Source organism: Typopeltis vanoorti, chromosome 18 (genome assembly GCF_054136105.1).
Source record: "Typopeltis vanoorti isolate ZY-2024b chromosome 18, IOZ_Tvanoo_1.0, whole genome shotgun sequence".
NCBI lineage: Eukaryota > Metazoa > Arthropoda > Arachnida > Uropygi > Thelyphonidae > Typopeltis > Typopeltis vanoorti.
Genome location: NC_143566.1, coordinates 37,688,934 through 37,746,161, shown reverse-complemented (window position 1 = coordinate 37,746,161; position 57,228 = coordinate 37,688,934). Strand labels below are relative to the sequence as shown.

At 34.4% G+C, this 57,228-nt stretch overlaps 1 protein-coding gene across 1 annotated transcript; it reads right to left on the bottom strand.

The window, feature by feature from the left end:
* Positions 1-2,577: 2,577 nt before the first annotated feature.
* On the bottom strand, positions 2,578-34,332 carry LOC150096599 (uncharacterized). Its single transcript, XM_090408659.1, has 4 exons — positions 34,246-34,332; positions 19,264-19,413; positions 2,987-3,130; positions 2,578-2,616 (listed from the first exon to the last, which is right to left on the bottom strand). The coding sequence occupies exons 1-4, from the start codon at positions 34,330-34,332 to the stop codon at positions 2,578-2,580; spliced, it is 420 nt and encodes a 139-aa protein (XP_090264785.1).
* Positions 34,333-57,228: the final 22,896 nt, after the last annotated feature.

Below are 57,228 nucleotides of genomic sequence, written 5' to 3'. Positions count from 1 at the left end.
TTTTCCATCATTGATAGCCCTTTCTTTCCAGGTTAAAGAGACAATGCTTTTGATTTAATAAGGCGAGATACGTTTTTGGTTACAATCTTCGACCCAAAAAAAAGAAGTCTCTCAAATTCAATCATTATAATATTTTAATTTCGAGTACTGCAGGATGAACTTTAAGCAGCCTTACCTTTCTCTTTGTATTCAGCAGTTGATTCACCCATTTTTGTGTTCGTGTCCTATCTTTGCTCTAGACTCGCCTTGTTCACTTTCTTTATTATTTCAAGTTTTTCTTCCAATCAGATTACTTTTCGAATCATTTTCACACTTTTATTTTTTGCTCAATAATTCTTTTACTTATGATTAAAGGTTAAGAAAATAATTTAATATAAAAAAAGTAAGGAAAACAATTGCACGTGATATGATCATCAAAATGCCATGTAAAGCAGACGACATAAATTTTGGCCGTAAATTTGGAACCTAGTGTACATGGAAATAGAGTAGTATGCCATTAAAAAATAACTTTGTAAAATGTTTCAAATCGGTAACTAAATTATTTCATCCTGGTGAGTGACTTTTTAAAATAGTTAGTCATAAAAATGTATAGATCGAAAATTTTTTAAATCTTTAACATTTATTTTTAAGATGTATATAGGCGCATTAATCGAATTTGGGTATCGAAAAAAAAATGACGCACTAATCGAAAAAGCACTAATCGGGGGCGCATTAATAGAGGAATTGCTGTATATAAATATAGTCAAAAATCCTTCCACATACGCACATCTCATATAGATGAAAGATTTATTTTTATTTCATTTTTATCAATATTTTATATATTTATCGGATTTACCAATACTAAAATGCTCCATCATGCTAACGTCCTATATGCTATGACTAGAGAAATTTTTTGCATGGGCAAGTAGGGTTTACTCTCCATAAGGTTTACCCTCGGGTTTTTAACTCTGATCTAAAAAATTGTATCAATCGTACTAATTTCTTGACAATCACTTTATTTATATTAAATTAAACAGTGAACAACACAAGTATAATAATACCATATTCACTATGCATATTGATCATCAACTTACCATCCTTTATAACAAAACTGTCATTATACTCGTATTTATCAGGAAAAATTAACAATAATAGCATACTCCCTGATAACTGGTTATTCTAATCTAATCCTGTGGCCTCCTCTTTAAGAGGGTTGCAGCTGATGAACAGTCTGCTTCCATTCCTTTATATCTCTTACTTCTGTAAGACTCTTGCCCGTCCAGTCTTTGATGTTGTCTTTCCATTGCAGTCAGGGTCTTCCTCTCCTTCCCTCCATCATCCCCTGAAATACTATTCTGGGGAGCTCTCAAGAAGAAACCCTTATCAAATGTCCTGCAAACGCTATTTTTGATTTGGATACTAGCTATATAGTCTCTTTTCATTTCAATCATTTAAGAACCTCTTCATTGCTTACTCTTTCAGTCCAGCTGATACGATCCATTTTTCTCAAGCACCACAAATACATTTTAAATGCATTCAGTCGGTCACTCATTTCCTTGTTGATCGTCCAGGACTCACATCCATATGTCCCCATGCTCCAGATCATTGTCCTGAGGATTCTTACTTTCAACTGTTTGTTCAGATTTCTATTTCCTAATATGTGGTATTTCCTAATATGTTTGAAAAAATTCTGCTTTTGCTTTTTTAATCCTGTTCTTAATTTCATAATTAGGTCTATTGTCTTCTGTTATCCAACTCCCAAGGTATTCAAAACTTTTTACATTTTCTATTCTTTGTCCGTTCAAAGCGATTTCTATCCTATCATTTCCTTTCCTTGAAATCTTCATCACTTTTGTCTTCTGAATGTTTATTTTCATTTTATATCTCTCATTTCCAACCCCGTTCAGTCTGTTCAAAATTCTTTGCAAGCCTTCCTCTGTTTCACTGATAAGTACAATGTCATCTGCATATTTTATTTTATTTTATCTGGTTATTATCAGACGGTATTCAAGAGGCACAGATCCTTAAAGCACCTCTTAAATCTTTAAAAGTTTAAAAATATAATCTAGTTCAGTCTAACAGAAGAAAATATATGGCATAACACACCACAACTTCGATAATAATAATAATATAAGCCATTTTCTCTGCCAATATATAACAGTTATTATGCTATATATCCAATTCATTTCAGCTATTCAATTACGGTATATATATATATATATATATATATATATATATATATATATATATATATATATATATATATATATATATATATATATATATATATATATATATATATATATATATATATATATATATATATATACCCATCCTCGTAATGCAACTGTTCGATCTCTGCCTATTCCACAGATAGATGTGACTGAACAAGCAAAATCAAAATTCCTAGAAAGTGGTAATTCGAGACGAATAATTACTGTATTTCTTCAGACTGAGCTTAAACAGTTGGAGTGTACGTTTCAGACGGGGCACCATTTTGATCACATAATCTCCCTGTGTGTAATACCACTGTTTCCGAAAACGGAACGTAATCTAAAGTAATTGAATGAAATGCTGTAGTCAGTCATGACATTTCTCCTAATACGATTTCTGTCCAAAAAGCGTCCAACGGTCTCTCTAATGAATAAAAAAAAAAAATTAAAATTAAAAAAAAAAAAACTGATAATTCAAACTCTGCACAATGACTTTCCATGTTTGTAATGTACCTTAATATTAAATAATAATATATTAACACTAGTGATTTTTTTATTATTTAATGCTGGGGGGGGAGTTAATTATAGTTTTCTGGTTGATAGAGAATGTGTCCATATTTAACTTTCTGAGCAACACAAAACCATTCTAATAAATAATAATAATAAAACGCTAGTTTCCTCACTATGTATCCTCATCTTCCATAGAAAATTCATCCATGCTAGTAAACAAATACGTTGCAATGAATTTAGTTACTTTAATTTAAGAGAAATAAAAATAATTCATATCTACTTACTCCATCAGCAGAATTCACCCTCAGTTTTAGTGGAAGACTCACAGAGATGTTTCTGGGTTCCGGTTTCGTTTCGGTTACCTCCATTGGTTCGGTATCTACCCTGTCGATGCTAGCAGCAGATACAAATGGTTGGTTCACTGGTAACTGAAACGAGAGAAAAATATCATTTAACTAATTAAAAAAAAAAGCATTTGAGTTAAAGCATGCATAACTGAAATAGATAGGATATGTATTTCATCGTCCTGTACAGTAGGAATGTATTATACATTTACAAAAAACCCTTCGTGGCTATGAGCCATAAAAAACAAATATAGAGAAGAAACTAGGAATGGAAGCAAAGTAAATTTTTAAAGAGCGAAAGCGAGTTATTAGTTTATTGAATGAGAAGAGGCAATAGTATTTGTGCTAAAGTTATCCTGATATAAGACATTCCATCTTCTCCGTAAAACAAAGTAAAAGTTGCTCTTTTTTTTGTAAAAATAAAAACAGATAACTTAATGCACTGAAATTAGTATGATATAATTGAATATTAGGATTCAAGTGTTACAAAAAAAAAAAAGGTAGACATTCCAAGGGTTATTATTATTATCATTATTGTTGTTGTTTTCGTTGTTTGCAAGCGCAAATTTTGTCAGAATATACTGTACTAACAGTTACCAATGTGGACGAAGATTGGATATGACAGTAAAGAAAAGAATTGAACCTTCGGATAGCCTAACAGTTGCTGATTTTAAGGATAAAGATGAGTCTATCATCATACATGATGTTAACTCAAAATTAAAACTTACGGTATCGGTATTATTTTAAGAAGTTTAGCCATAAACTGAAAGATCTTTTAAACAGCCCTTACAAAAATAAGAGTGTTGACAGTTGATATAAACAGCGAACTGACAGCAATGGAATCCATAACGAAGATCATTTATGCCTTGAAAGTTTCAGCATAAAAGTACTGAATATTAAATATTTCACTATATATCACTAAACATTAAATATTTTCCCCATTTGGGAGAATTCAAAGTACTACTGAGAATGGAAATAAATTTCTAGATACAGGAAAATGTGAAAAGGAGAAAAAATAGATATCGAACCCAAATACGTCCATTAATTTTTTACCGAACATTTTTTTTTTTGAAAGAAGTTCAAACTTGTTGATGTTTTCAGAAATTTTGAGATCCAGTCTATGCAGGAAGAAAGCTGAATATTTTCAGGAATCCAGTTATGATATTTTATAATTTTTCTTCCTCCAGATCTAAGCATATTTATGAAAAAACAGGATTTGATTATTAGTGAGGAATTAAAATGGAATGAAGAAAGAGATTTCGCAAATCTATAAGAATTCTTTCAGTGATGCAATCAGTGCAAATATTTGGACTGTAGTTTAAAAATAATATGATCAAGCCAAACATAAAATCAAAGATTACTGCATTTGGCTTTATTAATATCACAATGAGCGGTAATCACAGAAATTGTATTTCAGTTTCCTTAACAATAATCAGTATCTGTAATATATCTAGAATTATTGATGAAGATTTCTTTTAAGAAAGCAATCAGGATTATCCAATATTTCTACATTCAGATGAACAATTGGTGTAAGATTTACTAACAGAAAGTACACTGATTAATGCTAATGAAAGTTTAAATTGCTATTTGGATTTATTATTTTTGTTTTAATTTATTACTTACCCATCATTGTTCAGGATTTAGCATATTGGTAGATTAATCTGCCAAATTTTTAACTGTAATTTAAATTTTAATAATATTACTTGCAACTAGATATTCGGTAGATGAAATTGTTAAGCCGGCGGTTCGCCATCGATCCGAAATAGGTTTTAATTAATAACAGATTTCTGAAATTGTGATTAACTGTAGTCGCCATAATGAGAAGTATTTAGGTAAAATCACAAGTTGTTTTCTTCTCCTTTAACTTCTCCGCTGACAGATTAGTGTTGCTGCTGTGTCAGTAGTAATCAGTAAAGACAACAAATACATTAAAATAGTCGTTTGGCGTTTTCACTTATTTTCTCAACGTCTATGAAATGTGACAGCAGCAGATTTTTAATGTTTTAGAAAATAAAAACTAACTTTAAGCCAGTATTTTTTTTTTACGATTGATTTGTTTCGTTATTTTTATTTGTTATACTTCGTTTCAGCAAGAAAATATAGGTCTTTTTGGAAAAAAGTAAAAGTAAACTTATCAGCAATATTAATAGATTATACTAATATAATTAATCATTATTTCAAAAGTCAGTACTGGAGAAAATTATGAGCCGGAAAGTAAATAACCAGAATTATTTAAAATTACAGCCAATGGGAATAATTTTAGAGTAAAACGTTAAATAAAAAAAGCAATTTATTTCACGATTAACAAAATATGATAAAGACAGTGATGTTTGTTTTATATATATATCGAGGTCTCTGGTCATTGAACTTTGTTCTAGTTACCTTGCCAAGAGGAAAGAGGAAGAGTACGTCTGCAGAATGGGTTAACGATCTAATATAGCGTTACTAACCCAGACTTATGCTCACTATACCGTTAAGTAGAATATGAAATGTATAATCAAGTTAATCTCACAATATTTATAAATTACAAATTCATAAATAGCAAAGAATTTAATGTTCTACAAATGCAGTAATAAGAAAAAAAACAAATAACTTTCTGTGCTACACGGATCGGAAGTCAAAACTTGTTTGATATTGAGAATAATTAGTTTATATCCCCATTTTCAGATAAAAATATATTCCCAGAGGGCGCAAGCGTATCTCATTGGATTAAAACTGAAATGTAGACCATTGCCTCGAAACAACTCGAATAGGATGTTCTACATAATGCCACTTAATCAGCTAGAAAATGCTCCTAATATTCTTTTCCTTCTCTTTCCAATTCTAACGGTGAACATTCAAAGTAGTCATTTTAGCAGAAGTACAGGGTGTTCGGGATAAATTTGACATATTTATAATTAATTATATTTTCCCGTAAGTTACATGTATTAACACACACTTCTCTTCATTTAAAAGTTTGGACCCTTCTTCATTCATATACAAAATGTCAGAAAGGATGGATAGCTGGAACCCACCTGAATCATGGAAGAGAATAACTTGTATCATGATGATTCGTGCCCGCCATCAAAATAAGGATATTACGACTGCTGCCCAATGCTCCCTGAATACAGTAAAAACAATCAGGCATGAACTAGAGACTTGCAATGGTGACTACGAGGATGTAGCAAGAAGAAAGATCCCTAGCAGACGATCTGATTGCGTTCGTACAGCAGAATTCCTCGCAAATCTGCAGGAACAGGTGTTGAAGAACCCTGGCATTGGAATTCGGGCTTTGTTCGTGGAGTTGCTAACTGTAGTCAAGCCCTGGATAACAAGGGTAGCCAATGGTAGGCCGTATGTATGGCAGCAGGATTCGGCCCCTTGCCACACCTCTGGGAAAAGTCAAAAATGGTTGTCTGAAAATTTCTACGACTTCACCAGTCCAAATGTTTGGCCTCCAAACTCCCCAGACCTTAACCCCATGGATTATTTTGTATGGAGCGCAGTTGAAAAAGACACCAATCGCACTTCCAGTAATACAAAAGCCCAGTTAATGGATAAAATTAAAACAGTTTTTGCGGCCCTTCCCAGGGAGACTGTAGCATCAGCTTGTTCGAGGTTCCGAAGCAGAATTGAAGCTGTGATCGATGCTAATGGTGGTTATTTTGAGTAAATCTTGTTGATAGTATTGTAATTAACTCTGCCTGTAATGTTTTTTTGTCAATTCATTAAATTTAATAGATACAAAGAAGATTTTCTTTTTCCTTACGAAACTGTCAAATTTATCCCGAACACCCTGTAAATATGAAATATATCGAATAAATATTTATTATTATTATTATTATTATTATTATCAGTGCTTTTTTTTTCTGGCCGTACGCAGTACCGGCACTCTTTTTCTTTAAGTTTTTAAAACTTTTCGATTTATTGACAGCAAATTATATTATAAATATTCCGGTAGACGCTACTATGCTCGCGAATTGAATTTTCAGTTTTGATTACTCATAAGTTGGTACCCTGCTTTCCTATTTCATAGGTTGGTACTCAACCAGAAGCAGGAAGTTGTGTTCACTTCCGATTGCTTCCAATATCAGCTTATCAGTTCTATATTCACTCTGCAACAGGCAGGTGTTTACGTGAGTTCTTAATTCATCTAAGTTAAATCAGTGCAATCATTATTCAAAATGAGTAAAATAAGTACATAGTTACTTTATGCCAATGAGTAAAAAAAGGAAGCCTGAAGAAACAGAAATTGTTGAATCTATTTGTCATCCTGTAAAACAGAAAACTAGCACCGAAAATACACTTAGTGAAGAGGATCACGAAACCAACACCGAAGATCCACGTGGTCAAAAGGAAGAGATTCTGAAATGATTGGCCCGAATGTTGGACACTTTTGTGAAAAATGACTTCTGCGAGAGAAACGAATGGCTGTATGTCAAGAATAAAATGTTGGGCTGTAAAGTATGTCGTGATGTCGGAAGTCTTGCCGTCGATAAACACGTGGGAACGAAAATTTCAGCGGAGTGGACAAATGGTAAAATCAGTCAATTTGGAGAATCTCGCAAACAACAGTTAATGTCATTAAGAAAAAAGATTTACGATCCTAAGGAGAGTGCAGCGCACAAAGCGTGCCAACAAGGCGAGACGACGAGGGTATATCGGAGGATATGTTAAAAGTGTGGAAGTTGCTGTAATAACATCTTCATGATGAGCCGGCACCTTTTTTTCCAGGAAAAAAGTACTGATTATTATTATTATTATTAGGCGACACCTCCAAGGAGTCCAAGGACCCATTGCGGAGGGGGACCTACTCCACTCCGCTAGACACACATCTAAATGTCTCCCTTACTACTTAATTATCCTATTACACACAACTACCATCCACGCCATCTACCGCCAATCACCACCAACAGTATTTTCTGTCTATAAATTGCGTATGGCCAATTTGCCCGTAAGCAGTTTCCGGGAGGAAAAAAAACTCTGCTAACTGCCGTATGAGATCGGCTAACTCACCTTCAAAAGAAAAAGCAATACTTTTCATCATTGCATCGTTATGGTTTTTTTTTTTTTTTTTCAATGTGGTGCGTATGCTTCAGCTTCGCAGAATATACTGATTTTGATTATATTATATTAATATTTTTTTATTTATCATTTCTTTTTCCTGAATTAAATGTATTCGATGTTTAACTAGCTTTCCTTCTCTCCCTTCAAATATAATTCAACCTCAATGTTTTATTAACTTATATTTAATCAAAAAGACAAAACATAGTCTACCATAATGACTTAAAGGGTTGTTTACTATATTATTAATATAGTAAACAACCCTTATAAGTAAATCACCCTTATAAGTTTTACATTTTTATACGAACATCTTAAGTAAGAAAAGTGGTATAAGATTTATCAAAAGAGTGTTAACTCCATTAACAGTCGTATCTAATTAAAAAATGCTGTTAAATAACCTCTTCCCCATGTATACCTACAACTTGACTTTGCTTATATTTAATTTATAAAATACACAGATATTTGAAAATCAATCCACCAAGAATTGGCTTCTTTGAAAGTTACTCCAGAAATGTTGTACGCAATTTAAAAAGAGCTGTTAGTTTATTTTTTTTTTTTTAATCCCAAAGTCGAAATACGTGGAAGAAAATTCATTAAAAGTACTACGGAGTACTGTGTAAATGGTGAAATCATCAGTAACATCCGATATGCCGATGATACAGCTCTTCTGGCTGACAATATTCAGGATCTTCAAAATCTTTTGGAACTAATAAATGAAGAGAGTGAAAAAATGGGGTTAAAAATAAATATCACCAAAACTAAATTCATGGTCATAAGTAAGAAACCGATTCTTAATTTAGCACGTTCTTTAAATAGGAAACAAATAGAAAGAGTGGCAAAGTTTAAATATCTCTGATGCTAGTTAAATGAAGATTGCAATCCAGAAATGGAAATAAAAGTTAGAATTGAAATGACAAGAAAAAATTTTCTCTTGATGAAATCAACACTGTGTAACCGCAGTTTAAACGTAGAGCTTAGAGTACGCATGGTTAAATGCTATGCATGGTCTGTACGGTGCAGAAACTTAGACCTTAAAAACAACATCAATAAAAAGACTTGAAGCCTTTGAGATGTGGTTATACAGACCAATGTTAAAAATCCCATGGACAGCAAAAACGTCCAATCAGGAAGTACTGGAACAAATGGGGAAATCACGTGAACTTTTAGATACCATAAAAAGAAGGAAAACTGCATTTCTCGGTCACCTACGTCGTAATGAAAAATATAAGATACTTCAACTGATTATAAAAGGGAAGATAAATGGAAGAAGAGGACAAGGAAGACGAAGAAAAGCTTGGCTGGTAGACATCAGACAGTGGACTGGTATGAACTCTGAGAGACTGCTCAGAGTAGCTGAGAATCGCTCAAAATTTGCCAAGGTGGTCGCCGACCTCCGATAGGAGATGGCACTCAAAGAAGAAGACTACGGAGTATGAAAAAAAAAAAAAAAAAAAAAGGTTTTTCCATATGAATCATGGATAAATATTCGCACGAATGGTATTATAAATACATAATACATAATAAAATCAAAGATTTATCATAAGGAATTCAAAGGTTAACGATAGAATGCATTATGCTTGAGTGAAATATACGAATACAATCAACAGTAGATTGCTTTTTCATAATATTGGCTATTTATGTAAACTTTAATTTATGTTATATAGTAGACCAAATTTTTATGTAGATTATATTGAATTTCGTTTATATTTTGATAAGGATCTCTGTACCAAAATTCCACATATTTCATCACTTTATTTAAGAGAAAAAATCAAATGCATTTTAAAAATAAAATAAAATAAAATAAACGAGTTTGTGTGGCCATAAACCTGTTTTATTAATGCTAAAGAACATCTAAAATCAGAAACATGCTGCATGTAAATTAAAAAAAAAAATAATAAAAAAAAACTTTTAAAATACTTCTGTTGGTTCCTCCTTTGAGATCAATATACAGTTTCAAATAAAACAACAACATAAATTTTGAAATGAATAATGTAACTAAATCGGAACTTGATAAAGCAAATAGTTTTTACGAAGGGCAAAATATTTCCTATTTCCTTTTTTTAATTGAAAAAGAATTGAAATTTCATACTAATTGAAAGGATCCAAATTATAAATAAAATTTTAAAATAGAGCTTTGATTATAATTTGAGAATTTTTTTCTTCGCTTTGTTTATGTAGCTGGTACTTGTCAATAAGTTAGTAATGGTTGGCTGGCTGTTGGAGCTTATTAATCTGCTATCAGCCTTCCTTGACAGTCCCACAATACTATTGTTCCAAGAACTTATTTGAGGTTGTGTTGAAAAGTTCGCTGACCTCTTGTTATCATCCAAATCACAATCAAAACATAGAGTTATAAACAGCGTCGTCTACTAATTTCAGGGATGTGACCTACAACAGAACTGAATCATGACAGATATCCGAAGAACTGGGGAGTGCTTGTCGTACGAATCGTACAACATATATATCGTACAGTACGATATATATAATTAGGTAATTTGCATATCAGAGTGTCATTCGTTCAAATACTTTCGAGCAATTCGACACTTTTGCAAGATTTTGCAATAAAAGAAATAATTCTCAAAACTACTTTAATATATATATATATATAGGTTTCATATCGAATGTTTCAACTACATTTTTTCACCTCTAACACGATTTTCCAGGTGGGAAATTTGTGCTTTTCTCCTGGAAATTCAGATTTTCCTTTTAAAATATACACATGCCTATCATTGAACACATTGAAACCAAGACATCATTACACCTCGTTTCGTTGCCTTTGCTGCGTCAGTATTAAATCTAAACACCTCAAGCACTAAAGTTAAATGCTTCGGTTAAACATGATGCTTCTCGTAAATATATTACAGCATCAAGTTATATTTCATAAAGTCCATGTGAATTTACATTCACAAGTCTCGTTCAAATTTTCAGTTATTCAAATGTTCAAGGGAAAAAAAGAATATAAATGATAGGCTTAAAATTAATACACACATACAATTAACTGTTTATTAAACATCATACGAATTTTAATTAAACTGTCTTCATAAACACACGTGTATTTTACTAGCTGAAAATAAAGGTGAAGGAAGTTTCATCAGTATTTAATTACTAAATTGGGAGAAAGAAAAAAAAAATATATATATATATACTTTTAATGTGTAGGGACAAAATCTATTCATACTTCTTTTAATAAAGCGATTTCGTCTTCTCTCGGGTTGTGGACACACTTAAATTCTTCACAATTCCTAATATAAGTGGATTCACAACCCGAGAGACATTAATTTATAAATAAAAGGTTTAACGAGAAAGACTGAATTCGAGTCGGTAAGATTTAATTTAAAATTTCCCATGAGAATTTTAAAAGTTCCCACTTCCAATGAGAATGAAATTCGCCTAAAATTTGTTTGCACAAGATGTTGTGCAAATATCTAAAACTAGTCTGCACAAGATATTGTGCCAGTTTTATCTTATGGATTGCAGAGTTGGGTAATAAAACAATGACTAGAGGACTAAAGAATACTAAGTGGTCTTCAGAAAAGAAAAAAAAAGGTTATTAAACAAATGATTTTTTAAAACAAATGGCAGAAAAGCGTATTATATTAAAACGAAGATATCAGAAATGAACTTGACAATGTTGGAATTGAAGAATACGTGAGCAGAACTAATTTTAGGTTTATGGCCCCCTAAACAGAATGGAAAAAGACAGATTAGCAAAACAGATGTTCTTTGCAAAGATGACAAGGGAGAAATGATCCAATGGAAGACAAAGATGTAAATGGATTAATGCAGTTAGTAGTACCTTAGAAGAAGAAATGTAAGATCCGACAATGTTAGAATCCTGATGAATAACAAGATGACAAATAATTAATATAAAAAAAAAACTGCTATTAGGAAGCTAATGGTAATGTCAACCTAATTTAGATTGTATTGTCATAATATCCTGTACACCTATTTAACAGTATATAAGAAAATATATTTTTTGTTTATTGCAAAATTGTTTGCTTATTTTCTTCCTTGCTTATTTATATATTGTGTGATTTTTATGTTACCGTGCTGAGAATAAAAGAAAGGGTGTTCAATGGTAATCAATATTTCGCCGGTGACAAACGAACCAATCATTTGTTCTTTCACTGTATGGAGGTTGCAATGATACAATAAACAAACGAGATGCAATATGCAGAATCATTACTAGTGTACAATGTACATGACACACATATCTATGCTCTCTGTGCAACACAATCCTCTGTCACCTCTCCTAGTACTAAACATGTGGCTTGTATTAAATATTCTGTTTTACTTAAGTATAAAGAGCTAATAAGCTTCAAACTAAAACTATGTGGGATTTAATATCCCCTTAATTTAAGTAATTCTGTTTATATTTGAATCTGCAAATGAAGTCAGTAACTTCAATATCACAAATATCACTGACGACATCTACAGTGGCAAATAAAGTTGGGGGGAAAGAGATGCATTTAAGTAATTCTGTGTGTGTGTGTGTGTGTGTGTGTGTGCAGAACCGGCGCTAGGGTCTTTGCCGCCCGCATGCAATTTCTATCTATGCGCCCCTGTAACCATCCGGGCGTGTGTGATTCTTTTACGATAATAAAAATTTAAATTATTTGAAATTTCTGAAATAAATTTTGACATAACAGCCACACGTTGGTTAGCTAAATGTAATGAACCTGGGGTGTTGATAATCGTTAAAAACTCGAATATTCAAAAAATTCTCAAAAGCTAAAGCAAATTTTGATAAAGCCACTTCACTTTAATCGTTGAATATAATGATACAGGGATTATAGCCTTCTCACTGACCCGAATCGCTAACTAAATTGAAATGAATTTTAATTAAAGTTAAAATTTATTTGAACTAAAATTTAAAAAATTCTTGCATTTTACAAGTTACTAAATTCTTAGTACCTGGTAAAAAAATTTTTAATAATTTTTATAAGTGGAACGATCTTTTAGGAAAATAAAAGAAACTCAAGATAGATGAGAAAATAAAAAAAGAATTCAGAAATAATTAGAACATTTAATATAAATATTCAAAAATAACATCTTTACAGAATAACAGAAAATAAATTAAATTACATAAATATACTTGAAATTTTTTTAATTAAAATTTTAGGGTTTTTGATTTCATATTCACAAAATTAGAAATAATGGTCTTAACGTCTAATTCCGCACATATATCATTTTCAATAGCAATTAATGCCAAACTAACAAGCCTTTTTTGTGTCATACATGTTCTTAAGTAGGTTTTAATCAATTTCAACTTGGAAAAGGAACGTTCACCGCTCGTTACACTAACAGATAAGGTTAATAGTATTCTTAAAGCAATTGAAAAGTTAGGGAAAGATAAATTATTAGACTCAATAAGATTAAAAATATCGAAAGGGTTTTGAATATTTAAATTACCCTTCCGAAAAATATCCCGGAAAGCACATAACTCGTCATATAGTTCTATTGCATTTACGTCTTTATTGTCGCCGCCCTTCAAGAGAACCTCTAAATCGTCACTTTTTTTTTCGTAAATCTTCGTTATAAATTTGTAGTAATCTATACAAGAAATCGAAATTATCATAATATATTTTTAGTTGTTCAAAACGTTCTATTAACGAACACATTGCAAGTCTAGAAGTGTATAAAACACATTGACTCTAAATTTATCTTCTGGCGATTGTGGCGTTTCGCCATGACGCTCGTAGTCAAATTGTCGTGCGTTCTTTCGTCGTCGAACTTCCGTACCAGTTTTAAATTCTTGTTCGTCATCCACCTCTTTACTCAGTTCTTTTGCCGTTTTTAGAACTTCTTTAAAATTTGTATCTGATCGATACTCTTGTAAGAATATTTTTAAGTTTTCGATAGATTCTAAAGCAAGTGTAATGTTCATATTTTTGTCTTGAAGCATTTTACTCACAGGGTTTATTGTGTTAAATAAACCATGCCAAGTTATAAGAGAGCAAATAAATTTGTAGTCCTTTATTTTAGCACATAATGTTTGTGCTGCATGCTGAGTTTCTTTATTAAAATTTTGATTATTTAAAATTTCAAAAAGTCATCGTAAATTTCTCTTAACTGATATCGTAGAGGGCGGATTGCATTAATTTTACTTTCCCATCGCGTTTCTGATGGCTGTTTCAATTTAGATTTTTTACGAACTTTAAAAGGATTGCCCAACGTTTGTAAGAGAGTGAAAAGAAATTGTATATTTCTTGAATAATTGCAAAGAAACTAATTGTATCTGCATTCACTTTGGCTGCATCGTTAATGATTAAATTTATAGTATGAGCAGCATATGGCACGTAAAAAGCTCGAGGATTTTTTGTTCAAAAGCAAATTTTGGAGCCCATATTTTTTCCCTTTCATAATTACCCCATTGTCATACCCTTGACCTCGCATGTCTTCAATGGGAATGTTCCATTTTTCCAGTTGTTCCATTATTGTTGCACATAAACCACGTCCTGTGGAATCTGATATATCTGCAAAACCTAACAGTTTTCCCTGATCTTGACAATTCCATTGTCACAGGAAACAAAGAGAATAATAATGGTCATTTGTTGTTTTACTTGCATCGGGTGTGCAGTCTAAAATTTTGGAATAATATTTAGATTTTGGAATTGATAATAAAATTGTATCCCTGATTGCGTTACTTAAAGTTTCCAATATTTCATTTTGACTGTCTTTACTCAAATAGTGTAATCTATTGTTTCGTTGTAGGGCCGTTTCAACATGATTTTCCATAAAGGGTTCAAACTTTGCAAACAGTTCGACTAATTTTTAAAAAATTGCCGTTATTCCTTTTATATAATTTATCAGATAATCCGCTTAAAGCTAAATTTTGGCTACCAAGGAATTTTATAATTTCAATCAAGCATTCTAAAACACTCGTCCAATGTTTCTTTTCATTTCATACATGCTTTGAGTCTGGCAATCAATAGTAGTTTTGTTTTTTAAATTTTTATCAAGTTCCTTCCATTTTATTAAATTTTTCATGTGAGTTAAGTTAAACTAGTCTCATGTCTATGCAAAGTTGTACTTACATTTCTCCAATCTTTATAACCTTCTACAAGACTACTTGATTCAGTAGGTGCGAAAAGTTTGCAACAAAAGCAAAAAACAGAATTTAAAGTTTCGGAATAAATGAGCCATGTTCTTGGCACGAGCTCCCCGTTTTCCATTTTTCTATTATAATACGTGTCGCCAAATTTACGACCATATGTATCTCTGGGATATATTATATTTTTCTTTTGAACAGGCCCCATTTCAATTAAAACAACCCGTAATTTTTCATCAATATTTCCCCATTCACCTGGATCTTCTAAATTTACAGAGACTAACAATGTGTTAGTTTCGTGGTCAGCTACAACTAAATCTTCTCCTAACTGTTTTTCACTTAAATCATGTGTCTTGTTATCTTGTTCAATAATTGCAATAGTACTTTCATGCAAACTGGATGATGTACACGGTTCTTCAACTCTGATCTCTGATGTATCGAGTTGGTTACAATCTGCATCAGAATATTTTAATATTTTAACAAATTTATTAAGAGCCGCAGTTTGTTTCTTAATATCTGCTTCTTTCGCAGCATGACGCTTACGATTTTGTGCACCGGATAACTTTTTTTAATTTTTGATTCTATTTCTATTTTATACCCACAAGAAATTATTACGCACCACCACACAAAGGCGAAATAATAGTCCGCACTGCGCTACTGTCAATAGCCTACTGAGATGTGTACCATATGACTGGTTAACTAGCAACAAATGTTTTGTACGAAAATTCGTTTCTGCGCATAGAAACCGTTCACCGTTTCACTTTAGATAGACCGCAGTAGACACAACATTCTTCTGGCAAGCATTTAGCCTGCTCTCGCTGCAAAATTGTAAACAGCCGGCTGATCAAAGAGGTGGCAATATACAATTTTTTTAAATTTTTATTCGGTGTATCCGACCTTATTTATTTTAATATTGACCATTCTAAGAATTTTTTGTTTTTGTGATAAAAATTTGTTTCTTAAAAATGAACTTAACTTATGAACCGTGCCCCGGCGGCGGCGCCCCCTTCGTAGCGGTCCGATTACCGTCGGTGACGTGAGGAGCTGAAGGATCTTCTTCAGCCATAGCCAAGTTAGCCGGTCTTGGGTGTGGACAGTAGGGTTTTTCCCCAGTTTATCCTGGAGTTTTTCATTCCGCAAAGCAGGCAAACCGGCCTTGAGAACTCAACACTACGGACATAGGATACACCGGGGCGTAGGGCTGACTTCCTTATCCTGTAAACGGTTTGAGGTCCGATGATTAATAAACCATTGACACCGCAAGGTAAAAGAGGGTAAAAGGAAGAAGAAGATGATGATTAATTAATTAACAATTCGGCATCTTTTTTTAAATATTTTATATTAATTCATCTACTCGACTGGCAGAAATAATTATCTTCCCTCAGGAAGAATCAAATGCTGGCCGTATGCTTGAAAAATGGGAATTCAAAACCACTAGGCTGCATATAAAAAACCAAAACTGCATTCTCAACGTGTATGCCAAAACACTGTATACTAAAATGATATACAGTTTGTGATTTATTGAATCACTGTGGAAGATTTCATCGCTATTGAACTTTTGTTATTAGTTGAGGAAACAGCAAGGTATTTGGGGTTTTTTTTCCTACTATTATTTTAAAAAAATAGTTTACCCTTCTCCCACACCCACTTTCTTGGATAGATAAGAATATAGAGTCTTCAGTAAAGCGTCAAGCTAATATAAAATTTGTGTTTTTAATATGCTTTTTTTAATTTTTTTTTCGTTTTAGATTATTATTATTATTATTATTCGTGACACCTCCAAGGAGTCCGAAGACTCATCGCGGGAGGACACCTACAACTGTCTCAACTATTACACCGAACCTCTACTACGAATCAACTCCATCAACGCCATCTACCGCCCACCTCCACCACTACCACAACTAGTATTTTTGTCTGTAAATTGCGTGTGTTCTGAAGGGCCGATTTGTCTGTATGCGGGATGAAAAACCCAAGTTTCTGCGAGAAAAAACCCTGCTACCGCCGTATGAGATCGGCTAACTCACCTTCGATTGAAATCGTTAAAAAGAACATTAAAAGAGTATTAAAAGAACATTTGATGAGATTTAAGAAAAAAAAATTATTGGACAGCATAATTTTGTGATTTTTTACACCTTTCCTTATGCAATATCAGGTTGTGACGCAGTGACAAATTTTGAATCACGTAATATATAAATTACAAACAAACTTTTACGATATGATGAATATTTCAGCCTTAAGAGTGAGTAAATGTTTTCACATGGTTGGCATTTGAAACCCTTTTATGGCTTTTTTTTTTAAGCTCTCTTTAAAGATAGCCGTTCTTTCCTAATAATGAGGATATGACAACTGTCATATCTTTAACTAAAACTAAAGTGACAGATATTAGGGTGTTGGTGCATATTGATCGAGTATCTACAAGTGAACTGTAAGAATTTGGTAAGTAGCGTTCAACAAAGATTAAGGTATGACGTATCTGTGAACATTTCACTCGACAGTTTGTGTCACAGTACACACAATATTACCTGTTTGTCCCATTCTCACTAACTCGCCAAACCTTTTCCTTTCAGTTCCTGCTGTTCCAAAAAATAATGACATATCTTTAAAGTTTCTGATTTTCATCAGGGAAGAGGGGAAAACAGCTGCAATGTATGCCATTCTTTAAATCGAGCAAAAAAAAAAAAAAAAAAAAGCCTCCAAAATTATTTTGAAATCCTTTATCTGTATTAGAAAAAAATGTGCGCATGCTGTAAGAAATTTTCAGACAAAGACTAATCTGTTTCCAAATAAAATAAAATAAAATCAGTCCAATAACTTTTTTTGGTTGAGGGTGTGATCCATTATTGCTGGAAATATGCCGAACTTAATGAATGTTTTTCCATAAGGAAAAACTATAACTTTATATAAATAAAGTTATAGTTTTCAGTCCCATCGAAATGATTTCTGCACTACTGTGTTTTTTCCCTTAATTTTTAATTTTTTAAAATTGATTTATTGATTAATTTTAACACTTGCAAATCGCTTTATTCTGTATCATTCATAGATGCTTTGTCAACCCGATATACTCTATAAAAAACTCGCACTTTTCTGTTTATATAGTTATTAAATATAGTTGTGTGGAATTTTATTGTCAAATAAATAATAATACAGTGTGAAGTTGAACCAAATAATCAGCTCACGAGTGGTTTCCACATAAATCGAGAGAACGGTTGGCATACACTCATCGCAGAATATCAGGACATGAATACTCTACGTTTTCTTTTATTATTATTATTATTATTATTATTATTATTATTATTATTATTATTATTATTATTATCCCCTAACACCTCCCTCTTCTTTTTTTTTCTTGTTCTACAAAGTATATCGGATTTTTCTGTTTTGAGTTCATCCTAACTATTTTTGTAAAAGGAAAGATCACTCCAAGTATTATATTTAGTACATTTCTGTTGATAATGAGTACATTGCGTGATTCTCTTTCGGAACTTTGGTTCAATAAGCAGGTTTTTGTTAACAAGTGAGGCCATTACCCAAGTCGGCACAGATCTGAATTACTCTTACTCTGTTATCGTAATACTGAAAGATATACTATTAATTTAATAACTATGGAGCGCAGATCTTAAACTTTACATTAATGAATATTAAAAATATTAAAAGATATTAATCATATTTGTAGACCACAGCCTATTATAAAATATGAAGACAATTAATCAATGAAGACAGAACCCTCTTTTAAATAAAATAAATAAATTATATAATTAAAATAAATTAAAATCGAAGTACAAATCAACAAATCTTAGAATACTGAAAATAAACAAACAAGCAGAAGCCAAGTCGGGTTATAATTATAACTATATATATATATATAGTTATATAATTATAATTACATATGCATTTCTTATAATTATATATATAGTATTTCAAAAATCTATATCCACTTTAGATTCTTGAAATAGTATATATATAATTATAAGAAATGCATATGTAATTATAATTATATATATAATTATCGAATCGAATCTAATCCAATCTTTAAAACACCTTAAAATATAGTTATATTATGCAAGCATACAGTATTTTAAAAGTTCAAAGCAAACATTTTTTTATTTATTTTTTTAATTCTTACCTGAGGAGCGATATCACAATCACATTTGTGTCCATTATGAATATGAATGGCAAGCAACACGATAACCCCAATTATAACGGTCATTGTCACAAGAGTAAAGGACATAATTCGGGCCACCTTCAATGAAGTGGAACGCAGTTTTGGATATGCCTAAACGAGGAAAAATATAATTTTATCATTCCATTAATTGTCAGTTTGTGAAATCAAAATGTATTTTAATAACCGTTAAACGAGTGGGAACAATCCAAATCTCAAATAACACAGCCCAAAATGTATTTTATTATTATTATTATGTGACACCTCTAAGGAGTCCAAGGACTCATCGCGAGTATGAAACGTGATGATTTGAAAACAAGTTTAACTTCATTCAGTAATTCAATAGCGTTCAACAAGAAAATTACAACTATCACGTGCAGATCTGCACAAAATATCGTAGAAGCTTTTGGATTCAAATTAATAAAATCGTTAGATAATATTTTATTATTTCTTGTAACAACAATGTTAAGAACCGCGTATATGTACGTATAAGATTTCTACATATACTATGGCGAATTCTATTCACCATAGAAGAATATTCGAGACATAATGAAACTGAAAACGATAGGTGACCTGAGTATATTATTATTATTATGTGACACCAGGGAGCCGAAAGCCTCATCGAGGGAGAGTATGCCAACAGCATCGAACGATTGATTCCCTTCTAACTACTAACCGCGCTCAAACTTGATTAACTTTTTGCGTGACCCATCAGTAGCAGAGGCTCTACCAATCGACCAATCTTTGCTGGCAAGTAAACAGTACATTATATTACTTAGACGCGTCATGTATTAGATGCAGTGGCATAACATCTCCTAGCCGTTGCAAGAGATATGCTGTACTATAATACATTATCGGATTGTTTCCCCTAAATCTGCGAATGTTCAGAGTGGGGGATTCAAGCTCCGAATCTCTCCATTCACATGATCTCAGCAATGAGTCTCCGTAACTCAGTCGGTATAGACGAAGCCCTTACGAACCAGGGTTCGATTCCCGTCGATGACGTGAGGAACCTTTATCTGATCTCTTTCGAAGAGGTGTTAGACGGTCTCATACGGAAGTAGAGGGTTTTGTCATCCGGAAACTCGAGTTTTTTGTTCCTCAGAACAAGCAAACCGGCCCCGTGAAGGCATACTGATCTACCGTCACAATATGCTTAATTCTTCATTAGGAGGGTTCGGCCCATCCTAAGGGATAGGGAGAAAGGAGAGGAGCCCATACGAATAAATCCCAGAGATCTATAGGATTCAAATCATGCAAATTTGGCTTCCATGGTAACACCTAGAATCGGTTAGAGGTCAAAGTTGGATAACTGGACGAGACCTCCACATGTCTTTAGGAAATTCGCAAAATCAACTGGGACTTTAGACCTAATTTCCAATTCATGCCCTCATGTGATGTACCTTGTTAGTAGGTATCCGCATGGGTACTGAACAAAAGAAGATAGGCTGGAAATTTGGGATTTAGCCGAACAAACTGTATTCTGCATGACCTTAAAACAAAAACAAAATGACTGTATAGCATGGCGAAATATGGTTAAATATCATGTCGGTTGGAAACAACCGATCCCAGAAGTTAGAAGGGAATCAACCGTAATTTCACCGTTTTCGTCAGGGAACTAGGACGATGAGTGAAAAATCGGGTACTAAAAAAAATTCATTCACCGTCACGGAAAAGAGAAATTTTCAGGGGAAGCATCAATGGAGAAGTACAACTAGCAGTAGAACAAAGTAATATGATGACATAATGTGCCTCATCGAGAGAAAGAAGAAATAAAAAAATATTAGATGTATTCGCTGAATAGTGATAAAGGAAAGGAAGCAGCAGTATAACATTCAGAACTAAACATGAATATAACCTTAATTGGTAAGCTATTTAAATAAAAGTGATGTGGGTGGATATCAAAATGATGAATTGGAAAAGAGGTGTATTTGTGCCTATGGTCACACGAAAGGTTCTACTAAGAAAAGGAGTGCAGGGTATTTTCTAGTCATTAGCTTATACCTTAATTCGAAAACCATTTCTACTCTAATTCGAAACCAATTATAGTAGCCATTTGTAAAAGAGAAATAAAACTGAAATAATTTATTTTCTAAGTGTTTCGAGATAAATTTATTAGGCATACTTGAAAATAGACTCGAAAAGGTTTACGAAAGGGGAAACTTAAAGAACAAGTTGAGTTCAGGTCAAATAGCGGTTGTCGAGATCAGACTGCCGCTTTACGAAAGATATAGATATGGCATTAAAACAAGGATCTATATTTAAATTTTGTAGATCTGCGAAAAAAAGCATATGACATGGTACCAATTTCTGTCATATGCTTTTTTTTTCCAGAAAGCTGTTCAAAACATTACAATATACTGCGTAAATGGGTTATTAAACAGAGCAACATATAGTCTGTATATTTAAGTTGTACATCGCAGTTATAATTAAAGCAGGTAAAGGAAGATGGCTTCAAGTAAAATCAAGTTAACAAGGATGCACACTACCTTCACTCTTAGTTCTCATCTATATGGATCACATAATAGAGAAAAGCGGCATCAAACCTGATATCAAAATGGGAGATGTTAATCTAAGTTCATTGCTTTATGCAGATGACGTTTTACTCCGAAATAAATGTAATGCAAATCTTCGAGATCCTTAACTAAACTGAACAACTGTTGTTGAAGATTTGGTGTGAAAATCAGCGGTAAACAGACAAAAAACTATTAAAATCAGCAGGAACATGAAATGATAAGGGTAATCCAGTTGAATAAATTTATATGAAATAATACAGAAATTAGTTAAAACATTAAACTAGCAGTATACAAGATAGTGTTCCAACCAATCGTAACTCATGAATCTGAGAGTTGGGTTATAAATAAATCATTTGATATATGAGAGCACTGAGAAAAATTAGTAGAATGAACAGGTGGTATCAATAGTAGAATCATATTAAAAATGATGATATTAGGAGAGAAAAACTTGTATTGTTAATATTCAGAAATGTATGAGATGTAAGGCGGTATGGTTCCTTAAGCTCTGTTTAAGTGAAAATCTAATAGTTTTTTGATAAGATGAAGGAGGAAGGTTCATAGGAAGACCATAAAAATGACTGATGCAGTTAAAATTGAAGAATGAAATTTGATAATACTGGAGTCCAGACAGGTAGCACACTAATTTAGAGGGAACAATCATGGTATCCTTAAACCCATCCAGATAATATCAATAATTTCATAATAATGATGAAGATAATAATACCTGGAAGTCGTTGCCATGTTCGAATGCTGTCGAATTTTTTACGCTGTTTCAAACTACCAGTAAAAGTGAACGGGTAATAACATCAGATAATGAAAATTATCTGGTGTTACCCGTTCTAAATATTCTTTACTTTACTAATTTGTTAGTAAATTAATTTATTAATTCTTTACTATATAAAGACTAACAAATACATGTCATAGCGATATTCATAACACTACTTTTGTTGCTAGCTAAGCTTTTCTTCTTATCCATAGATGTTTGTTAACTGTTTTTTTAATACAGGGTGTCCCAAAATTCACGCAAAATTTAAATTTAGCGCCATTTGTGCGGTAAAGTGTTTCCAACGAGAAAAAAAAAGACAGCGTGACAGCTGGCAGTTCAGGGTTATTAAAAACTGACCACACACAGCGAAGAGAGTTCGTTGAATGGATTATGGAACAACAACAAGTGGATGCTTATTTTTCGAACAAAATCATCTTCAGTGATGAGGCTCATTTTCATCTTAATGGCTTCATTAATCGACAAAATTGTCGCATTTGGGGTTCAGAAAATCCACGAGTGATTGTTGAGAAACAAATGCATCCACAATGTGTCACTGTTTGGTGCGGATTTTGGGCTGGAGGCATCATCGGTCCATTCTTTTTCGAAAATGCGGCTGGCAAGGCAATAACAGTTAATGGTGCTCGCTATGGAGACATGATAATCCAGTTTTTTGTGTCTAAATTGCAAGATATGGATGTGGACGACATGTAGCTTCAACAAGACAGTGCCACATGCCATACAGCCCGAGAAACAATTCAATTACTGCATGAGTCATTTCCTGGTCATGTAATTTCCCGTTTTGGTGATCAGAATTGGCCGCCCAGATCATGTGACTTAACGCCGTTGGATTTTTTTCTTTGGGGTTTTTTGAAGTCTAAGGTTTATGCCAACAAGCCCACGACCACCCACGCCTTGAAGGAGGAAATTGAGCGCTGTATCAACGAAATTCGGCCACATTTATGCAAAACGGTCATGGAAAATTTCGACAAAAGAGTGCGTATGTGCCAGCAAAGCCGTGGAGGCCATTTACCTACTACGCTATTCCATGCATAACCCTATACTGTATACTTTATGAATCAATAAGAAATTACAATTTTTAATTAAAAACCTGTGTTTTCTATCAAAATTACTTCTTGCGTGAATTTTGGGACACACCCTGTATAAATATCTTCTAATAATGGAAATTATCACCTAAGCCAGCTTAGTAAGATATATTGCTTAGATCAGTCTTTTTTTTTTTGTAACATTTAAGATTAAAGATAATTTTAAACTTTAAAAAAAAAAAGTAGCTTGAGCAACATAACTTTCTAAGCTGGCATAGGAGATATGTTGCTTCTAATTCTTCTATCTTCTACTTATGGCAGTCCACATTTGGGAAAAGGACTTCGGTTGAAGGCGAGACCAATATGTTTGTCCTCCCTATAGGAACTTACAAGGTACTTCGATGGGAAATAGGACAAAATACTTGTCAAATTTCTCACCTTTCTCTTTAAAGTATTAGAGTTAATTGCCTGTCTGAATCAAGTGAGGCTTCATATAAACTCAAATATCATAGCAGAGCAGTTATTCATGTCTACATTGACTGCTGTGTCTATCAAAGCATGTGTTAGCCAGTTTATTCGCTTAATAAAATAAAATATTATGAGGAAAAGAAGAAAAACCTTACACGCTCGGTATGAAACAGACTAACTCACTTTCAAGTAAAATGTCCTTATAAAGAACTTTCGCATCCGGATTTGATTTGAACCCGTCTGGAACACGAATCTATCACTATTGTTATCTATTAATCAGATAGTGAGACCTTTAGACAACGAGAATATGTCCCTTTATACGATTTTCAGCGTAAGTTATGATGCTTTGTAACACTGATAATGAAAGCATCATCTCTTTTTCTTTTCTTTTCTTTTTTTTTTTTTCGGAATCAATACAGCATTTAATTATTGAAAACTTATTTTGAAAATTATTATTAATTAACTGATTGTGATATACTGATTTTTTTTAAAAAAAAAACATAATTTTAGCCATTAAAGTAGAACAATTTTTGTAGCAAGTGATTAGCATGAGACATCAAGTGTCACAACAGTAACTCTTAGAGCTTCTGACTACTCCTATTATATTAATCATTAGGGCCCACATTCGATGTATTTGTTAAATTTTCAGCGTTAAATGTTACTGAAAGAACTAGGGCACTTTGAAAATTTTGAGAAAAATGGCTAAATAGATTTCCATTACATTAGATTAAAGAAAAATGGCTAAATAGATTTCCGTTTTTCTCTTCTACTTCTCACTCTGCAGACATTTCTACGCGTCAGCACCTTTCGTACCAAGTCGGAGTATAGTTTTTCTTACGTCACTTAACGTCTTTTGAGAATTTCAACCAGCCACTTTATTAACATTCTAAATAATGCGTTCTGTTGTTTCTCCAATAAATTATGGTATCGCTAGAATTTCAGAACGGAACATTCTCAGAAATTAAAACAATAATGTCAAGCAAGTAGCCGCTTATAAATTGCATCCGACCTCCTGTTTCGAACTAATTTTTTAAATATGAGATGTTCTTATGAGATTATTATTTTCTCTGTTAAGTATATGAACATAATGCCTTTTTAAGGCCACATTTTTTTCTCATGTTGATCTTTTAAATAGGTCTGGGACTACTGCCTAGTTTACATGAATTTCTAGAGCTGCTTTGTGTATACTATATGTTGAGATCCGATTTTACAGGAGCTAGTTATTATTTGTACTAAATAAGAACAATATTGCATTAACTAATATTATTATATTTTACATTGCTGGTAAAATGGCTCATTATAATTATTTTAAAAGATGCTTTATGAATATTTTCTAGATAAAATGGATATCATCCAACATCATCCTAAGATAATCTTCTCAGATGTTTGTTAATATACACCAGAACAACATGAACCAAGGAGATGCAATACAATACTTCAAAATCATTAGAACCTGATCATTATTATTAACTACCATTGATTAGTATAGCTCAAAATATCATCCAACAGCTTTTCTTAATTACTAAATCAGTCAAATAAAATAATAAATGAAATTCATAAAAAATAGACAACTTCGAAAAAAAATTGCGGAAAATGGATTAGATATGCAGCATCTAGTATTGAGTAAAAGAATATGATCATTATACACGTGTAAATATATATTTGTGTGATAATAGATAAAAATTATTATATTCTTTATTTCAAACTGAACTATGAACTCATTATAGTATATTATATGATCAACAAGGAATATTCCACATTTTGAATAATACAGACTTATAACCGACATTCCAGTGCATCATCTATCTTGAATAAAGTATTATAAAAAAAGAGAAAAATAAAGAATAATTACTATTTTTATTACAATATCGAATGAAACTTGATAGCTGTGTGTGCTTGTTGAATTCCATTATACTGTATCATTGTCAAATATTTCAAGTTCAAAGTTTGGAAGGTAAAATGTCGACGAAGATGCTACGTTGTTTAAATACTTCCTGCTGTTAAGTCACAGAGCAACAAGAAAAACAATGCGTGAAAACAGGTTCGAGGCAAAATAAGTAGGCTCTGTGGAATGATCTCCCAGTGTACAAGTTCATAAACAATAATCCCACTATTTCGTCTATACGTGAAATCATTTGTGAACTTGGGTAACCTTATTCCCACACGGAATCAAACAAGCTATCAGGGCAGTCAATCAAGGTCAAATGTCGCCTACACACGCAAAAAAAAGAAATGTCCTGGTGTGTCCAGTTGAAGAGCAGACGGAAAGACCTGTATCTAGTATATCTAGACGGGTCAACTTATCATACCAGATAGCAGTAAACTTCCGGAAGTCTTTAGTTAAAAAGAGCCTAGTTTAGTCATTCTAAAGTCTAAACTGTAGGCAGTTGAAATACGGAAAAGATAGGAATATGAACTCCACAGTAATATATATATATATATATATAGCTTCCGTCTCTCCTATACTCGCACAAAGCATTCATGTGCTATTATTGGTTCCGTTATATATATTAATCCCAAACACGAGTGTTTGGGATTTATATACATAATGCCTTCTTTCCAACAGTCAAAGAAAGTTCCTAATTAGAGTAGAAGGTTTTTCCTAATTAAAACCTTCTACTCTAAACGGAGTAAATGCATCAAGTAAATATGGGGCTTGTACACTCATGAGCCAAAACATTATGACCACCCAACCAGAGTGCACAGTTGGCCGGAAAGTAGGGGTCTGCAATACCACGAAAATTGGGCGTTTCAAATTTGACAAGTTATTAATAATTTTTTTTTATGTGTAGTTCCCATCCACGAAAGGTTATTATAAACCTAAACCTATAGCACATTTTTACCTTGGATGGGCTAAGGATTTTTTTTTTGACATTTTTATCAATTTTTATATATTTCTTGTAGTATTGTATTTATTTTTTACATAGTTCCATGTTTGCTCTCTAGAGCAGTGCTTCCCAAACTTCTGGATGTCAGGGCCCCCTTTGCAAAATTAAAATATTTCACGGCCCCCCTCGAAAAAAAAATCGTAATAGAGATATATTATTATATTTATATTCAATACAAAACATACACAGCGAATATTGCAAAAATCAAATGCATATATTACATTTTTTGCCTCTTACCGTTTTGGTTCTGAAGACGATGCGGGTTGTTCTGGTAAAATATGAAATACTGTCCTTTTTGTTTAGTCTGTTTCTGCTTCTTCTGATTGTTCATGGAATATTTTTATTTTTTATCAACCACTTATCCATCTCAGGGTTAAATTTTTTAACGTAGAATAGATCAAATAATATCACCACTTACCGATACTAGCACACTACAGACTGATAACGTGAAATTAGTGAATATTACCTGAATAAGGGAATCCCAGGACCAGGTACATTTCTCTCTCTCTCTCTCTCTCTCTCTCTCTCTCTCTCTCTCTCTCTATATATATATATATATATATATATATATATATATATATATATATATATATTACTTAGTTTTAACACTTTTACGAATTTTAACACGTTCGGTTGAATTTTATTGCTGCCTTGGGAAATCGAACTCACACACATCTAATTAATAACAATAGTTTTTAGTTAGATACTGTGTTTGCCCATGCAACATATGGTTTGTTTCAGTCTATACAGCATAGTTTCTGTATGAGGGAACATGTGATTCATTAATTAGTGTGTTTTTATCCCAGTTGTCTCCAATTGCACTATTTGTTGAGAAATATATTACACAGACTCCTCATAACTTATTCACTGGCATAATAAAAGTACTTCTTTTTATTGCCTCTGCAGTATAGTGGCTGTTAGGGAGAGCGTGTTGTTTACCACTGCAAGCGAGTTACTATCTCCCCACATGAACTTGTTTAAGCTTTTTTTCATGTGTGAAGTATATGCGAAACTTTTATTGGTAACAGAAAACGGATGACAGTGATAATATAAAATGAGTTTTGATATGTATATAAAGTCAATATCAACAGTCCCTGATTACGAACACGTGATGAAAGGAACAGGAAGATTTGGAGCTTCCCTGGAGAGCATTCGAAGTAAATACAATTAACCACTGCTTTGAAATGAAACATTTACTAATATTCATTAAGCGCCGAAATACGCAGGAAGCAAAGTTTGTGAACCAATACCAATTTTTCCATTAAAATATAAAAAATAACTAAAAAGAAATAATAAATAATAAAAGTTAAATACGTTTCTTTTAAAATAAAAAAATCTACTTAGTCTTAAAACATTTTAAATTTGTTTTCATTATTTCATGGCCCCCTCAACAAAACCTACTGCCCACAGTTTGGGACGCGCTGCTCTAGAGAAGCGCTTCCCAAACTTCTGGATGTCAGGAGTCCCCTTTGGAAAAATAAAAATATTTCACGGCCTCCCTCGAAAAAAAATCGTAATATAGACACATATTATTATTATATTTATTGTATTTATATTCAATACAAAACATACACAGCGAATATTGCAAAAATCAAATTCAAATATTACATTTTTAGCATCTTACATACACATTGACATGGCACATTATCTCATATTTCTATATAGATAGATATATTGTTATTGTACATTTGCAGTATAAGCACAGGAAACGTAAAACTATTAGTAATTAAGAAAGAATTAAAAACATAAAAGAAGTTTAATAACAATTTAATGTGATGGATGTGTTTCAATACTGCTACACCAATATCAGGTGAAATATTTGAAACCAATTCTTAGATTTCTGCTTAGAAATGAAACGTATATGAATAAGCATATGTTTACTAATATTCATTAAGCGCCGAAATACGCAGGAAGCAAAATTTGTTAACCTGCCAATGTGTGATTTTTTTTCAATTAAAATATAATAAATAACAAAAAAGAAATAATAAATAAAAAAAATTTCAATTTGTTTTCATTATTTCACGGCCCCCAAGGGGGAAGCGGCCCACAGTTTGGGAAGCGTCCAAACTGTGGACCGTCCGAAGAGTCGATGACCAAACTTCTTTGGTCATCGACTCCTTCAAGAGTTTCTTGAAGTTTCATCGACCCCCCCCCCCCCTATTTTACTATTACGTAATTATAACAGGACAAGCGAAAAAGACGCTTACGTGAGTTTTTAGATTGTTTATTTTATAGTTACAGTGTTTATTGTATGTATAATATAGTATATATTATATTACTACTACTATTACTATCACTGGTATTACTAGTGATATTAATATTAATAAACTACTGGTATTAATATCACCGGTATTACTACCAGCCCTTCTCAATTCTTCAACATAGAGAAGTTTAGTTCGTAATGAATAACGATTGAATTCTAATATGTTGATGAATTTTAGAACATTAACGCTCGCTTGTATGTCGATGCGCGAAAATGAGACTGGGATCGAATACGTGTAAGTATAAGTAAATAAGCAACCGCGCATGTTGCCATCTCGCTCCCGCCGCGCGGGAACCACAACATCCGTTTATTGGTAAATACGTCATTTTGGCCAACTTGATTGGCCTCCATAACTATTTTCATGACCTTGCTCCATCTTACAGGTCCTATTCATGTCGCTGTTCCCACGATTCACTCTTAATTGCGTTGTCATTCAGGATGGAGGTAATCCAAGTTAACCGAATTAAATATGACCCGTACAATGATGTCTTATATTTTTCTATCGACCTCCCAATCGACCTCTGAGCCCGAGCCGACCCCTAACAATGTTTAATCGATCCCTGGGGGTCGATATCGACCACTTTGGCGACCACTGCTCTAGAACATCGGTTCCCAAACAGACCGATGGTGCGTGCTAGGCCGTTCAGGGGTACACGAAAAATAATCAGTAATGGCCGAAAAACGGATTTAAGACTATATCTTTGCATTTTTTTGAAGCACTGAACAAAAGTGTCAGTATTTAAAAACAGCTATTTTAAAAACAAGGGCTTTAATTTATAGAAATGGATTTAAAAGGGGTTACACAAGTGGAAAAAGGTTGGGAACCACTGCTCTAGAGCAAACATGGAATTACCGGCCGATGAAATTCATCTCCCACCTAAAATTATTTCTGATAATAAATACACTTCCAGTCAAAAGGGGGATGGGGAAAATGTCAACTCCAGATAAAAGCAGATAACTCCATTGGTATAACAATAAAAAAATAAATCTCTCATTTTCATATCGATTAGTCTTTAAAGCCTCAAAATTATCTTTCAGTTATAATGAATGTTATAATCCTGAGTGATATTCCATTTTTTGACTCCGAAAATCAGGATCAACGAATCACAGGAAAGCAATTAATTATAAATATTTTATATAAAAAAATGCCGAACTATTTCCCTTTTAAAACCATTATGATACATTAAGCGGAGATTGCTACGGTACTGTAAAAACGCTAAATGAAAAATAAATAAATATATACAGTTTTAACTGCCAAGTTAATTCTCTCGTTTTAATAATGAAAGTCAATATATCACTCCAATGGGAATTTGATTTTTTTCCCTTTAAAAATAAAAAAGTAAAAAATAATTTTCATTCCGTTTACTGAATTGGGGAGCCCTCTTACGGACGTTTCGCTAAAGCTTTTCGTGCATACTGTTTTATCTCATTCGCTTCATTTCCTAGTGATCATGGTTTGTTCAGTTAAGTGATTATATCAGATTGTCCTTAATTTAAAGGGAAAAAAGAAGAAACAGGAAAAGAAAGTGAGGAATAATTATTAATAATTTAAAGTTTTTAAATGTTTACTTAACTGCTTGTAATGCATCCAAAATGCTTTCAGCTGCAAAGAGGGGAACAATAATTGCCAGATGAGTATTATACATGACTGAAAAGAAAGAAAGAAAGAAAGAAAGAACAAATTTAATTATGTTTTTCTGGTTGCAGGTTAGAGTCCTTGACGAAAACTCTGTATGATGATGAAGACTATTCCAAAAAACGCAGCAAGATTGAATGAAAGAGAAGAACGAAAAAATCGGGTTTACATGTATATAGAGCAGCTGCTACTTGTGTTTTTACATACTTAGAGAAATATCGCTTTTCCACCTAACTTACCTAACTTACGCTTTTCCACCTAACTTAAGTTGGGTGGAAAAGCGATCGTGAAAATACCTACAGAAAAAAGATAGAACGCCAATCTGAAAAACTGGAGTGAGTTGGTCAGAGAAAGAGGTTTTTATTAACCAGATTGTTCTCTTCTGGATAGTATCAAACAGTTTTAAGTTTATAGTGCACAGATATGCCTAGAATATTCTTCTCACAGGTATGTGAGAAGAATATTCTAGGGTCGTCATTTAAAATTTTTATAGATTTAGTACTTTTCGCATGTACAACTTTAGCAGTTGTACATGCGAGGTGCAGTAGTTGTACATTGTCGACTTTTTGAGAATGTACCGTCTTTTGTAAAATAAATAAAAGAATTAACAGAAACATGCTTAAACTTCAGTTTATATTTTCACATATGAATGATACTTTTAATTAAGATAAATATCACGACATCCGTTTGGGAACTGCTGGATTCGATTTTAAAATTATTTTTAAAATATTTACGAAACGCCTTCAGTCGGATCTAGAAGCACATCATTTTGTGGAATATTTTACGAAACAGTGAGTGAGACGTCATTCACTTTGTCAAAAATTAGTCTTTTAAAGCGATAGGATTTATGAAGTGAGTGCCTTTGCTGACAAAAGTTTAACAGAAAGAACCAACTAACCATTCTTTAATTCCGCATGTTCGACTTTTCTGCAGGGCTTTGCATTACATCCATCTACTGTTTTTCCTATTTCGTATGCATGTATTTTAAAATGAAAAGCAGGTATCTAAAGAATGATATCCGTTTCCACTTGCCTTACACTCGATCTCAGTCCTTATAGATAAAAATGAAGAGACAGGTGGAAGGTGGATAGCACCTAGCACTTATGTAGAAAGGAATGAAGAAAAACATTTACATGAGGGAGTGAGCTACATGGATTCCTTTAGCGGAGAATGTTTTATTATTTGAGGCTACTGCTACTTGCATCTTCCGGATCCAAGACAAAATTTATACCATTTGGACCAAGGGATGGATAAGCTGGAAATCCTGCTCTGAATGTTAACATGGTTTTTCCCTTTTGTTATTGAGGCAGTACTATAATAATCAGTGCACACTTCAAATATTATATAGGGCTCAATGAGGTAGCAGCTGTTCTTCGTCTTATGTGATATCACCATCCTGCTTATGAAGACTTCGAGTGGCTTGAAATAGTTCCTATAGCTAGATTGTTGGCGCCCTTAGAAAATTGGTAGCTATCGGCCTCCCATTTTTTATTTTTAGTGTGTCAATTTCGATACGTGATAAAATGTCCTGTCTCTAGCGCCCTTGGCGACTGCACCAATGCCATAGTGTTCCTACGCCTCTAGTTTTGTCTCCAGAACAGGGTTCTAGATTAAATTTATAGCTAACGCACGGTACTAAAACGTTCAGTGGCGCACCCAGAGGGTGGAAGGGGCCCGGGCACCCCCCAAAGAAAAGGAAAAAACACTAGAAAAATTTCCAAAAATCTTTTCCTAATTAAAATTCATTTTTTTTATTTATGTTGTGTGCTACTTATGAATTAGCGATCACTGCAGATGCTAAATTATAGGTCGTATGCGATATGTAGTGTGTATTCGCAAAACGTCTACTCAACTCGCCCCCCCCCCAAAGGTTAAATCCTGAGCGCTCGGTCCCCTCCAAGATTAAATCCTGAGTGCGCCACTGAAAACGTTCCATACATTCTCGTACTATCGTCGGTGAGCTGACATAAAAAAATACGGTATTGGGAAATATCGTACAGTATTTAAGACATAAGTATTTAAAATCAGTTTATAGAAAACTAAATAACCTAATAAGGATGTTATAAATAGGATGCGATATGAATAAGGATACTGCAATAAACAACATGGAACTGATGTAAGGGCATAATTTCGTGTAAATAAGGACAGATATTTAAAGCGCTACACTGTTCTCGCAAAATCATAAAACGTTTAGAAATTATATTATTATTTCCTCATAACAGAACACTTTAAGCAATAAAATACTAATATTGCAAACAATAAAAACAAAAAAAAAAATCCTAAAGGCATGTTAGGCAAAAATTCTGGGATAAACAAATGCTTTAGCATTCCCAAAAAGCAAGTACAAAAACCTATTACACTTGCTCCGTCATTTATACCACAGTCAACTGAACCTATTTTTATAGTTTCTTGTAATCCTACCAACTAAAGGTTGTAAACCTATTAGTCATTTAGTACCTTGGATAGGCTAAGGTTCAGAAAATCCAAATCCTGGAACCTTGTTCTAGAGACTAAACATGGAACTCTTCCAAGACACTTCGGGATACCAGTGAGTAGAGTGGTGATCTCACAATAGAATAATCACCCAGCTGACCAGGCCGATTATTTATCATTAGAATTGGTAAGGAAAACTGGAGAAAACGATCAAAGGCCTATTTCAGATTTTCGGATGACATGGTTATTATAAATGAAATCAGTCACATGATATCGGAAATGAAACGCTGAATCATGCTAAGAAGAATACTTAAAACATATGTTGATCGTGTTGAAATATAATGTGAAAACCGACAACGAGGAATCTGTTCGAGAGACAGAGAGAAAATCACACACACACACACACACACACACACACACACACACACACACACACACACACACACACACACACACACACACACACACACACACACACACACACAATGGAAAAATGAAAGAGAAGAAGTTAAAAGATAACAGATTAGAATAACACGATGAGACATTAAAAAAGTCTTCAGTACATCAACTTTGTAAAAATAAACAAAAAAAAAAAAAGAATACACACTCCGAATACAAATTCCCACTTCCTCTAAAACATGTTAAATGGTATCTTATCATATATTCCATAAATTCTAGCAGATTAATTTTTCTTTACCGTGAAATACTGGAAAAAAAAATTCCAATCTTTTCCCTAAGTTATACGAACGAGTTTTTAACATTTCCCCCCACTTTTTAATCAAATATTCAGTACCTTAATCCCCAAATTATTTGATCACAGACTTTGGCACATAACCAAGAACATAAGTTTAAGTTCATATATTAAAACAAATAAATCTGAATGCAATGAATTAAAGAAGAAGAACTATTGAAAAAAAAGAAAAAGAAACTTACCGGTGGGGGTAAATCACCTCCGATAGAACTCTGCACTTCTGACCCATAGTCCACTACAGAAGCTCCATCCACTTTAGATTTTTCCATTGTTCCACCTCTTCTTGCACACAACAGTCCGAGTTCCTGAAATGACACTCTCCACACACAAACTGGTCGGATAAGTAACTACCAGTAATGTTTATAACGGTGTCTCAGGCGCAACAGGTACTGCCTGGGACACTGTTACACGCACACACAAAACAGGTAGGCGGCAGTGTGAATGCACCGATGATTAGGTTAACGGCTCATACTCTTCGAGCACGTTTTTCATTTGCCTGCTGGGGACCCATGATTCCTTCATTCAGAACACCCCATGAATTAACTTCTAGAGGTTACTTTATTAAACATTCTGCATGGGTAATAAAGCATAAAGCGCATTATATTTTCTTTCTTTCTTGCGTTTTAACTTGACAATATTCATTGTATAAATTGAACTTTTTTTTGGTTCTTAAAGTACTTACTCGAGGATAAAAACTGACTGAGGTTATTATTTTAAAGCTTCTAGTACATGTTCAAGGTTTTATCATTGAAAATCTTTCATAAAGGTTATATACAGTTCAATGTTCGCAGGATTTTTTAATTATGTATTTACTTTTTTTTTTATTAGCGCATGATATTTCGCATTCCAACAAATCCTTTGAATGTTTGTAAAAAACCTTTAGTTCTACTCTCTTGAACTGCAAAAGATATTTTTCTTCATGGTAGTGAAATGTAGAAATTTTTCTTAGACGATCAAGACTTATTCTTTCAGAAATTATATAATGTGATTAAAATTAAAAAAAAAAAATATTATACCCGTTAAATACATTTTGTTATATTTATTGTATGATAAAAAATGCTGTTTCATACACTTTTACATAACAGAGATTTTGAGGAAATTTGTAAAAATACGAAAAGCCGTAAATCATTATTCATTTTTCTACTGAAAATTTGATCTGTTTCAGCGTTCACTGTATTTGCAAGTGTGTAAGAACTTCTGACAGAAATATTTTTAAAAATTTTTATGATGGATGCACAGTTTATGCAACAGTTGCCGTTAGTATAAAGGCTTTGTGGTGCATAAAATGGCAATAAATAAATAAATAATAACAATATTTCTGTGCATACCGTTATATGAATATCGCCGATACAAATAATGAATTCACATTTATTTACTTTCATGTCAATCTTCCTCGTGAGAGGTTCATAAGCATTCAGATATGTCAGATATGTATCTATACAACTTAACTCTTGAGCAGTCAGGCGATAAACAGAAATGACAAGCAAAAAATAAAATAAAATAAATAAAATAAAGTAATTCTGTCGGTATATAGTGTTTTCCTCTTACGGATATGAAAACACAAATACTCGATACAATTCAACGTAAAATAATAAAACATTTTATTACATTTCAAATTTCTCCAAAAAAAAAAAATTCCTTTATATTATGTTCCATAACAAGCGTATCATTGTTTAATTAGAAAATAAAACTAAATAGGCATGATCACTCTGGAATAACATCAAAACATATTTACTTACATTATATTTTCAGGGGTGGCATTTTGAAATATTTTTCTTACATAAGTATTCTTCTCACAGCTCAGTAAAAAATCTACAATCTATCGGCATGCAAGATGTCGTGCAGCCAAATAAAATTTATTTTAAAATGACAATCAATTAAAAAGTAAATAAATAAATAAATGATGTCTTTTATATATATATATATATATATATATATATAAGGAAATTAAATGATTCTATACCGAGAATGACAAGTTTAATATTTACTTTAATATTTAATTTACTCTCGGTATAGAGTCATTTAATTTCCTTTTATATATATATATATATATATATATATATATAAAAAAAATCATGGTTTGGTTTTCTCTTGCAAACAAAGATCTTGAAATTCTTATGTAGCAATGATACATGAACTTGGGATGAAATATTTTATTTTAACGTTAAAGATACCAAGCAATTTTTTTAAAAAAAAAACTTGGTTTTAATCCTTTTTCCCCGAATAAGCAAACAAACAGGTAAGTCAAGTTTGCCTGAAGTATTTTCAGGTCTGAGGCAACTCGTGGCAAAGGTGGAGTAAGCTCTGATCACGAGTTGCCTCAGACCTGAAAATACGTCAGGCGCAAACTTGATTTACCTGCTTGTTTGCTTACTTGGGAAAAAGGATTAAAACCAAGTTTATAAAAATTGTTTGGTATCTTTAACGTATAGTATATCCAAGGTAAAAAACTTTCTGCATCTGAAATATAATTTCTGCATCAGAACATTCTTAATAAAATGTTTCCAACAGTTATTAAGGATATACTTCAGTTCCTATTTACCGTTACTATTTACCGAGGTTTCATTCATGAATGTACGATAATCATACTATGAAACGACAGTCTTTATTACATACCAGTAAGCTGAATAGCCGGAACTTCAGATCAGAACGCGTCTTCCTCTGTATCAAGATGGTAATGGTAAATGTGGCAAATGGATTTCATGGTCCAGTGTAAGATCCTCATCGTGGCTTGAAATGCTCCTTAATTACAAAATGCATGGTAAACAACGATATCTTTGATGGGGGGGGGGGGGGGGTTCTGGAACAAGAACCGCATTTCTCAGTAGCGCATCAGAGTGTCCTAGAGCAGCGCTTCCCAAACTGGGGGCCATAAGTTTTGTTGAGGGGGCTGTGAAATAATGAAAACAAATTTAAGATGTCTTAAGACTATGTAGATTTTTTACGCTTAAAAGAAACGTATTTAATTTTTATTATTTCTTTTTTTTTCTTATATTTTAATGGAAAAAATCAGACATTGGGGTTGGTTCACACATTTTGCTTCTTGCGTATTCCGGCGCTTAATGAATATTAGTAAATATATGCTTATTTATATAAGTTTCATTTCAAAGGTATTGATAAGAAGCACAAAAAAGATTACAAACGCAAAATCTTGAATATAAATTGTATTGAATATAAATACAATAAATATTATAATACATGTCTGTATTACGATTTTTTTTTTTTTTTTTTTTTTGACGGGGGCCGTGAAATATTTTAATTTTTCCAAAGGGGGCCTTGGCTCCATAAGTTTGAGAAGCACTGTGACCTAGAGGAAAATCTGTACCATTTCGCAGCTTTGTAGTCTATTTCAAAATCTTTCTCAATGCCCAACGATCTCTTTCTGTCATTTTTGATTTCTGTTAATGATAATGTTGTCTTGTCATGATCTGTCTCTATGCTGACATAACCTTGGAAACTGTCGATCTCGATGCACCTAATAATTTGGCAGTTTTGGGAATTGATACTTCAGCTAAACGCGCACCAATGATCTCTTTCAAAGTTGAACGTCTTCCACTTTCCGATTTTTAATATGATTATCACTCGGTACAATCAGTAATGCACTTTCATGAGAACTACAGAATGTTAAACAAGTTTTTTTCTTTTTTTTTTTAATGTAACCAACACAAATTCTATTCCTAAATATCTTAGTGTTTCCATTATTTTGTCCAACTCTTGTACATACAAGATATACTTGGATGGTGTAACACTTCGGACTTATTCCATAAACTCGCTATTGAGACATTTTTAATCTTTGTAACAGTTAGAACCGTTGTTATCACATATAACCGAGAGAAGAATTTGGGAATCTTTGGAAATGGTGCTGGATCCCATATACCTAAATATCAACCTAGTATCAACTTATCGAAAAATATCCTGGCTATCGCTAGACAATACAAATGTCAGACATAAAGTTCAAATCATCAGGGATTTGTATACACGATATAATACTCGTAGTGTTGGCATACCTTGCTAATCTTTTGATGTTTTTAGTGTTTTTTATTTTTTTCATATACCTGAAAAAGTCTTATGTACGTAATATATTATTTTATTATTATTTTTGTTAATAATATTTTTTTTTACAAATAGTTTACACGAAGTTTAAAACAAAGACAGTTTAAACATTAATTTATGATGCTTTCACAAGGGTATATGCATACATTCAGTGTTCTGTGATCCCTCATAGAATTCTCAATTCTGTGATATACTGTACTTACCAGCTCTTTCCTACGTTTTCCAAAACGAAATGTATCCTTTAGTTGGAAAGTTCTAGATTAAAATCCTACTAAGAATCTTTTCAAACCGCATTTATAACTGTAGCACAGATCCAGATTTTTATATTTTGCACTAAAAATTTCGAACATAAATATTTTTTCCTAATCTCTTATACTCAAAATTCTCATCCCTATTAAAAAAAATATATAAAAAAAATAAAAAAATCGAATTTGCGTTTCTACTATACAAAAGAATAAATACGTTCCATATTGATTTTTACTTTATGTTTATACCACTCAACCAAACGATTTACGTTAAACGTCAAAAATCACTGATTGGTAGAAAAATATGTACATATTACAGCCATTACTATTTATTCGCGCATTATCAAATAGAAAACGATTAAGCGAAAATATACTTTCTGCGTAAATAAAAAAAAAAAAAATATATATATAATATATATATATATATATATATAAATTTCGGCTGATTTTAGTGCCATTTTATGTAAATAGGCTTTTTTTTTCTTTTTTTTTTCGCAATGATCTCACCAGTGGCTTTGTTTATTTTTTTTTATTTTTTATTTTTTCCTCTTTTCATAGAAGGAGGGAAATTCCACGCAGCAACCAATAGCTTTAAGTTATTTATAGGAATGTACCAAAACAAGATCAACAACCAGGAACACGAAATCTGTAAGGATGCAGGTCTCTGTGGTGGGCCGACATAGATGACTTCACAAGTAGTCCAGCAGTTAAAGCGTGAGCCACGAGTGCAATTTTTATCCCGTCTCTTCGGCACAGACTTTCCTGGACAATCTATTTTAAGAAAAAATGTTCCACGTTATGTCACTTCCTAACTAAACAATACACAGTCTACGGACAATATGTATTGTTTGTGTTGGTACAAGGCTACACAAACAATCTACTAGACTCGTTATTAAATTAATTAAGTAATTAAGTTGGATTTTAATAAAATTAAAACTCTTTAATTCCATGTTAATTATATTACTCGTATTATTATACAATTAACAAATATTAATTGTATAATAATACGAGTGACCTAATTCCTCAAATCCTTTGCATTTCTTTGTTAATATCAAAAATAGAGAACTGTATATCACTGCAATATGTGAAACGTCATTATACCAAGCTTAAAATTAATCCCTTAAAATGGATATTTCATAACTTACATAAAAATCACATGCATGGTTAATGTCATGTTAATTATTTCGCGGTCTTAACGATACCGAACCGGCACTGCTTTAGAAAATTGCTAAGAAATGTCTCATTGTTTTTAGAGCATGACACTGTCATCTGTCATGAATGGATTGAATGTGTGCTTTTACGTTAATCAGAAAACAGTCTCTTGTGCTTACTATTCTTAGTTATTCTTAGTATTCCGTTAACGGTTCATGTATGAATAGTTGTTCTGTGTTATTCTTGGAATGTTAGCTGCATAAGAAAAAATTAAATAAAATAAAATAAAAAAAAGTCTGATGATGATTTTACGTTATCGCCAAAAAGACATTTCGATAAACATAATAATAAAGTATAGTAGCAAACAGTATAGTATCAAACGACGGGACGATTTGTAACCTCACCTTCGACTTGAGAAGACTATAAAGTGCGATTCTTATTATGAATCTTTATCTGGATTTTTTTTTTTTTTTTTTTTTTTTATGCAGCAATCGCAGGTGAGGTAATCGATCTTCTACGGAGATAGCACAGTAGAAAAAACATACACTTAACAGACAAAAATACTATTAGTGGGTGATAGATGGCGTAATGTGTATACTCGTATGTATGTACAGTATGTGTGTGAGTGAGTGTGTGGTCGATGGATTACGTGTGGAGTGTGGTGCGAATGCCCTCCACTGCCATAAATACTGTACTGTACTTGACTTTCATGGAGATGTGTGTCAAGTAATATTTTTTAACAGGTATATTATCTTACAAAGAAATTACATGCTTATATTGTCAGCATTTTAAACAACATATGCAGTAACGATAATGATAATATTATTATAATTAGTACATGTTTAATATAATAATGTAATTAATGTATTATAATCACTGATTTTAACAGCTCATCTCTCAGGTAAATTACATGCAGAAAATTTAAGGTAACGATACCATATTTTATTACAAATATTTTAGGAAGGACTGTAATTAATATAACTACAATTTGATGTATTTCATGTAACTGGCATTAAAGGTATAACTCATGTATTATTAGTAGCAGGGGCCGATTTTATCATTAGGTGAATCTTGGAAATCGCCTAGGGGCACTAAGCTTCGGGGGACCAGATTTTGCTACATAGTTCGGGGGAAAAATATATAGAGATAATGCATGGGGTCGCCTAAATTTTCTTTGCCTACGGGCATCAGATACTCTCGAACCGGCCCTGATTAGTAGTAATAATCACAGTACTAATTTGCCCTTGCATTTTTTTTAATTTAAACAATATTATAACACATTTTTTAATTACAATTCTACTGGATGTAGATAGTATGCACGTGGCAAATGCAGAAGAGATTGAAAAGCGGCCAGCCTTGCAGTGAGTTCACTCAACCTCTTTACTGAATGAAGAAACTCAGGTGTACGAGGAGCAGGTACTAGAGTTATTGCTAAACTGAATAAGAATTCAACAATGGAGACTGATGGCTTATTAGTACAGATGTTAAAAGTTTTTTTTTTTTTTTTTTTAGCCAAACTGGCTGTTCCTTTGACCAGGTATATTTTGAGTCTCGAATCAGGGAGGATTCCATAGGAGTGGAAATGGGTTGACAGCGATTCTACACTTTGCAATGGTTCTGTGTTAACTAAGAGATCATATTTGAACAACTTGTTCGCATTTTATAATAATGTTACCTTGAATTAGACAAGGGAGAAATGGATACGTCATCATACATGTAGACTGAGCAAAGACTTTTGATACAGCATGGAAGACTATTGCACAAATTGGAGAATATGGAATTGGATTATATTGGGGATTGAAGTCTCTGCTAGAAGATGTGGTAGAGTCATACCTGGTCTTTCCAGTAGGAATTAGTTGGATAAACACAAATTTCCATGCCGATAGTGGAATTCGAAACCACAGCCTGTAGTTTGGAGAACATGTACTATCTACTCAGTCACACACCAGCTATAGCAGTGAAAATTGGTGGTATTATGTATACACCTCTGTATCGTTCATAAATAATAATAATAAGAAGAAGATAAATTAATAAAAAATAAAATAAATAATAAGCTAACACCTTTTTATTCCTGTATAGGAAGTAGGCGAGGCCTTTAAACCCTATCTAGCTTTTGGAGAATTGTAATTTATAATAAGACAAAGATAAATATGATGATAATAATAACAGAATAACCTGTTAGCCAAGTGGTCAACCTGTGGATCAACCGTCGTGCTGCCATTACAAACCTTAAATAAAGCCGCAAAGTGTCCTATCAAAAGTTGGAACACATGCAGATATGAACAAAACATCTTCATTGAGAGATCTTGTATTTTCTTTCATTTGCCAACAATAATTGCACTAATGTGATTCAAAAGTTATACTGCTTCAAAAGTAGTATAACTTGAATGTACCCAATTATTTACACAGAATACTGCCATTCGTCAGCCGACACATTGAATGCGGAGTTCCGAGCATTGAATGGAACACGAATCCATACAAAAACATTTAGAACCGAGACTCACAATATGAGTTTCCATGGTAAGACTGCAATATGCAAGCCCCACATTACCCGAACCGACATGCAGCATCGTCTTCAGTGGTGCAAAGAGATTTGTATAGTGAGACACCGTAGGTTGGAAAGTTGTGTTATGAAGTGATGAATCTCGCTACTCTATCACCGAGCAGGTGGGCGTGGGTATGGTGAATGCATCTCTTACCAGAGTGCGTAACCCCAACTATGAAATTCGGAGGCAGTGGTGTCACGGTATGGTCCTGTTTTTCCAGGTTTGACCTCGGACCTCTGTGGTGTCACGAACATTGAACTCTGAGAGGTATCTGAACATTCTGGATAATGCAATGATGCTTCCTACTTTGTAGCGTTTCTTTCAACAAGACAATTCGCCGTGTTATAAGACTGCCGCTGTGACTGCGTAGTTTGTGGACATGACGTCACCACACTTGACGCCTCCATAGAGCCCTGATCTGAACCCTATTGAACATTTGTGGGATGAAATGGAGCATCAGGTGTGATGTCCAAAACCGTCCAGGACCTCATTACATGCCTACAAGAAGAATGGTTAAAAATTCCCGTTGATGGCGCTATCATAAGCTTGCGAAAGTATGGCCCATAGGATTGCAGTTCCTATGTTGCTGGATGCTCAATTTCTCAGAGGTGCTTCATTGGGTTCAGAACTGTGTTAGCCATTTCTTTGTCTCCTTATTTCATGTCACTACAGTCTTTAACGTATGGCATGCATTGTCATTCTAATATTGAAGAGCACTGCCACAGCACAGACAACTAACTGATCGTATTTCTGAGGACTGACAAGAATTCTAAGTCCAAACCAGAGACATTCCACTGGAAAAGGCTAAGGAGTTCTTGTAGATAGATGGCGTTTCAGTGAGAAACCTTTACAACTGTGGACGCCCTGAACTAGTTGAGAGAATCAACTAATGGGCAATAGGGAAAAAAATCACAATCCTTTTGAGCACTCTCCTACCCCTTCTGGAACTGCATGGTTTTCAAAATCATATTTCCCTCTTTTAATGATGCGATGTTCTTATATTTTTAATGGCAATCCCACTCCTAAAGTTTATAACCATTTGTGGGCGAGATTTCTATTGTGTACTTATCATGCCGACACTGCACAAGCTATCATTTTGCAGTTTATGATAACACCATACGTCGGTCATACAACGTGCATATTGGTTACTGTTCCCCTCATTTCCTCTGTTGATTCAAACATTGCATGACACCAGATAGTACTGACTGTTCACCATTTGATCCCTTGGAACCAATTTATGAACAGTTCCATGAACGTGAAAGAAAGCAATCAGCATTGTTTTGACTCCAACTTCTGCAGTCGAACCTTTAACTGTCTTGAAGATGTCAATGATCGCCATTCCATGCTTTACAATTTTATTTCCGGAATGGGAGCACCATGATTCATCACGTCATGACACTCTTTATAAAAAGGTACAATCTTGGTTATCCATGTTGAAATTTTGACACACACTAACACTGTATCAAATAAAATCTAAGAGAAAGCTAATGAAGCTATCACAACACACGTTAGCATGAAAGGGCTCACACTCTAGGGTTAAATGATATACTTTACCAAATTCTATTTACAGTAAATCTAAAAAAATCCCTACTAGAGAGTAGGGAAGGTTGTTGCACACTAACTTTTGGAGGCTGAGGGATAGTTCAATCTCCACCGGTAGCCAATCAGAGATAGCTTGCCCAAGACTATCACTAATTATTCATGGCATAGGTGAAGAGAGGTGACTGACAAGTGCCGCCATCTTGTGGTCCCTAATCTTAACACTATACTTACTATCTGAAAATAGTGTGGTTCTAGTCTATTTTCTTTGGTTAATGGGAGAAAAATCAGATGAAATCTGGTTTCCTGTGCCAGAGATCGACTAACTCTGGAATTGGTCGGAAAAAGGCTTAGTAAAAGTTCCTCTAGTCAGCGACTAGAATCGAACTTACGCTCTCTCTCTCTCTCTGGGCGATTTAGAGCAGTGGAAGGTGCCATCTCTACTGAACTACACAGCGCTTTGAAAAATGTCTTGTTATTTAACGGACACGTTGTGTTCATATCAGCATATTGATTGATAATAACAGAAGTACATGCTCTGTATTGTTTTGTGAATACTCTTTGCTAATACTGCATATTATCAAAACTGATACTTTGGGCCATCATCTCTTTTTTGTTAATATCAACCTGATCACACATACAAGAGGTCATAAAAACCTATAACATAATAGTGCACTGTGTAGGCAAGAGGTTAGAGAGAGGGAATCTGTCAACTTCTTAAAAAACTTAAGTTACATTCACTTGGAAAATTCAATAGTATGGGGAAGGCTGTTGCAAAGAACAGTGGTAAATGGATGAGGAAAGATAAGTTGGTTCAATAAGTTTGGAGTTGAATTGTGGCTATTTGTGTTCTTACATTAGAAGTGAAGGAAAGGTAGTGGCCAAATCAGTGGAGTATAACCTGTAAAATTACTTATAAAAAAGACAATGGAGAAACAGCATCTATGAGAAAGTAACTGCAAGAAGTCTGTGAGATAGGAGTCATCCGTTAAGCAAAATGCCCTCTTCTGTATACAATCAAGAATTCTTGATTGTATACAAAGGAAGCTTTGCTTTATTGCATCATTATCAGGTGCACATTTCCCTCACATTGTTTGGCCTGGCTGGCCAAGTGGATAGCACTTCTGCTTTCCACATCCAGCCATTTCCCCTATAGAAAGGGAATAAAAGTCAACCAAGAAACTACCATCTAACTGCTCTCACCTGTTCTCTCAAAAATTATGGCGGTCATCAACAACCAACTCTTGAACCATCTAGACATACCAACTAATCAGTGACCAGCAGGATGGATCCTACACTTGCGATTTACAGCTGATCTTGCTTTCACCACCCACCAATGGACTCAAGCCATGGAGAAATTTGGAGAAACTCATGCGGTTGCCCTCGACATTTCAAAGGCATTTGATTGGGTTTGGCACAGGGGCCTACTTGCCAAACTGCCATCTTATGGTCTGCCTTCCCAACTTTCTCACTGGTCACTCACTATGTCATGGTGGACAGCTTACTCAGATTTCCCCAGTATCTCAGGGTTCTGTTCTTTCACCCTCTTTACCTCTTGTATATAAACAACCTGCTCTCACAGACTTCCAATCCTATCCATAACTTTGCTGATGACAGTACACTCCATTTTTCCTTTTCATTTGACAAACCTTTTAGTGCTCAAGTATCACAATCCTCAAGATCTACCATGACCAGGGACTCGAACTCAGATCTATATCCCAGTGTGGAAAGGAAAAACTTGTAAACTTCAATGTCATCAAAACTCAGTTCTGTCTGATCTCCCACAAGAAAGAGCTCATATTCATCTTCCTTACCTTCAATAATACTCAGATCCAAACACGATCAGATTTCTCTTGGACTGACTTGTACTTCTGATCTTTCCTGGCACAATCATATTTCAACTAAAGCTTCTACAGCTGCCAAAAACCCAAATCTGCCCAGTCATATTGCTCCCATATTTGAGAAGTGCACCAAAATCCTCTCTAAGATTGCTCAATTCACCAAAACCAACTTCACTGCCAGCTCTTTTATTCCATCTATTTTTGTCCTTTTAAACAGTCTACCCACACTCTGCCTTCCCCAAAGATTAAAACCCTCAGCTGCTCAAGCAAAATGTGAATAGACTCATCCTTTCTTCTATTCCTCTTGCCCACACATGGCACTAGTGTGCTGTAGGTCTTGAAGCCTTTCATGTATGGACCAGATATTAAAAAACAACAAAAAAAAAAGGCAGTTTGTTACTGTGGACATAAATGTTTGTAAAATTCACACAGTTAAGGCTACTTCACACATTTAGGTTACTGCCTAAATCTGTGAGGTTGGTACTATTCATGACCTTGATTCAGTTCTGTTTTTTAACACATTCCCAGCTAACAATAGTTTGTTAGCTGGGAATATGTTAAAGTCATCATGCAATTTTTGACAATCTTTCAGTATCTCATTTATTCCAGGGATATAGTCTTCTCAACAATCTCTTGAAATTGACTTCTTAGCAACCAATAACTTCAACACACTGAATAATAAATGTCAGTTCAGGGACGTACTCTTTTTAATAGTCTCTTGAAATCATCCTGTTGGCAGTCCCAGAACTCCAATGCAGTGAATAATTTCAAGTGTTCAATGCTATCTCTATTACTACCATAAGTTATAATATTAAGAATAACTTATATATCTTGATATATATAGGTCTTGGGTGCGGACAGCAGGGTTCCCCCCCACCCCCAGTTCATCTGAGGTTTTTCATCCTGCAAGCAGGCAAACTGGCCCCATGATCACACAGGTTACTATGAGGACAGTCATAAGATATTATTACTATTACTATTATTACGGGGAACTCCAGGGAGTCATTAGACTCATCAAGGGAGGCCCCAAATCATATTCATCACAACTATTCGACATTCATACAGTATCTATCATACCTCGCCTTAAACTCATTCACTGTCACGGCATCCACCACAGACTCAGGGAGTGCATTCCACTCATTCACTACTCTAAAAGTAAAGAACCCAGCTCTAACACCACTGTTAACCACACTCTTGCCCAGCTTCCATGGATGTCCCCTAGTCCTCCCACAACCAGCCCTGTTCTCAAAAATATCTTCTGAATTAATTTTAGAAACCCTTCTGTAATTTGAATGTCTCAATCATATCTCCCCTCCTCCGCTTATCAACCGATTTTTGCAACCCACAAATCCTCAACCCGTTCTCATACGGTTCATTCCACAGACCTGCTATCATCTTGGTCACTCGCCTCTGGATCCTCTCCACCTCCTCCCCATCAAGAAGAAACCTAGGTGACCAAATCTGAGCACAGTAGTCGAGATGGGGTCTTATCAAGGCTTGATACAGAGGAACAATAACCTGCTTGTCAACGTATTCTTCAGCAACCAAGTGATTTGATGAGCTGATTTGGCCACTTTTGCAATGTGTCTCCTAAATTTCGATTCCTTATCCACCAACACTCCTAGATCTCGTGCCTCATCAATTTCCTGGAGCACGGTTCCCCCAATGCAGTAAACTGCCGCCAATCTTTTCACCCCAAAATGCATAACCTTACATTTTGCCACATTAAATTGACATCCATTCTCCTTAGCCCAGACCTCCAATCTATCCTGCAAAATTTTGATGTCATCTGCATTCACTATTGCCCTACCCAACTTCGCATCATCCACAAACAAACGAACTGTTCCTCTCAGATACTTTCCTATATCATTTATGAACAAATTAAACAGCAGTGGTCCAAGAACAGATCCTTGTGGCACACCACGTCACAGGCCGTCTTGTGGACTCTACTCCTGAGTAAACCACTTGCTATCTCTCTGTCAACCACCCTCCTATCCATCTCACCAACCCTATGTCCATTCCCATATGCTGCAATTTACTGATTAGAATTCCATGTGGTATCCTGTCAAATGCCTTAGCAAGGTCCAGTAGAATCACTGTAAACCCATTACCCTTATCCAGTTCAGCCATCACTGTTATAATACGTGAGCAAGTTACTGAGGCATGACCTACCCTTCACAAAACCATGCTGTCCCCAATACAGTATCCCATTTTCTTCTATCCAATCTTGTATTTTCCTCTTGACTATTTTCCCTAAGACTTTGATAATAATTTCTGTTATGCTGATTGGCCGGTAATTTTCAACAGCAGCCTTGGAACCACCTTTGTGCAGTGGAACTATTTTCCCCTCTTTCCACCCCCTTGGGACTGACCCAGTCCTGAGGCTCAAATTAAACAAAATGGTCAAGGGCACTGACAATTCTTTGGCCACTTCACGTACGACACGAGCTGGTATACCATCCAATCCCACAGATGTATTGACATTGAGGTTCTGTAATAGACTAGTTACCTGTACTTCATTCATCACAATTCCAGTATAAGCTGTTGGTTCTTCCATTTTTGCAAAGTCACCACCTGGATGATATACTCTTGCAAAGTGCTCGCTCAGTAATTCCACAATATCGACTGATTCGGTTACCTCCCTACCCTCAGCATTTTTTAAGATCATTCTACCATGAGCATTTTTCCTTATACTTGCAACATATTGAAAAAACTGTTTGGGATTCTCTTTAGCCTGCGTGGCCACTTTCCTTTCGTAATCTGCTTTTGCTTTTCTTACCACCCTTGTTACCATCCTGGCCTGAGCTTTATATTCCTGCGCCTGATGGTCACCCTTCTCCTTAAATTCCCTCCACAATTGTTTCTTTTTTTGCAGCTCAAGCTTAATAGTGTCATTCATTCATTTAACCCCTACTTGATTTATTACTCAGACTCTTATTATACAGTCAACCATTGCCTCCTGCAAACAGTTCTTAACCACCTCCCATGCACTATCAACATCCAGCCCTTGCAGTTTTACATGCCATGGCATTGAGCCAAGCACACACCTAAGCTTGTCATACTTACCAGCCCGGTAATTCCACATGTACCCTGTCTTAATTGTAAATTCGACTCCTTTAGCCACCTCCCAAGTCATGACATTATGGTCACTCTCACCAATTGGTGGCAACATGGTCATGTTCATTACAGCCACATTCTCAGTTGCAATTACTAGGTCCAGCACTCTCTGCCCCCCTGGTATTTTCCAATACATGTTGCCGTAGATAGTTGTCCCTTAATAACCACATAAAATCCAATTCCTTCCTCCCATGTGCCCTCTCCTCTTTCCAGTCAATGTTACCATAATTGAAATCACCCATAATAATTACCCTCCTTCCACTCATTTCTTTTATTTGCTTATGCATACTATCCCCACCATCCACTCCATCACCCGGTCTATAGCAGCACTGAATTGTATATTTTGTTCTGCTAGATTCTATCTCACACCAAACAGCCTCAAATGTGCTTTTTTCCCCATCCTGCAGTTCAACTTCTATACTCCTTGGCTGAAGCTCATCAGCTATCATCAATAACACTCCTCCCCCCTTTTTATTCACCCTGTCACTCCTGAACACGCTATACCCGTTGCATTCAATCCCACTAGCTTTATCATCTTCTGTCAGCCATGTTTCACTAATACCGACAACCTGTGGCCTGGAAGTGCCAACCATGGCCAAAAACTCTTCCTTCTTGTTCCTAATACTCCTGGCATTAGTGTACATGAATCGCAGAAGCCCATTTGTCCCATCCCTACTTTGATGCCTTATACTAACTATCCCATTCTGATTTGTTGTCCGTTGTACTCGCTCGGGCATAATATACTCATTCATACACTTAACCGCCCCCCTAAAATCTGCATATCTACTCCCCCCTCTTAATAAATCTAGTTTCCCTGAGTCTGTACATCCACTTCCACATCATTCATCAACACTCTTTCAAGTCTCCATACACCAACTCCATTCAAATGTAACCCATCCATCTTATATAAGTCCTTTCGCCCATCGAACTCATTCCACAAATTCCACACCACTCTCCATGCATAACCCACGCAAAAAGTCATTGGCAATTATGGCCCTCCTTCTAAACACTTCGCTGTCATACCACGGTAAGATACTCACCATCCTAACTCTCTCACTCTTCTCTTTTGCTACCTCAAACAACTCCCTCACATACTCTATCATTTCCATTTTGTCCTCTTTCAAATCATTCGTTCCTGCCACGATTATCATCTCTTTCACCCTCTGTTTTTGCAGTCGAATAGATTCGCTGACATGCTTTATGTTCGCACCAGGCTGGTACGACTTCGTTAAACTCTCAATTATTACGTCTCTTAATAGCGAATCCCCATACAGCACTCGCTCCTTCATTTTATTGACGTTTACGTCAATAAAATGAAGGAACAAGCGATATAGTACTTAATCCCTCATTAGGAGGGCTCAACCAGTCCTAAGGGGCAGTCAAGGAATGGGGTGGGGGGGGACCCCACACGAATACAAAAAAAAAACTGAAGTTAAAAAAGCCATCATCAGAAACGTGAAAAGGAAGCTGGAGTATATGTTATTTCAACCAGAGATGCTCGTGTATATGGAGAAATAACAATTTTACAGTTACTACACAGCAAAATTCAGAAAGCCTGATCAGAAAGTCAATTATAGTATGCATTTATAAAAAAGGGAAACAATAAGAGAATAAATAAGAGAAATAAGAGAGAATAAGAGAAATTTCCCTATTGAGTGTTCTAAGTAAGAGATATGCAAACATATATTTTTTAGTTTGAGAAGAAGAAAAATAGTGAAAAATAAACAATTTCATGACACATAGTTGTCAGGATCAGAATTTACTTTAAGACAATAAATAATGAGAATATAAAAAGGTATGTATTCACATTTTGTACATCTTAAAAAAAAAACATACAATGAACTGCCAAAAGAAAAGCTGTTCAAAATGCTTCAGTTATATGAAGCAATGGAAGATTACACAAAGCAATATATATAGCCTATACTTAGGCTGTTAAGTCAATGGTTAGAACTGCAGAAGAAAGAAGATGCATGCTGTCTCCATTGTTACTCAAAATCTATATGGATCATGTGAAGGAAACAAACATTAAATAAAATCAGAAAATCTGATATCAAAATAAAATCAGAAAAATCAATTACTGAAATAAGAACCAACAGGCTTCACTTCGGCAAAGTAAATTATTCAAAATTAAGTGGATATTGAATACCACATTATTTCTTAGCCGAATAAGAAACTCAAAGATAGGAAACCTAATCTAAGAGTTTAATGCCGAATATAGAAAACTATACAAAGATCGGCAAGTCCAAGATTAAGCCAACACCGGTAGTGCAATGCTAGGGCAACGCATAGTAAAGGTGGAGTAAGCTGTTCTTAGTATTTTCCCATAATGTAAAACACAGCTCCAAGGAAATGTATTACTGTTCTACATTATGAGAAAAGGTCACTACCCAGACCGGTTTCGACCTTTTTGAGGTCTCATCAGTAAGTAGGTAGACCTAGTTGTAATATTAAGGTTTCAATGGTCAGAACTTATATTTTTACTGTGCGAGTTGCCAAAAAAGGTGCACAAATACAATTACTGAAATAAGAGCCAACAGGCAAAGTAAATTATTCAAAATTAAGTGGATTTCAAAAAAAGATCAAAAAAATAAAATAAATAAATTTATAAAAATCAAACTTAAAAAGATAGAACAAGTAAATTATTTCAGCTATTTAAGCACATTTTAAGTGATGATGGCAAATTAAATTTAGAAACAGATAATGGAATAAGCAAAGCTGATATCATGGGGAATGTGTATATGTAATAAGAGAGAAAGCAACTATATCACCAAATTATTAGTATACAAGACAAGTTACACATCTGAGAGCCATAACTTGTCCATTAATACGAGAGTTTTGAGAAAAATTAGGGGAGTGAACAGATGGCATAAATGACACAATCATATTATGAAGGGTATTAGAAAGGAACAAAGACTTTCTTAGCATATGAGAAAGTGTGAGCAGAGTTAATCCAAGATTTTTTTTTGTAATATTAACCCATGCATGAGAAGTAGAAAAACCTAGCAGATCAGATGTGGGGGGTATGAAGGTAAGGATTGAGGAAGAACAAATCTAATGACCCTGTTCTTGAAGAGCTGGAGGTTGTCTTGTTGGGAAACACGTTAGAAGGGAGGCTGTTGAAGAGGACAGAGGTAGATGGAATAAATGAGGAAAAGGAGATGTATAATGTGCTTGCAATTATACTGATAAGGAATATTTAGCTGCTACTCTTGATTTAACTTGCCAAACAGAAACTGCTACACATTGCTACACCACTTTCTGTTTGGCAGGTTAAATCAAAAATATGATACTTTCATGGTCACTCGAGTAGTGACCATGGAAATATCTGTAGAAGAGATACAAAGCATTTATGAGTCAGAAGGTGAAGAGAGAAGTCTGTGTGGGAAGGGTCATCTATGAGCCAAATTACTCTTCTATGGACAACATCAAGAATTTCTAGGGATGATTTAGGTGTATTGCACCTAATGTGTGAACAGCATTCTCGAGGATGGATAAATTTGAGATTTGGCTGTCTAGCTGGATGGGTGTATAACAGCATCTTGAATGGGAAAGAATGTTTAGTTTCTTTCGAGGCTGGGGAATCTATTGATATGATGTGTTTATGCCAGGAAAAACTAGATGCAAATGTCAGTCCAACAAGTATTACTGAGGGTAAGGATAGGTGAGCCAAGATCTTTTTTGGCAAGAGAAAAGGCTAGACTGAATTTTGGTGGCATTCAAGGTGGCCAGACTGTCCTTGCTCCACTGAAGGATGTGTTTAAGACATTCATCAGCACGATTAGTCGTCGTAGAGAGTAGGTCATTTATGTATAAGAGGATAGGTAACACAGAACAGAGAACTGAGGCATTCTTGCATTGTGGCAAAGCTCGAAGAGTGGATGCTGTCTATCATGACATTAAGTAAATGACCAGAGAGAAAGCCAGCTATCCAATTTCCAAGGAGACCAAAAGAAGGCAGTCTGCTAAGAAGGTTTCAATGCCAAACGATATCTTGGATAATAGTGCATGTTTCTCCAAACTTTCCATCACACGTGTCCAGTGGTGGGTGATGTGGACTACTAACTAGCTATGGATCTAAATTGGTGGAATCCACAGTCGTGGTCACTGATTAGCTGGTGTCCGTCTAAGTATGGGAGAAATTGACTACTGATAACTTTCTCCATTATTTTGGAGAGGAATGAGGTGATGGTAATTGGTTGGTAGCTGGGCAGCACATTTCTGCCTCCTTTTATTTTTCCAACTAAATTTCCAGCTGACTATAAAAGACTGAAACGATGATACAGGATAGGTGTTACCTCTGGAGCACACTGTTTGAGTATGACTGGAAAGGTATGACATGTCATCAAGACCATAAATTTTTTTAGTACCAAAAATCCACAGGAGGCATGCAGTATTCAGGGCATTGTAGGAGATATCTGCCTTTGTCATCTGTGCAGGAGTAGGAAGAAAAAATTGATGCCAGGAGGCCAGAATTGTTTTTGGTGCTGTAACGATGAGTAGTGCCACCTCGATGACAGAGACAGAAAAAAGAGATAAGCAGAAGTTGCATTCAACAACCTTTGCAAGAGACCATAAAGCATTTCTTCCATTCAAACAGGAGACAAGTTTTCTACTGTTGGCCTTTAAAAAGTCATATTTAGTTCTGTTGATTTGCATTTTTTGTGTACTACAGCATAGGCTGAATATAAAGCAGGAGTGTTTGATGCAAGCCACCTGCAATAAGTTGAGTTTTGTCCCCTCATCCACTGCTTTGATACAATTGCTGTTGAACCAGCATTTGGAAAATGGATAAGAATGTTGGGTAGAATGGGGAATGAAGACCAGTAATGAAAATTTCTGTGACCTGATCAAAGCAGGTATTTGAGTCAGATGTGTGGAAGAAACAATCAGGCCATGAAAAAGAAGAGTAGAAATTCAGGTCATCCCACTTGGCATCTCTGTAGTGCCAAAGGACACAAGGTTGTGAGTGGTTGGAGGAAGGGCATTCTGTAAGTGACGAGACTTGCACAAAATTCTGATCTGAGTTACCAACAGGAGAGATGACCACCATAGAATATCTAAAAGAACTGGTGAAAAGAGATTAAATGTTTTGGAAGAATGAAGAGGGTTATCAGGAATTTGCATTACATCGGTGCTCATAGCAAAGGAAGATGACTGTACTATTTGGATAGCTGTGTTTCATGAAGAGGGCAGTACTTTTTCAGTCTGAAGATCAGTAAATGCAGCAGATGAACATTACTAAATGAGGAAAGGAAACCTTAAGCCAGAAGAGGTCAAAAGCAGGTATTCTAAATTAGCAATGCTCTGGCAAGCAGTGTCATATCTCACAAAGACACAGCTGCCATTCTTGTGCAAAAGGGATTGTCAAGTGTGTAATTTGGACAATGGCCTATGTAGATACAGTTTGTGTTTCTATCAATAGGCAGTCTGGTCTGGATGAAAGTAAATGGAGTCATTTATGTTGTGTTTATGCCTCGGATGTAAGTGAAGTGAATATGAAAGCAAGTTTTTATTGTAGAGATTCTGGTACAATTTGTATGATATGATTGGTGTGTCTTTTTTGCTGGGATTGGTTTTTGAGGGAGATTTGGTTGACCGAGTGATTAGCGTATCCGCTCTCCAGCCAAAAGGCTGCAGGTTCGAATCCTGCCATGGGCATGGATGTTTGCAATTGTCTGTGAAAATATTATTGGCGGTGTAGGTGATGAAGGTAATTGTGGTTGCTGGAGTGGTGGAGACAGAGAGTTGAGCAGGTGCCTTCCCTCGATGAGTCTTTGGACTCCCTGGAGGTGTTATTTAATAATAAATAAGTAATAATTTCTTTTTGTCACACAGTGCCACTGTCAGTTGTTTGTATGTTTCATTATAGGTCCATTCATAGTTAGATGAAAGGACAGAGTGGGGAAATGCTGTAAGAGGAGATAAACATTTGAACATGACACCCACAGAGAGAGTGACCAATCTCCTTAACATGTGACCTTGACAGTACCTCCTGCATAACAGTACTCAGAATCCCTCTCTAGCCACAATCTGGTAGAGTATGTGGCAGTAGGATTATGCGCTAGTTGACCAGCAAGCCTCCTGACGTGTTACTGATAGGTCACTACATGTTACCTGTGCACTATTTGGCAAATAACTTGTGGCACCACCATTTTTATTGATGTATTCTTGAAATACATCAAGAATATATCAATAAAAATGATGTATTCTTGAAATAGTCTTTTGAACTTTGAGTATGTTTGGTATGACTTTGAAGGGTCATATACCAAGCACACCATACAATCACACTGTATTTGGGGGGTGGGGGGGGATATGGTCCCTTAAACAGAATGAATGAGGAACGGCTAATAAAATAAATGCTTAATGCCAGGATGGGCATGAAAAAGACACAGAGGAAGATCAAAATCTAAGGTGCACTTGATGAAATGGAAGAATTGGTAACACGAGTCTTGACAAATAATGGCTTAATTTAGAGGAAGACTGTTGTTAGGAAGCTAGTAATAATGTAAAATTAATCATGTTGTACTCCCAACAGTATCCATCACAACCTGAGGGAACATAATAGAAATTTCATGATGATGACAATAATTTGCGAGTATAATATATTTATAAAAAAAAAAAAAAAATGCTACAAAGTATATTTTGAACTCAAATTTAAATATTATAATAAATTTATGATAATCAAAAAAGGACTATATGGCTTCATTTTGGCAACAAAAATTATATAGAAATAGTAGACATTAAAGATCTAACATTATTTCAAACCATTAGTTGCATTGCACCTATTTAAAAAGCACTGTCCAAGCCTTGTACATTCGGCTTTGAAATAATGTTGGTTCTTTAATATCCACTATTTCCATATAATTTATGTTGTCAAAATGAAGCCATATAACTCTTTCGTTGATACTATGAGAGTTCACTTATAAAAAACACAACTCTCTCTCTCTCTGACATTCGACTGCTTTGATATTGAATGAAAGTTCTTGCTCTGTTCAGGTAAGAATAAATCAGGTAAGAATTAAATGGATGAGTAGCACTATTAAGAGGAGCAGCAAAAAAAGAAAATGTTGTGTAGGGAATATAAAGAGAATGACAATGAGCAAACTCATCTGCAGCATAAAATACAGGCGGACACTAGTGAGGTAAGGATTATGAGAGGAAGTTGATCAGATCAAAGAAATTCTGAAGAATTCTTTCATATGGCAAGCTAAATGAAGAATGATTTTGGAAAGATAGTTTCAATTGTTTAAAATTTGAGAGAAAAAAAAAGAAGCCTCATGTGAAAATCATTTTTATTGATGTAAAATTTTTGCCTTAGTACTGAAAGTATTTTCGGTACGGTGACAACGGAAAACAATTAAAATATGAATAACAGAATTTAAAAAAGCACCATCACAGCAAAAGTAAGACAATGGCCATCAATAAAATTTTTAATTTAATTTTAAGAGAGAGAGAGAGAATATATATATATATATATATATACGCACACACGAGTGTGGTCTGAAAAGTTCTCGCCATAACAATGAAAAAACAATATAATTCCAAAATTATTTTTATTTTTCAACATAATCTCCCTTAAGACTAACACATTTATTCCAGCGATGCTTCAGGGCCATTATCCGGTCCCTGTAGTGGTTCTTTTCAAATCTGCAAAATACTCCTCTACAACTGCAATCACCTCTTGATTCGAAGAAAAACGCTGACCAGCAAGGAAAAGTTTTAGTTTTGGAAAAGACAGAAGAAGCCAAATATGGGGAATATGGTGGATGTTCCAACAATTCATAGTGCAGATCCCGTAATTTTCGAATTGCTAAAACACCTTTGTGGGCAGGTGCATTGTGCTGATGAAATATGATTTTTTCCTTCTGCAAACCGGGTCTTTTCTCACATTTTTCATCTAGTCTGGTTAAAAGATTGGAATAATATTCCCTGGTTATTGTTTTACCCTTTTCAAGATAATTAGTAAACAAAATGTCTTTAGCATCCCAAAACATCAATTTCCTGCTGATAGAACAGACTTTGTCTTCTTTGGTGCTGAACAACTGGCTTCTGGCCACTGATTTGACTGCAGTTTAGAATCTGGTGTGTAATGGAGAATCCAAGTCTCATCCATAGTAATAAATCAATGCACAAAAGTTTTATTCTTGTTAAAATGTTCCAAGCACTGTTCAGAGATTTTCATGTGAGTGTGTTTTTGATCTGCAGTGAGCAAGAGCGACACCCATCTTGTGCAAAGCTTTTTCATTTGCAATTCTTCATGCAAAATATATCCTACACGTTCTTTTGAAATGCCTATTGTCTCAGCAATTTCATGCACTTTGACTCGCTGGTCATCCAATACCATATCGTGCACTTGATCAATGATTTCTGGTGTTGTTACACTTTTTGGATGTCTTTCATGCATATCATCTTCAAGGTTGGTACAGCCACGTTTAAACTCGGCAACTCATTTCTTAATTGTTGAAAACAAAGGAGAAGAGTGCCCATAAACTTTTATGAACTTCGAATGAATTTCTTTTGGCAATAAACCTTCTTTTACAAAGAATTTTATAACCGTGCGATACTCAATTTTATCATTTCAAGGGATACAGACAACACTTTTGCTTCAGACAGCTGTATAAAACAAACTACTTGATAGAATGACTTAGAATTTCACATGGATGCTTATGACA

Excerpts from the sequence above, each read along its gene's own strand:
- LOC150096599 (XM_090408659.1), bottom strand. The coding sequence starts at position 34,332 with ATGGAAAAATCTAAAGTGGATGGAGCTTCTGTAGTGGACTATGGGTCA. Across the intron at positions 19,414-34,245 it reads GAGGTGATTTACCCCCACCG|GCATATCCAAAACTGCGTTC; the intron begins GTAAGTTTCTTT and ends TTCCTCGTTTAG. Across the intron at positions 2,617-2,986 it reads GGGTGAATTCTGCTGATGGA|AGAGACCGTTGGACGCTTTT; the intron begins GTAAGTAGATAT and ends TTTATTCATTAG.